General features: G+C 35.2%; 1 long non-coding RNA gene across 4 annotated transcripts; it reads left to right on the top strand.

The window, feature by feature from the left end:
• Nucleotides 1-20805: 20805 nt before the first annotated feature.
• LOC149793271 (uncharacterized) lies at nucleotides 20806-47338 on the top strand. Of its 4 annotated transcripts, XR_016422752.1 has the most exons (9): nucleotides 20806-21791; nucleotides 22297-22418; nucleotides 27312-27426; nucleotides 44205-44330; nucleotides 44676-44765; nucleotides 45618-45814; nucleotides 46315-46472; nucleotides 46668-46775; nucleotides 47228-47338. It is a non-coding gene; the product is annotated as an uncharacterized LOC149793271 (long non-coding RNA). The 4 variants fall into 4 exon arrangements; XR_016422751.1 differs by having other exon boundaries at nucleotides 44649-45814; XR_016422749.1 differs by having other exon boundaries at nucleotides 44676-45814.
• Nucleotides 47339-72089: the final 24751 nt, after the last annotated feature.

Raw genomic sequence — 72089 nt, forward strand, 5'->3', positions numbered from 1 at the left:
ACAGCCAGTTTTTGAACGTTTCTAAAGTCTCTCTTCTTATCTTTATATTCTCTGTAAGAATTAAATTGACTACCCCTCGGTCTTCCCTCATTTATCCAAGTATACCTAGCTTGTCTTTGAAGTTTATGTGCTTCTTTGAGTTCATTTGACCAATATGGTTTGGCATGATAATTGAATTTAGACTTTGGAAGCGCGATGTCGCTTGACTGCTGTATTGCATTAACAATGTGCTGGTAAAAGCTATCAACATTGTCCGAAATAGTATCTATATCTAAAGTTTTCAGGCGAAGGTCCAGCTCAGATTGATAGTTTTTCAAGATATCAGCGTTTAATTTATTCCAGGCTATGTTGTTTCTCTTCATAGACTGTCTGAAGTCTCTCCCACAGGTCACTGTACGAAGGGAAGTAAGGATAGGGAGGTGGTCAGATATCGCGTGCTCTTCGTGATCTGAAACAATGTGCACACTTCGTAATCTACCTATGCATTGATCCGACAGTACAAAATGATCAATCATCGTTCTTGCTGGGGTGAACGTATAGCGGGAACCAGTGCATATTATTAAATGTCCAGCACTCACTAGATTATTATATCGCAAGAACTCATGAAATACTCTATCTTTGTAATCTCTGAAAGTGGCTGGTTCAGCTACTGCATTGAAATCACCAGTAAAATACACGTCCCCCAGCTGTGAGTACTGATCATAGAGATTTTGAATCAACTCAATTTGCGCTTTGTAACAATCTATGCCATATAATAGGGTCGGCATATATACACAAAAAATATATACATTTTGCATATCAGGAAATTTGAATTCTATGCCAACAACTCTGTCACTATTAACTTCATCTGTAAAGTTAGCATATCTCATGAGAGAAGTTTTGCAGAAGATTGCAACTCCTCCTTTACCACATTTTATTAACATACAATTAGAGGAAATATCCTCTGCCTTAGCAGTGCATTTATAATCAGAACGAATAGTATCGCAAAATGGAAGTATGTGCTATAATAGTTTATGTTCAGTTACGCAAGCTACGTCAACATTATATTTATCCAGCATTGCACTAAAGCTAAGAGCAGAGGACATAATTCCTCTAACATTCCAGGTCAGTATATTAAGATTCATATTAACTTGCAATATAGGCATATTAATACTTATGCATCGTGAAAGCAGGACTAAAATGACAAAGATGACAAAACACATTAACTTACGACAGAACATAATGGCAAATTTATGAACAATTAACTGTCACCCTAGTCACAGAATATCGCATCCTGCACCTTCATTTGCCTCCTGATCGCGATTGCTAAACCTGTCTCGCCAAGACTGATTCCCATACAACCTTCTTACATAAACACCTTTTGGCCATGTTACATCATTTTCAACAGTGTCGCAGTCTGAATTATATACAGTCAGCTTGGCCGATAGACAATTACGTCTACTGTGGATAAACTTTATGGATAACGGATCTATATCGTATTCTTTCAAGAATTTACCGAGGCCTTCAGCAGTAGATTTGACGCCAATGCCACCCACATAAAAGCGCCTTGTTCTACGTCTAACTACACCTTCAAATACAACATTCTCATTTTTGTCATCAACATCCTCATGTCCAAATTTTATGCTTGAAATCAGTAGTATTAGCATCGAAGTATGTTGTAACCCCCCTCCCCTTAGTACGCTACTGCAAGCAGACTTTGTCAAATGCTAAGAGACACTAACTTGCTGGAAAATTATAATTTTAATAATTTTGTGGACTCGTATATTATAACCTTATAATGCGCCTTCATTTTCCATCAGGTAGGTCTCCAGGTCGAGTTGTCATGAAAAACAGGAACCAGTATCGTACATTCTTTTCTAAGCGACTTCTCCGATGGTGCAATGTGTCTATAGAGCGTCCGCCTCGGATGCGAGTGGTCGCGTATTCAAACCCCGGCCGAATCATACTAAAGACATAAAAAATGGTACTAGCAGCTGCCACTTTTGGTGCCGATCATTAAGAGGTTAGTGTTCGGATTAGCCGGCCTGTTGTCAGGATAGTGTGACTGGGTGGGACAAGTTTGTCTTGTGTCCGCTAAAATGCAAAAGCCTACTGAACCAAGTCGAACAGGATACGTATTATACAACTTATTTTCGACGTTTCAGCGCCCCCCCCCCTTAAATGCGTACATCTATTATCAGCATACCTCCATACGCAAGCCTATGCATTTAGGTTACCCCCCTCCCCCCTCTATGCGTACATACTAAATGGACGGCCCCTAACCATTCATGAGATGGTATTGATTCAAATTTATGAGTGCGATTGTGATGTACGCATTGTCCTACACAAACACGGGATGGTATTATTCAACCGTACATGTCCACAAAACTATATATATTTATAGATATATGTATACAACCATGGTACAACAATTAGGTATCTAATTACATAATGACAGTGTAGTGGTTAGCAAATTTGAGAAATATACTTTTTTATTCAGACACCATGCCAAAAGGAAAGAACTAACTTACAGTTTACTCTAAACTAAATTAAATTTACTATTTTTGTTTCCAGCATGGTCGGAATATGTTTAAATGTTTCATATTATGAAACAATTTGCATTATGGCTAAGTATATCTTAGAAGGAAATAAGATGTTCTTACGAACTCTTATTTTGTTGGTGTATTGGTTACCTCTCAACATATGAACCATTCTTTGCCATCTCACGATTATAATCCGTATGTACTTATGTGTTGTCTCATTTGTAGTATTAATTTTTAAATGTATACTTTGCTTGTAAAATGATCCCACTTTATATAAATGTACAAACACCGCAATCGTGATGTGCTTACAGGAATACATTCTTCTGAGTTCTACTGAAGTCAATTATTCAGTATAATTTGTAAAACGATATGGACTGATTGATAAAAGTGACTGTTTTCTTTACTTTGGTTTGTCGCAATATTTTTCTAACACAATACTAATATACACTGGTCACACATGACGCCCCAAAGAAGCAGTTGTAGTTAATTCTTTTTTCCCTGTAGTAATGGGATTTTTACAATATATGGCAGTGGCAGATGTACGTCGATTATCAGACAATGGTCGGCTTTTTCATTATTCACTTATTTCCCTACTGCGAGTGCGGACTGATTGACCGTTAAGCAAAATCTCAGTTAATCTCTGCGATTTATGTGTTATCATTTTGATGCAACGTACGATATTGTCCCCAGTGTTTATTTAATTCCATCATCGTTTAACAAGACTTCTTTTCTTATCCACTCTAAATCAACTTTTGTTGACCAAAGACAATACATTTTATAAGCAAGGCAGAACGCAAAATCACATTGCCCATTCACGAGTACAATGAAAATATATAAACAAAAATAGTTAATAAAATTCCAAAGTATGTATAATATTGTAATATATTTTGGAGTATGCGCATTTGTTTACAGCTCTCCATTTTAAGGATTCATTATATACTTGCTTGAATATGGGAAGTCGGTGCTGGGATTATAGTCTTTAGACCGAAATAATTAGCCAGTTACTAGGGGCAAACGTTACGGAGTGAAGTGTAAGTGAGTTTCAAGATGACATGGTTTACTTTTGGTGAATTCAGGTCAGAGCCGCATGAGTGTCCCTGTCACTCAGTAGTCCCTATTCAAATCTAGTTGCGTGAATTGATCGTGTGACTCCAGGTGCAGTATTTATGACTGGAGATTGGTAAATTATACAATGGAATCAACAGGAAAGGACTGTTCCGCCGTCGGCAGGCGCCATTTATTGTTGCTATGGTGGTAAATATATTACAAAGTTACAGGCGTAATTAAGCAAAAAAATCATGATTTAAATGGCCTAAGGTGGCGTAGTAAAAACGGTTCCCTGTATTAGGTTGTTGAGTTGTATAGTTTCACGGCGTGAAATACTGGTGGTAAGTTACGGAAAGTTAACGAAGAGAAGCTTTGTAGTTGTGACCTTGACATTCAATTGGGAAATTGGGATTTGTGGTCATGTATTAATTAGAGTAACATTATTGATAGAATGGACGCGTTGGACTTTCCAGTTTGCAGAAGTAGTTGTACAGGATTCCTTTGAATCAGGGGAAACTTATGACTCGTAGCGGGATTCGCGCAAGGGCTTGACATCGCTCGGTCAAGAAACCCCTTTGGTTGATACAATATTTCTTGCGTGAGCATAATGCAAATATGTATACTGGCTTGCACTGTTTTCAGCTATGATGTACGATGTTGAGATCTCAGTCGGTCAGAATATTCTTTAACAATGGTATCTTTTATCCTAACACGTCTTTCAATACGGTTCCATTTCAATAGGGTACCATTTACCCCTTGCAATAAAGTATATCAGTTGGAGGTTGAGGATGAACTAATCGATATTGAATTTCTCTAAGTACTGTTTGGTCAATGTTCGGATCTCATTATCTTGTTATTGCAAAAAATATATATTGGTTATAATCAATTACACCTTTAGTTTTATGATCATTTAGACATTCTGTTTAAATCCAGCATGGTATTAGTTAATATTTCGACGATATTATTATATGTGACCAGTACATTTGAACAGGTATGATTATAAACAGTAAATATAGGCATTTAAACTGTAGGATAAAAAATTCTACTGAAAAATGTTTCATCAGCATAAAAAAATAAGGATTGTCAAATCCGAGACTAGACAACATTTTATAGTACCTATATTTGCTCTTTTCAGGCCAAGTTCTCACATAATGGCTTGTTTTAGTAGATGTTTGCATTCACTTGCTTGTTTTTGTGTGGGGTTTTTTGTGCTCCCACACAAAATGCGCATGCGCGGAATTTAATTTCCGTTGCCATGACGAATAAAAGTTACCGGCCATGCACCAACATTTTTCTTTTTGCATCAGATTTGCATAACATGATTAAAAGTAGTTATACTTGAACAAAAAGAACCAAAAAAAAAAAACTATCAAGTGTACAGAAAAAATAATTTAATTTCTCGAAATAAAAGTATACATCACTGTTACTTAGCTACGATTTTCCACCTATAGAGGACGCCAGCAGGAAATGACGTACATTTATCCCCACAAGACGAAGTACTGGGGTGCGTGGGGGGTGAGGGGCACCAGACAGATCCCCCCCACTTTTCCAAAAAATTATGGTGTTTTATGTGTATTTATTCCCCCCCCCCCATGTGTTGTATGTTTTATATTATGCAAAAGAATTTAGGTAAAAAACATTTAATTCTAATTTTTAACGGGGTATTTTTTTTTAAAATCAGTTTTATCTATAGGGTTGTTTTTCCGAATAGGTTTCCATCTTTCCATCACCTGACTTGAAATCCCTTCCCTATACTCTTGGTTGACCTTGGCTAGAGGTCGCCTATATCCCGTGTGTGCTATATGTATATATGCTATAGTTTGTGTATGCTATATTTTGCTTCCATGTTGGGATATCCTATATTTTTTTTCCCCAAATCTCCCCAGTAATCTTAGGACCTTATAATCGGATCAAGAAAAGGTTTATTTTTATTTATTTAATATATTTTGGAATTTTGGCGAAGTAACGGTGTATTATAATTTAATTAAGAAAAAAAAACCTTAATGTGTTCTGTGTGCAAATATATTGTGTCATTATTCACATATTGAATTTGTAAATTGAAATCCGCTGTACTCGAGTTGGAGTCCATACACGTTTTTATTTGCTTGTATTTCTCCCACCTAGAGTTAGGCCGTCTCAAATTATTCATTGGATTTCTGCCAAAATCTCTAAAAATGGTTGTTCTTCCCCCCCCCCACACACACACACACACAGTGGGGATTTACCGTGCAGTGCGAGAGCTGCACATTTAGAGCGAATAGAATTAGAAGAGAGACTTATTAGATCCTTTGTTTTCGTGTTTGTATGTAAAGTTTCCTATATGGGGTGTTTTCCCCGACTCTTTCATAGCCCATGACGTCATTATCTCGTACTTTTCCCATATAGTTTCTCTGTCCCGATAATTAAGATTTGTGATAGGTTGCGTAATATAATTAAAGTCTATTTAATTATTTAATTTTAATTTTAATGGATAATAAAAAGAAACTGAAGCTTTTTAGGAAAATTTATAAGAAATTAAAAGGGTGGCGGCTACAGCAGATTCCAATCCGGGGTGGGGGTATGGGGGCAAGGGTTCACTTTGTGGTGGTCCCCTTTAAGGGGAGACTATCCATTGCCCCATCTCCCTCCCCTTCTTTTCACCCTTTGCAGCCCCGTCCCTCCCATTCACAAATCTTCCTAGAAGGTCTTTTTTCTAATTAATTTGAAAGGATTACAAAAAAATTGGCCTATTCATTTTTTTATGTTTATGACTTGGTCACATGCCATCATGGTTTTAGTTATGTAATCTGTTATTTTTCCTATTACATTTTTGTTAAAGTTGCCATCTTGATATAAAATTTGGTTTCTTCTGTATTCTTATTTCTTGGATATCTCCATAATAATTGTATCCTGTCTTGTTTCCTAAACTCGCACTGTGCTATCGCATGATATTTTGTGGAGTTCGCACATTTGCACATGAGATATTTTACATGTATGCGTATCATTCTCCTTCGGAGTGCCACTTTACCAGTCAGCCATATGTCGTGTAGATATTTGAATATCAAGCTTTGTATTTTTGGAGAGCCGATGTTGGTCCAGTACCTCCAAGGTCTGTCCCAATTAACCGAGATATTTCCTCCTCTACTTTATTTTTAATTTTAGAGGTTAAGTTTTCCCTTATCCAATTATATGTTTCCTTAGTTTCAATTCCCCAAAGTTCCTCATTTTCCCTATATTTACATAAAAGTTCCTTTATACTTCTAAAGGTCCTTGGTTTTTCTAGTCTTTTTACCAGTTTATTATTTTTGTAGATGTCACTTCATGCTAAAACCAAACCCGTAAATGTATAAAGCTTCCTAAGGGGTTTTGGGTTGGATATTTACTTCTTTTACATTATAAATGAAATACTAGAGAGGAGGCCTAACTCGAATTGGGAGAAACACAAATAATTAAAGAAAGTGCGGACCCTGACTCGAATACAACCTGCCTCATTTTGAAAATAGACTTTAATGTGAGAAACGCCACACCATAGTCACTCACATAAAACAATAGGTTTTATTTTAATTTCAACTGGTAGTATACCGTTCATCTCGCCGGAATTCTAAATTGAAATTAATTCAAAAGCAACTAAATTTATACCAGGACAAACAAATAAATTTGAAAAGTCCATAGAAAAATATATATTAAGACAACAGGGACAAATTTGACATAGTATTGCTGTCCCTATACACAGACTATGTAGCATACACACACCATAGCATTGATACACACAGCATACACGGAACATAGGAAATCCTTGGCAAAGATCACTAAAAATCAAGGATATGAAATCTGAAAATGGGAATAAGACCCATGTTTCAGACTACTACCCTTTAGAAAACACTGGGACTAATTATAAACTAAACGTTTGATCAAAATTCCTTTTTTAAAACTTTAAACAAGCACACACATCTTGGGGTATACAAGAGTACATGAAAACACTTTATTTTTTGTGGTGGGGGGTGCATCTGTCTGGTGCGTTCCCCCCCCCAAAAAAAAAAATAAATAAATAATAATACTTTCGTAACCCATACTAGCGAAAGATTATCATTTGCAGTCACATTGTATGTTCTTTAAAATAATGATTTTTTTTTTATTTGCGAGATATCGTCGTATAGTTAACCTGGATACAATACAATCTTGGTCCGTTTGCACCTTGTAACTTATCATGCGTGAATGGCAGGCGCCTTCAAGCAATCTGGTGATATTTTCGTTTCTTTTGCGATATTTTTTTTTTATTTGACATTAGCGATACACACACAGTAAGGATGCATACGCATGCCGGCATCCGCTACATTTACGGAGTTCGTTGATATATTTTGTTCTCTAAATTTCGCATGATGAAAAAAGAAGGAATACATTATAACAATGCAAGGTTAGTTTCTTTTATTTTATTTTCAATCAAGTGTTTGTTTATTGTACCGTGCCGGGGTGGGGTGGGGGGTGGGGGCACAAATTCAACACAAAATTAGTTCCTTTCTTATCTGCATGGAATAATGGAGCAAATATGATTGACGATATTGACTAGTAATAACAAGCTTTCAATTTACACACACGAAGACAACTTGAAAAATAGAAACAAACAATAAAATTAACTGGTAACTTCGCACTTGTTCAAGGTTTTGTAGTTACAATGGGGGGGGGGGGGATTTTCTTTGCTATTCTTTGGTTAGGCATGACTATTTCGCAGAAATACAAACAAATCTTTTGAGATGAGCATAAAAGACAATTTCTTTTCCTCCATACATTTACGATGCTCTCAAAGGACCCACATATTTAGGTAAAATTATGACCGTTACCAGGCGTTACTGAGTTGAAAAGATGCCGAGTAAACTTACGAATTACGCCACGTACAATGTATAAACAACACTTGGCAACTTTTAATGATAAAAGTTGGTGTTTTTATTTATCTACTTTTTTATTTAGTTATCAGAACTCTTTCAGAATAACAATGTAATTGCCGATTATACAGCTCGCCTCTAAGAAGATTTTCGTAGTTTCCAACTGCCATGCATAAAATAAGTTTATGCCAAAGTGATCGTGACCTGCATAATGTTGGCCATTGTCACAGGGCATAACATTCATAAAACCATAAAGAGCATTCCTTTTTGTTCTATCAAAGCAGCGGAACCATAATGAGTTGATAAAACACAAGGATATTTGTTGTTGTTTTGCAAACCATTGCTAATAAAATCAGCTTCAGAAACTATTATTATTGTCCGCCCTAGAGGAAAGATTTTACAAGGTGGAAATCACTGACTGTCAGTATCCCTGGAATGACAACCAGTATGACAACTCTAACTAGTTTGTGCATCAGTAAATAATCTTGAGTAGCCACTGCACCTGAAATGCATGCAGTCCATTCATCGAATACCTCCTATTCATTTATTGTATAATACACATTTTACTTACTAAGAATACCCTATCACAGTATAAATGTTTAGTCATAAATCGGGAAAGTTTACAACTGGATATGCATATTTATTTCTATTTTAACCGTACTGTCATAAAAGTACTTCTGTGGAGGCTAGTGTGTATATGTCATGATGAAAGGTTATGTCATCAATAGTTTTCTTTCTTTGCTCTTTACAAAAAATCAAAATAATAAGACTTTCGTTCATCTTTTGTTAGATTTCATATTTTCTTGAGAAATTTTTTTAAAATGTATCTGGAAAGTAAACATAAAAAAATACGATAATTTAAAAAATGAAATTTGGGTCTCCATCTAAAGAATTTATATATTCTTAGTTACTACTCAGTAATTTTTAATTATTCATAAATGATTGTAAGAGAAATTAGTTTTACAATGTAAAAGTGCGAGTTTGCTCCGTTTACAGAAGGGTTTACTTGCTTTTCTCTTTGTATAATTCTCCCAGCTTTAAACTGCAGAGACAGAACATTACATAAGACAACGAATTTCAGTCTTAACCTAAAGCTCGATGCTGGAGAAGAGGTCACTAAATTACCGTTTCCATAGTTACACACTGATCAGATAGAGCAGTCTCCCGCAGGTATCATTCCCTATAGATGAATTAGAGGCCAAGTAAACTGCCTTCATTTCATGAGCTATACTAGTGTAGTATAGATGAAATAAGTTTTAAATTGCAAAAGTTGTCTCTTTTGTAACAAAGTTGTCTCTTTTGTAACAAAGTTGTCTCTTTTGTATAACCAAAGTGCAAATCAATAAAGGAATATAATGACATGTAAAATTACATGAACAACAATGAAGGATCTTTTACGAGAGTCGCAAAAGATTGAAACTATTTAATGAATTTCATAAATTTCATTTTAAATAATCTTAAATGTAAGATTATGTTATGTGTATCACATGACAGAAATGATATTCAATAAAAAGCATAAAAATAGGTTACATAATTGACTTTAAATTACATTCATCATTACACCTTCAATTCATATGTCGTCATGCCGGCATTTGCTGAGTTATTGGGTGTTATTAAACGTATCATATAGTTACGTATGATACTGGAAAATATCATATGGGTATATTAATCTTAAGAGGAGCCACATTGGCTCAGTGGTTAGCGTCTCAGACCTGCGACCGAAAGGATGCAGGTTCAACCCCTGCCATCGGATCAAATCCTCGACCTTATTGGAAAATAATGAGATAACAAGTACATTCTACAAAGACATGGAACCTATTACTTCCACTGAAACGTACGAAATGATCATCTAAATTTGCAAAAAGTGATCAGGAGAAGTGCGATCTGTTGAACTCGCAAGTTTGATATGTTACACGTTTAAAAAATTATGATAAACAGTTACCGCATTTTGAAGTTAGAAATCAAACTTTTATTTCTGCCATCATTATATATAAACAAGAAATTATTGATGTAATAACTAGTCTTGACCTAAACAAAACCGCTGGAACCAATCCAATAAGTAATAAACTTGTACAAGTATAGTTGAAGAAATGTATGTTCCATTGCAAATACTTTTAAATAAATCACTCCCAGCCAGCGTGTTCCTAACATAGTGCAAGCTAGCGTATGACATACCGATGTATAAGAAAGGAGATAAAACACTACCGTCTAAATACAGACTAATTGTTGACTTCGGCTAAATTATATACACTATTCATAAGTCCAACCTTAGAATATACTTCTGGAGTCTGGGATAATTGCTCTATTGAAGATTCGGAAAGATCAGAATAAAGGGGGGAAAATCAGATGGAAGATGCACGGATCGTTCCAGATCTATACCCATTAATTCTTCTCGATAGTCTCTTTATGCGGAAACTCTTTGGTTTGCACAACGAAGGAAAAGGAAGAGATTATGCATTATGTATTCGATTATAAATACTCAAGTACCTAACTATTTAAGCGAACTTCTTCCACAAAGGAGATAGGAGGCATCTAATTATCGTCTACGTTACTCTCAAAGTATCACACCAATCTCTACCAAACTTTATATTTTCACACGACCTTTTACCATATACGATTCGTCTTTAGAACTCTCTCCCTGATGCTATCCGAAATCCTCCAAATCTTTCTATTTTTAAGAAACGTTTCTCTAATTTAACTAACGGATCATCACACAAGCAGAAAGACATCTTATTGTAGCTGGGTAGTCACGTCACTTTTCAATGATAAATCTAGACTTAACCAAGAAGTGTGTTGAAAGGTAGAGCGAAAGAGCTGGGATCTTTGGCATTAGGTAAGGGGCAATAGACAAAGTGCTCAACTTCTTCATTATCATAAGCACATGCACACGTGAAAGAGTTAACTAAATTCACCATGTAAATGTCGGAATTCAGGAGACTACCTGCTTATCTAAGTTTAGTATGTAGGATATTAAGATGACATTTGTCAGTAGCATAATTTTAGCGTGATGACCCGTTAGTTGAATTAGAAAAACGTTTCTTAAAAACAGAAAGATTTGGAGGATGAGAAACCTATAAATTGATATCAAATGTGTTAACATCGGTGGTTCTTTACAATTGGCATGACTTATTTGATTATATACAAACCATCAAAAAACGGCAAGGGTAGAAGCGAGTGGCAAAGATATGAAGATCGGTAAGTCTCAAGCAATACCGAGACAAAAAAGGCAACTTTCAAGGTAGCATTTTCACACATTTATATTGACACGGGTCGTTTTAGACTAATGAGAAACCAATAAATGGATATCAAATATGTCCAAATCTTTGGGGTTTTTTTACGATTAACATGACATATTTAGCCTTATAGAAAACGATCATGTTGCAAGGATATAGGCGCACGGACAGAGAAATGAAGATGTACTTAAGATACATACACATAACTTTTACTGTTTTATTGCTTAAGTATATGCTTCATATCATTAGTATCAGCATCGAGATATGTGATACCATCGCAAAACATCAATGGTAGAGGCACGTAACAAGAATATAAGATTGGTAATAGTAAAGTCGCAAAGGATAATGGGTAAAATATATTAACTTTTCTAGGTTGCATTTTCACACATTTCTGTAGGCATATATCAATTTAGACTGATGAGAAACCTATCAAATAATACCAGATTTGTCAAAATCTTTGTGTGCTTACGATTGGTATGACTTATTCGACTCTAAGATAAACGTTCGTGTTGTAAAGATCTAGGAGCACTAACATTCAAATGATTATCATCGAATTATATGGTACCATCTCAAAGCGGCAAGGGTAGAGGCACGTAGGTAGAATATGATGATCCATTGATGATCCGTAATATCGCAAGCGACACCGAGTAAAAAATATCAACTTTTTTACTTGCATTTTCACACATTTATATATTTCACAGATCAATTTAGATTGATGAGAAACTTATCAATTGATATCAAATTCTTCTAAATCGCGTTTTTAAAAAAATTACTAATGTTGTAACTTATTTGCTTATATGGACAACGCACATTGAGAAAGACATTGAGCTGACATACAGACACATAAAGATGTACTTTATAAGATGCATACACATATTATATACTGTTGTATAGCTTTCCCTATATGCTTCAAATCTATACTATTAACATTGAAGTAGGTGGTACCGTGGCAAACGGCAATGGTTGATGGACGTATCAAGGATATGAAGATGGTTAAAGTCGCAACCGATACCGAGCCAAAAATATAAACTTTTTTAATTTGCATTTTCGCACATTTATGTTGGCACAAATCGATTTAGACTGATGAGAAAATATCAACTGATATCAGATTTGTCTAAATCCGGGTTTATTTACTATTGTTATGACTTATTCACCTATATGGAAAACGATCGTATAGGAAGAGAGGGCGAAAGGACAGACAAATGAAGACGTACTTAATAAGATACATGCACATATTATTTACTGTTGTACAGCTGTAATTACATGCTTCAAATATATAGTATTAGCAACGAAATATGTGGTACGATCGCAAAACGGCAATGGTAGATTCACGTACCAAGGATATGAAGATCGGTAATGTCGCATCCAATATTCAGTAAAAAGAACAAAACGATTGATTTTGCATTTTCACACATGTCTATTGGCAGATCGACTTAGTCTCATGAGAAACCTATCAATTGATATCAAACTTGTCAACATCGCTGGTTGTTTGCGATTGGTATTACTTATTCACCTATATGGAAAATATTTGGTTAGGAAGGCACTAAACGCAAGGACGTACAAATCAAGACGTACTTCATAAGATGCATACACACATATTATTTACCGTTGTGCAGCTTTTATTATGTGTTTCAGATTTATAGAATTAGCATCGTAAAAATGTGATACGATCGCAAAACGGGAATGGCAGATGGACGTAGCAAGGAATCGATGATCGGTAACGTTGCAAGCGATACTGAGTGAAAAATATTAACTTTTCTATTTTGCATTTTCACCCATTTATATTGGCACAGATCTATTTAGACTCAAGAAAAACTTGTCAACTGATATCAAACGTATTAAAATCGTTCTTTGTTTGCGATTGGTATGACTTATTCGCCCATATGGAAAACGTTCGTATAGGTCAGATGTAGGCACACGGAAAGGCAGATAAAGACGTGCTTAATAAGATACATACACATATTTTATAATTATGTACAGCTTTAATTCTATGCTTCAGATCTATAGTATTAGCATGGAAGTATGTGCGACCATCGCAGAACGGGAACGCTGTATGAACGTAGCAAGGATATGAAGATCAGTAAAGTCGAACCCAATATTCAGTAAAAAGTACACTTTTTTTGTATTTTGCATGTTAACACATGTCTATTGGCACAGATAGAGTTAGACTGATGAGAAACCTATATAATAATATGAAATTTGTCAAAATTGGTGTTTGTTTACTATTGGTATAACTTATTCGTTTATATCGAAACCGTTCGTATAGGAAGGCATTGGGCGCACGAACATATATATGAAGACTTACTTAATAAGATACATACACATATTATTTACTGTTATACAGCTTTAATTATATGCTTCAAATCTATAGTATTAGCATCCAATTATGTGCTACCATCCTAAACGGCAAGGATGGAAGCATCAAGGATACGAAGATCGGTAAAGTCGCAAGCGACAATGAGTCACAAATAGCAACTTTTTATTATTCATTTTCGCCATATTTTTTTATTGTGTGTGTGTGTGTGTGTGTGTGGCATAGATCGATTTAAACTGATGAGAAACCTATAAATTGATATCAAATATGTCGAAATCGGTGGTCGTTTACGATTGGTACAACTTATTTACCTATGTGGAACATGTTCGTGTAGGAAGGCATTTGGCGCACGGTAAGACAAATGAAGACGTACTTAATAAAATATATTAACATGTTATGCTGTTGTTTAGCTTTAATTTTATGCTTGAAATCAGTAGTGTCAGCATCGAAGTATGTTGTAAACTCCCCCTCCCCTTAGTACGCTACTGCAAGCACACTTTGTCAAATTCTAACAGGCACTAACTTTCTTGAAAATTATAATTATCAAAAAAATTCTGGATTCGTATATTATAACCTTATAATGCGCCTTCATTTTCCCTCAGGTAGGTCTCCAGGTCGAGTTGTCAAGAACAACAGGAACCAATATCGTACATTGTTTGTTAAGCGATCGCTCCGGTGGTGCAGTGTCTCTACAGAGCGTCCGCCTTGGATGCGAGAGGTCGCGGATTTAAACCCCGGCCGAATCATACTAAAGACTTGTAAAAATGGCACTAGCAGCTGCCTCTTTTGGCGCCCATCATTAAGAGGTTAGTGTTCGGATTGGTCGGACAGGTGTCAGGATAATGGGATTGGGTGGGACAAAATGCTGTATGTTTGTGGCATGATGCCACATTGCTACACATCATTATAAACTGTCACAATGCAGACATGGTAGCGATATGATTGCATTTTTTTAAAGCTACGTAAAAAATTACACACACACACTTTACTAGGGTATTTGCTATTTAAAGAGATGGAATCTTGTTCATATTTCAACCGCTTTTTATTAATGATCATAGCTGTGACCAACACATACGATAATAATAATCCCGATGATGATGATGATGGTTGCTGTTCGTGATTTGTTTTATTACTACTGCTCCATGGTTTTATTATATATCGAACTTGAAAACAGAAGCACTACCAGCAATAAAGTAACTTTGAAAACAAATCGCACTTAGTCGATATAAATAATATTGACATCAAAATGAACGTCAAATGCTCTTGTGCAAATGTATCGAAATGAACTATCACAAGCCGGGTTTTTATTTTATTTTTATAATTTTTTTTTTTTTTTTTTTTTTTAATTTACATTTCTAAACCGAAATAAGTAGTACTTCAAGGCTCTGTCTATGGTATAAATATGTTCATGTACACTTTTCCATTGTAACTTTAAGTGTATAGACTGCAAATACGATGAAGCACAAATCGAGGACGTCGAGTGGTAACATTGGAACAATATTACTACTTCGGTCCAGAAGGATAGCGACCTATATATATATTCCTGCCCACTACCATGTAGGATGTATCAAACTGTATATTACTCAAGCGCTCTTTGTCGAGCGTGCTGGTGTGTGTGTAAATATAATAACTTTAACTGAAATATATACAATTAAATTATATTTAAAAGTGATGCGGCACCTGGGAGTAAAGCAAAAATGGAAGAAACAAACTTCCGGATCGCTACTATCAACAGCAAGGGGATATACAAAGCGAAAGCAGACAAAATAGCCAAAGAAACAAACTTTGAGATAATAATGATACAAGAAACACACTATGGAATTAAGCCAGAATTCAAAATTTTAGTAGAAGACAAACTTAACGCAATAAAGATATGCAACAATTTTACAAACAATGATATTAGAGTGGGTTGCAACAATAATATTTTTTAATAAAACAGGCAGTAAGCTAGTAAAGGTTTGAGGTGGGGGAATTTTTTTAAGGGACGGTTGCTACATGTTAAAATGTTGAATTGCCATATTATAAATGTGTACATGCCAGCTAATAAAAATAAGAAACTAATTTTAAAGAAAACTTACATACCTACCTACAACAATATTCGATGGAAAATCTAATCATAGGGGAAGATTTCAACTGGGTAGGGGACGAAATTGACAGAACGGCTGACCTAACAAGTAACAAAATATACCGAACTGAAATGGTAAATTTATTAAATAAACACAATTTACATGACATTCATAGAAAACTGAACATTTTAAGAAGAGAATTTACCTTTAACTATAAATAAAACCAGTCTAGCAGGTTTTATAAATTTTACGGGAATTTTTATGATCCATTAATATATATTAATGCTGCAATAACCAACCAAAAACTATCAGACCATTTCATGTTCACTATTGACCTAAAAATGAAAAAAAAAATAATAGAAAAATATGGGCCAAATAATAAAATAAAAAAAGAAATTGAAACCTTCAAAAATGAAGAAAATATTAATATAATAATTGATTGGGATGTTTTTGAAAAACATAATGAAAAGAATATATATTCAGTACTCAAATAGAGGGCGGAAAAACAGAAAAAGACAAACACGAACTCAAATTTGAACTAAGCAAAACAACAAACGACGATGGAGAAAAAAAACGATTGACAGACAAAATTATAATCGTTGAAGAAGACGAAAATCAGGGGGGAATAATAAGGGCGGGAAAATTTATAGAGATCTACAACAAGGCAAAAAACTTATATAAACGAGAAGAATTTAGGAAAGGGGGTGATACAATTTTAAACAAAATCAAAATAAACAATGTAACCCATACTGTAAAAGAAGATATCCTAAATAATATTTCCCAATATTATAAAGAACTATACACCACACAGAACATATACTTCAGCACAATCGACAGCTACTTAAAAAATGTCGACTGTGAGATGACATCAACAGAACATAGAGACCAATGTGATGACGTCATCTCAGATCAAGAAATCACAAAAAGTATATCTACACTCACAACAATCGCCAGGGAACGATGGACTCACCGTGGAATTCTATCAAAAGTTCCACGGTGAACTGACCCCGATCTTAAACGCTTTGTATAACAATATATTTTTAAGTAAAAATAAAATGACTAAATCTATGAGGGAGGGAGTTATCACACTTATATACAAAGGGAAAGGGGATAGAGACGAGATTAAAAACTGGAGGCCTATATCACTTTTAAACACGGACTATAAGATTTTAAGTAGGATTTTAACAAATAGAGTAACGGGTAGGATAAACAAAATAATTATTGTAAATCAAACTTGTGGGGGAGGGATATACAAAACAAAATTTTAAACATTAAAACTATAATTAACTACATAAATGAAACATGTATGATGAGTGTTATGGTACTCTTCGACCAGGAGAAAGCTTTCGACCGATTTGAACAAAACTATATAAAGAATGTTTTTAAAAAATTTGGTTTCAGACCCAGTTTCTGAAATGGACCAAAATCCTACAAACTGGGATAATTTCATGTGTACAATTAAACGGGAAATGCACGAAATAATTTGAAATAAAACGATCAGTGAGACAAGGATGTCCACTATCAATGCTACAATACGTAATGGCAATAGAAATCCTAAGTCACACGATAAGAAACAACCCAGAAATACAAGCAGGGGCGTATTAACCATTAGGCAGACTAAGCACTTGCTTAGGGCACCAGGGCCAAAGGAGGCACCACAAAGTTGAGAAAAGGGTGAAAAGAAAAAAAAGCGAATGAAGATTTGTAAAAACAAATTGATAAAACTAGTGCTAATTGATCATAATGTTCTGTTTCTTGATCATGGTACACCCTAGGGTTATCTTCCCAGGTGTACGTTGAAAGGAGGGGGTCACCAAGATTTGTCAGTGCTTAGGGCACCAGTGAGCCTTAATCCGCCCCTGAATGCAAGGCATACAAATACCAAACCTAAAAAAGAATAAAAAATGCTCTAACATGCATATGATTGCACCAACTTTATAAGAGAGGGGAAATGCTATATGCATCTAGTAGAAGAATTTGAAAAATTTGGTAAAGCGTCGGGTTCCAAAATAAACCACAACAAGCACGAAATCTTAAAAATAGTTAACTGGAGGGGCAACCACCCTGGATTGCCCCCCCCCCCAACACACACACACACACCTACTGAGAGACACGGTAAAGGCTCTAAGGGTTTACTTTGGTAAAAAAGAAAAGAAGCTGTAGAAAACTATGAACATATTATCAACAAAATAAGAGAAAATATGAAAATCTGGCCATGGCGCCATTACGTATCATGGAGCGGGCCCAACTGGCCAAGACTTATTTATACTCAAATATTAACTACATAATTAAATCCATATATACGGATAATACTATTTTAAACAAAACAGACAAGGAAATAATAGATTATATATGGAATCATAAAATGCATTATGTAAAAAAAGAGACATTATATAGGGCCAAAAGTAAAGGGGGCTTGGGGTTGCCGAGCCCCCTACTACTATAATTAACTAACATAATCAATAGATTAAAAAATTGCAATCAGACCCGGCTACAGCGTGGGAAGCACTGTACATCTACTGGTTCGGCTTCACCTTGAGAAACCGACCAGAGATATACAAAAATAACAAATTAATATAAAAAATTGAAGTGCCACGCAAATTTAAATATATAAGAGAACTAATTTTAAAATATAGAGACAAAACAGATTTATGGAAAATAGAAATAAGTAAAAGTGACGCTTGGATTAGAGAGGAGGTAACCAAAAATATAAAATGTAGATTAGAGCAGGACAACTGGGGGGTAAATTGGACAAACACTTGGAAAAATTGGTGAAAATAAGATCTGTCAAACACAAAGTATAATTTTTTAAATACCTGCACAACACCTGGCTAACAGACGAAGAAGCAATCAAACGTCGTATGCTCAGGATAATGCCGAAATGCCCTTTATGTAAAACAGCGAACTTCACCAAACTACGTACGATTGCCCAATGTAAAAAAACTAAACATAATAGGATAAAGTTAATAATGGAAATTTGCAAAAAAAATATAAGTATAACAAAAATAACATTTTATTCATAGATGTAGACTACGAAAACAAAATCGTTCTAAAAATGTATAGACTATATAGTAACTACGATGATATCCTGTGAACAGGTGATAAAGATTTTTAAATAGGATACGCCGTAAAAATAAGAATATTAACCACAATACGAACTCAGTACGTCTTACGACGAACAGATACTTACCGTCAGGCTGATATAACGCAATTTATGTTGGAATTGGGGGAGAGAGGAATAGGTATGACAGACCGAAGGGTCGCGTAGCGCAATTGCGAGCTGATGCCATACCCATACCCCCTCCTCGCACCCCACAACAGCCATATTTTAAAGAAAATTTCAAATTATATTTCAAATATTTCAAAGAAACCCATATAACTTTTTTTTAAAAGAGAAAAGGGAAGAAAGGAAGAAAGAAAACAATAAAAGAATTTTGAAATTTATTTTTGTTTTTCTTTCTATGAAAAAAAAATTCTAAAGACATATATAGTAAGGGATACAGGGAAAATATAAGGGGGAAGTAAATAGCGATGACATCATGGGGCTAAGTCACATGGCGCTAAGCGAAGTGGACAGGCCCATCAAAAGTCTTTGAAAACACGCCATGTAGAACATAAACAGACAAAACAGAGACACAAATACATACTGTATAACACTTAGTTTAAAACCCTACTAACTTCTATATCTTAAAATCCATACAGCTCCCGCACTGCATGGTTGACCACTGCACAATAATGTGGTCTCATACATACGTTTGGATCTTTCAATAAAGCATAATCAGATAAACTAAATGAAGGAAGCCTAATGCGACCCAGGAGAAACACATAAAGAATAAAGAAGCGTGAACCTTGGATCGAGAGTAACCTACCTATCAACATCTTTAAAACCTATTATGAGGAACGATCATATTATCACTCGAATAATAAAATGAGAAATTATTTTTTTTTTTAAACAAAATCTAAATAGTACACCATTCCATCGTCAAAATTAGAAAACCATAAAACAAATTAAAAGATACAATATAACATCATAAAGGAAGAAATACAACTGGGAAAGATAGTTGATCTATACTTGCTGTCTCAAACATAAAGAAAATATAGCATACATACAATATAGCACCATTACATATAGCAAACACTGAGACCTAGGCGACATATAGCAAAGGTCACAAAATATTTCAAGGGAAGGAACTTCGAGCAAGGTGAGGGAAACCAGACTCGGACGAACAACCCTTTAGATAACACTATGGAAACATAAATACCCCATCAAAATATCTACAAACTAAATTTTTTTATATAAAATTTTGTTTTAAATAAAACATACAACACATCTGAGGGGGAAAGACACAAACATAAAATACTTTTTAATTTTTTGGAAATGGGGGGGGCATATTTTCGGCGCCCCCCCCCCAAAAAAAGTGTGTTTGTGTGTGCGTGTGTGTGTTACTATACCCATTACATTACTTGCAAAATATATATGGTGCTGACATTTTCGGCAAGAGGGAGACATACCGATATTCTGCATATAATTATTTTAATGTTTGTCAGAGCGAGAGTATTGGGGCCTGATCAGTTCAATATATTTCTCAACTGATATAGCGGGTATAATAGAGCCCCCCCCCCCCCCCCCCCCGCCCGAGTTCGCCACAGAGCGCTCGTGTAATATACGGTTTAATACAAAATACATGATCGTGGGCAGGAATATACAAATTTTGGTCGATATACATGATCGTTGTTATCTATTCAAACGAGTGCCATGAAATACATTAGCAAATCCCTACATTATTTAAGGCAGGCGATTACGAATTATTTAAACCACATTCTTCATCTGTCACAGATTTTATAATCATTTTGAAGTGGCTGCTTTATCTCGAGGAAAACGAGCGGTAAGTGTTATATAAAACAAAATCTTAATAGCAATTTGATCACTTTTGCGTCATTTTACAGTAAGAATAGTAACAAATAGAGGATAATTTCTTTTCCTACGTTAGGCCTAATACCTGGTATGTTTCTTAGTGTGATACACACACACAAAAACCAAAACAACACCAACAACATTTTAAAAAACCCACAAAAACGAGTGGCGCGCCGAAGCCACGGGCTAAAATGTTTTTTTAAATATTTATTTATAGTATCAATCACAAATTGAAATATATCCAGTATTAGCGTTGGAAAAGAAAGTTTTATTTTTGATATATTTTTTTTAAAATTAACTCATCCTAGCGAAACACTTTCTGCAAATGACCTTAATAAAGGAAAATAATAAATTAACCTAAACCACTTTGAATGTCGACCGTAACTTGTATTTACACGGCATCATGCGCGGAAGAAAATACCAACTGAACCGGGATTTCAGACAGCAGATGAACTTGATTCATTGAACTTCATGAGCACAATCAAACAAATGCAACAGTGAAAAAGTGGAACTATGAAAAATCGAGAATGTTAGATTTGCGGAGGATTTATTCCGAATTATTGTCTGCTAATAAAGGATTCATGTCAGTTGCTGTGTCAGGGATGCCCACACAGCACGCCGTCCAAATGTGAAGTTGCGTCGTGCTGAAAGACATAACACTGTGGCATAATTTATCTTATGTCATGTAAAGAAGCTGCTTAAATTATAGTATTTAAAATTTTCTTCATTTTGTAAGAGCTCAAGAAATTAATTCTGGTTTGAAAGACAAGATGACGGTAAAACTCAGAAGACGTAGCTGTACAGTACCGTTGGTGTTTGAGACATCATAAAAAAGGTAACTGCGTTAACTTCGCGTTTTGTTTGGTAATATGTTGGAGATCATCTTTTGCAGATCTTCTTTGAGCTTGGAGTAGCTTTTACATTCTAAACATTTTTATTTGCACTTATCTGCTTAACATGTATTGCTGGGATATCATATAGAATATGAAGTCAGTATAATGGTACTATATTTTAAATATTTGAATGATAAATTACTGATAAATGATATAATGATAAACTACAAAATAAATAATTTGCCCATTATCCAAAATATGTTAATTAAAACAAACATTGAATGTAAATTCAGATATAATGAGCAGTTGTAAGAAGTCAGAAATAACATTTTATCAATTGAACCAGTTATGTGTTATCATCATCAATTGTAAAATAAACACATGGAGACAAGTATGCTTAAATTCTAAAATGAACACACACACACACACACACACACATGGTATTTTAATTTAATACAGAAAAGGTGACATTGATATATGCAGACCAATAATTTTTTTCTTTTTCAGATACAAATTAAAAAGCCTAATTCTGAGAGTTTCACCTACAACATTCATGATGGAAAAGGGCCACTAATTAAGAGCTGATATATGTGGAAGAAAAATACCATCCATGTTGAAAAGGGCTAGAGGTAATGTGAGAAAACATAATTTATCAATCTGAATTGACATTATTGTTGCTATTTTATCTCAACTGGTCAAAAGGCTAAGTGGGTTTATGTAATGGTCCAGAGTGTGTTATTTATTTCACATCCCTTCTGTCTTTCAACAGTAAGAAATTAGCTACTTTGGAGTCCATAGTTCTGATCAATTTGTTTATATAAAACTTGGTTTTGGGCTTAAATCAACATCTTGGATAAATCTAATAATGAGCAAAATCAATTTTTTTTTTTTTTTTTTTTTTTTTTTTATTAACCCCGTAATAGGTTGACCACTGGGTCGGGGAACCATCCCAGGATCACCTTACAATCAAACATTTCTGGTTATCAGATAATCTAGGGATAATAAATATAATCTACAGAGAAAGTAAAAAAGAAAAACACACACACACACACACGCATATACACATGCATATGGCCAAAATCTAGGTGACATGGCTTTAGTGATATTACAGTATTTTGTTCCTGTTTACCCTCAAGTCAGAGACAAGTTAAATGTTCATTGTTGAGGTCCATTTTTGAAGAAATTGGTCCTCTTTTTTATTTACCTTGGCAGTGTAATTTTCAATGTTCTTATGCATTGCAACTATTTGCTTAAAAGCAAAAATAGAAGGATTTTTCATATTGAATCTGCAAGTATAAATACAATATTTTGCCAAAATAAGCAGAAAATTATCCAAACTGTCCATTTGTTCACTTCCTAAAAATGTTTCTTTTTTGGACAGATGTACAATATTTGGGCAAAAAGGTGCAAAAACTTCATTAAAACGGTACCAAAACTGTGAAGTAATACTGCAGTCATAAAAGAGATGCTCAATACTTTCAGTTTCACTCTTACAGAAAGTACATTTGTTGTCATCAAATATGTTAATTCTTTTAAGAATATCATTAGTAGCGATTATTCTATGGATTAATTTAAAGTTAAAAGAGATCAACTTGGTATCCTTGGTACAGCATTTTGCCCGGCTATATATATCAGACCACTCCTCACTACTTATATTTTTATTTAATACTTGCATCCAAGTTTCTTGCTTCGCAGTGTGTTGCCTTTTAGCTTCCTGTCAAAGATCTTTGTAAATAAACTTGAGTGAATCTTGTTTTCGCAAGTTCGTTATTTTATCATCCTGCTTATCAAAATTATTATGTACTAGGTGGTTTTTTATGGCATCTTTCCATGCTTTAGGAATTCAGCAAAATCCAAGTATATACACGAGGTGATCATGTATAAGATTAGTTGAGTTCTTTTAACCAACCTAAAAGCCATACTTCCACAATATAGACTAAAATCATTAAGTTGTCCTCGAAGTTTGATGAGTGTTAACCATTAATAATAATAAAGTGATCTTTCACCTGACTGAGCATGTTACCACCGCATGCAGTATTTATGCATATAGTGCAGTTTTTACTAAATTTAGAATACATGCTTATATAAATGAGATCTAGATTGAAGAAGTGAAGATGCATACAAATACACGAGGTTATAACCACTACTGCTGATTCAAGTTTGATCATACTTGGCCATTGGGCTTCTATAGTCAAGCTTCACAATGATGCTTATTATGAGTGTGATAAAGGTATGTTAATGAAGTGACCTTGCATCTGATTGGCAGAGTTTCTTACGACTTGCACAACAGTGTTTATGGTCAAATTTAGATCTGACTTGTTTAATTATTTGCTTGTATGTCTGAGGCTGTAAGCAAATTCTATGCAAATAATGTGGTGGTTCTACATCTCACTCGCCATTCTTGCTACTGCTCTTAAAACTATTTCTCATTAATTTTATCAGACTTGGTAAATAGATTTATCTCATCAAGATATAGCAAAGGAGCAATTTTGTAAAAAAATATTCATTCATATTAAACTCAAATTCTGCATCTGATTGGTTGACCTTGCAAATACTATAAGGGCTCTATTTCTGACAAAAAGATTATTTTGATCTAATGTAGCAGAAATGCTTATATGATCAAAACATCTAACATATTTGATAACAAATAAGAAATAGTTTTTCATGTAAATTTGATAAACATTGATAAATCGGTTCATATCATTAAAAGCTTGGAAGAGTTTGATTACATGCGAGACCTTCACATATTAATCATGCTTTATTTAGAGAATTATTTTTGTCAGGATTTAGTAAAATAGGTAAAATCAATATGGACTGGTTTTGTTATGTACAGCAACACTAGTTGTTTACTGAGTACTGAGGGAATTGGAGTAAGGCAAGGGTACATTGTAGTAGGTAACCTGGTTGACTTGATAACAGGATTGTAACACAAACATTTTTATCAGGAGTCTATCATACATACCATTGATTCACTGCAGATCCTGCCCCCATTAGTTACCTTTTAATACATAAAGCATTTGGGTTTTTTATGTCACAAATCCCATAGGGATTAAAATTAACATCATAGGTCTCACTGGATAATTTTGTATTTTGACATACACCTAATTTTTAAGGCATGAACCTAATTATCACAAGCCTAGCATTTCTAAATTCACACATAAGCTAAATCTATAATGTGGTTTAGATTTACTTTGAGTTAGGCATGGAAATAGGTTGGCTTGTTAGTGACTGCCTGTCACAGTTAGATGAGCATTGGAGATCAAATGCTTGATCTGCAAATGAGCTGCTGACCTTGATGTGTGTCTGCTACAGAGGCAAATATAAAAAAATCTAGATGGTTGAGGGTTGATGAAAAAAGTATGCTAATTTGTTATAGTACTAGTGAACTTTATTCATGCATAAGCCACATACTGATTCTTTTAGCTGCCTTGTCACAGAAAAATATTGAAAATAGCTATTTCTTGTCAAAAATGAATGTAAAATTTAGGAGATGGTGGCAGTGATGGTTCAGTATAGAAATCAATAGCTGCATCAGGAATTAACCTGATTACTGCAGTCAAAATCTCACATGTATGCTTTCTACAAAAATCATTAGTTTGTTTTTGTTAGTATCTTCAGTGTAAAATTATTCTCATTTTTCTGTAATTGGTCATTGTCGGATGAAAATTCACCAGATAAACTGTCCAGTGAGACCATAAAATACACAATTAGAAAATAAAATAAATTTATTCTAGAAAGAAATATTGCATGCAACTCTGTGACACAAATGAAATTAATGAGAAAACACTTAAACAAATGGCTAACATTACTCATCTGGCTTATATAACTTAACAGTTGGCCATTTCACTGTGGAGTAGTCAGGTATATCTAGTATTGTAAGAACAGAGCCTAAACAGTAATCTCAAAACTTTTATCAGATCAATTGCATACTTAGGTTTGGAAAGTATTACATGGGAATTATGTTAATTTTTAAAGATCAAAATGTACCTGCATGTTTTGACCCTACCAGAACCAAACTAAAAGCTCAAATGTGTGCAGTGCTTTTTGCTCGTCACAACATAATTGGGATTATAACTGCTAACCCTACCCTCTAGCACACATTTAAGATCTTTAGAGTTTTTAAATACAGCCTTCTAATTATGTAAGTTTCATTACATTGGTTAATAATTAGTCACATGTGATGATACTTGTAACTAATCAAACCACAGCCACTGAGAGCAGACTAAGCACTGATATTTATGTGGTACAGTGGCAATATACAGTCCGTCTGCTGCACATTTAGTTACCTGCCCATTAAACTGACAACACATGAAACAAACTGGACAATTCTGAAAGCCTTGAATTTGACTTTATTTATCTGTATGGTAGAACAGAACATGAGTTGAAAAGCTTTTAATGAAAGACCTTGATATCAAACCTAATAATAACTGCAGGAGTTATATTATGGATAATTAACCATTCTCTCAGTTTCAAACTGGGCATTCCATCCCATGGGGTTCTAAATGTAAACCAAGTGTAACTGATATCCTAATGAACTGTAAAGACCATAGCAGCACAACAGCAGGGAGCCAGATATGTCCAGATCCAGGAATCATAGACCAGTTTCAAACTGATAATGAGCCACATAAAAATGACACATCTGCTAGAACTTATGTGATGAAGATAACTTAAACTGCATTATTATTAATCCTCCTCCTCCACATCATCATAATTGAGATGCATCATATATGTTTTATTGTAAAATAGTTTATGCAACATAATTCAGTGAAGACCTTTACTGCCAATTTACCAGTGAACCATTTGTTTCAATGAACATATTTTATGTTGTAACAAGGAGCATCATTTAAACATTATGATACACTTATCATACCTGTATATGAAATCTTAATACTAACACTTATACTTGCAATACTACTACTAATAAAAACACCTGCACTGATAATTTGATTATGTTCAATTGGACTTGTATCTAAATGATCACCAGCTGTATGAAAAGACATATTTTAATATATAGATATTGGATGGAATACTAGTTACCACAATTGAATAGTCATATGATAAATGATATATTATTATTTTAAACAATTTATATTTGCAGTGAAACATACTTTTACATTATCTTCCCATAAATTTCATTTATAGAGCAGTATACTCTGCATTCATTAAATTACTGAAATGGTTAATAATACAACAACAAATACTGCAACTTCCAGAACCACAAAAATCAAAAGATATAAACAAAAACTTCCCTACATGTATCAACAGTTGTCACTTTATAGACAGAACCATGAAGATTTAGGACAGGATGTTAACAAATTAGGTATTCAAGTTAAAAAGAAAAAAATACCAAGTAAGCTTACTACCAAAAAAATCAAACATTAACAGTGAATTTTAGTACATTCCCAGGAAACAGAATATATAATTTTTCTTAACTTGATCTGATACATCTTAAATCTATAGAAAATGATTCATATTGTATGACTAAAATATTATGTAAACAAAAATTCCATCACTTTTTTCAGATGCAACATGCATACCCCAACCCATCCTTCTTGATCATAAAGTATACCAGCATTCCACTATAAGATGGGGAGCTGTAGTTGCTCAGTGGTTAGCTTTCTGGACCTGTGAAATAAGGTAGGTTCAAATTCTACCATCGGACCAACCTGGGTTAGCTACCATGGTGCGTCCTTGGGCAAGGCACTATACTTAAAGTGCCTTGGCACTAAATAACTTACTTGTGTTGCTTTACCATAAAAAGCCAAACCAAACACAAAACAACAACTTTAAAATATGAGTTGTGTCACTACTAAGTAAAGGAAAATCATACTGAAGAAATGTTTTTGTTAATACAATTTAATGGATCTAAAAATCTCTTTCTTCTGCAGGAGTTTAAAATGTTAAATTAAAAAGGTCATGGTACACATTGCTTTGTTCGTACACATCAGGCTCCGTATCCCATATCCAGCTAAAATTTTCAGTAGAGTCTGAATAAAAATTATTTTAATCTGGATGATAATATTCTTTCTCCATTCATATATTACACCAGCAAGATTGATCCAGATAAGATTACATTTTACTATAACACTGATGATGAGTATGCCTCATAACAACTGACAAATGTGGAGAGAATGGAGTTAAAATGAACTCTGATTTCTTTTCAGCCATAACACAAGATGATCATTTATTATGAAAAAACCTGAATAAAGTTGGAGTTCATAACCATGACAGTCTTGATATAATATAAATTCAATATATTATTGTTGTCTTGAGGTATAGTTCTGTATATTACAATCTCACACAAGATCAGGGTATATTTTAGTACCATACAGTTAGTTCAGGATTGTATTAATACCTATTCTGGTGAATGAAAACTGAATAAGTTTTACTATTTTGGAACCAGTTGCAATAAAGTTCACTACACAAGAGAAAATATGACTTTACTGTAATATCTAAAATGTAAAATCTGCAAACAGAATACTCGCTTGACTTTACACTTCAACTATATCATAATATTTATTTGAAATGGATTTATACAAATGGCATTAAATTGGGTTTCAGGCTGGTAATGACAATGGTCACACTGACTTAGACCCAGGGTGGGCAACCTTGTGACCAATTGCCACAAGTGGCAAATTGGCCATGTAAGTTTGGCTCAGTTGTGGCATCGTATGATGTTTTTCACTTCTCATTCGCCACTCCTGTGGCTACATTGAAAAATAGTTTGCCCACCTCAGACTTAGACAACTAGTAAATTATGAAAGAAAAATGTCATTAAATTATGCTTTTCTGGATTGCTAGATTAATAAGTTATTGTTGACTTGAAGTTAGAATATTATGTCAGTGAAGATAACACTCACAGTGACTTTGACATTTTGAGCTTTTTGTGAAGACATTGGAATTATGTGTGTGAAGTGCTAGATTAAGTGTGTGTGTGTGATTTGGATTTGTTACATTACAAAAAAATGTAATGTAATTTAAAAAATTACTAGTTTAAAAAAACCTCAATCATATCATGGATTAAGTAATGATTAAATTGTATTGCAAAGATCAAATCAGCAAGGATAACACTCACAATGACTTGGGTATTCTATATCCCTAAGAACATTTTTGGACCTATACTGTATAAGAAATTGAATCATGTATTGCAGCATAAGAAAAATTTCTCAGGCATGGAATTAGAGTCTTAAATACAGAAAATCAGTACATACACGTGTTGGTATGTGAAGATAACACTCACTTGACAATATAGCCAAGTTCTTATAACAAATGATATAACTATATGTAGTTTGCTTGTAAAATAAGTTAGGAATGAATATTAATTATATAATTTAGAATAGAGAAAAGCACATTAAATTCCATCAATAAATATTTTGTGCTTAAATAAAATCTTAAACAGAAATGTACAAGTCCAAAATATTTTGTTTTAGTGCTATGTCTTACTACCCAAATAACGGCCATGTATATGTGTTCCAATGTCAATTGTCATCGGAATGAGTAGTCCAAGTTTCAGGAATAGCTCACACACTTGGCAGCCTATATCGACACTCTTCCACTAATTTATGTGTAATTAATATACTTACAGTGCTGTCTTTATCCTGGTGGAGTGAAAATATGACACTAGCAAATGGACACATTTTCATGTTCCATTGACATACATTTGAATTTGTTGCAATGCAATGGTAGTCGAGGTACGCCAAAGTTTGTTTAAGTAGGTTCATGTGGGGAATATGTTTCTTGAATGAAACAAAACATTGCTTACAGTTCCAATAGGCAAAACATATTTTTATTTGTTTCCTTAAAGAATAATGTTTCAGCTTAACCCGATTTTGGCATTCCTGACTTTCATCGCTTTCCAGCCAACTGAAATGTGGGCCAACAAAACTTGAAAACAGGTCCGGTTCTTTTGTGAGAATTTGAATTTATTAGAGAAAAGACATCAGGATAAGTGAAGTCTGACAAAAACATTATAACTTTACTTTGTAGAAATGCATTGTTATTGGTTACCAGTTGTGTGTGATATTTCAGAAAATTTGACTTTCATTACACTGTTAGTCGACATCAAAACGCTCCACACAGCACCCTTCGTTAGGCAGTAAGACCCATCAGCCCCCCAACAAATATATTGGGTGATGTGTCTTATGTTATCGGACTAGTCCAAAATATTGCTTAAAGTTTCTAAACTATATACAGAACAGTAAGAAACAACTTAAAAAAAATAAACAACTTTTAAAAAAGCTCATAGTAATTGCAATATTAGTTAGAAAGCTGCTGAGCTGTCTTCATACATGCAGCCCACAACACCTTATATACTTATGACATATTGCATAAAAACCCCAGCTTGTTAGAACCTTTAAACAAACATGGGACTTAGTATCGCAAAAGTACATTTAGTAAATCTGCACAATAATTATATTTAAAAAATTACCAACTTAATAGTTTACACATTAGTACCTAATGATTTTATAGCCAAGAAGAAAAAAAGTTGATTTCTAGTGGTACATGCCATGTTTACTGCTGCTGCTCATAGCAAGAGTTCGAAACCTGTGTTAAGCTATGCACTTTTACAGTATGATCGAGATACACAACATGACAAGATTAGTCAGCATGTGTTTGTATCAAGTGAAATAAAACAGAGAAAATTAAAACTTAAACACAGTGACATACAGAAACTTAATATTGGTATAAACACATTGAGAATAGTGAAGTGGGACGATATAGCGTCAATGGGACTTACCATTAAAAACCACCCTGGGACGATATAGTGTCAATGGGAAATTTAACATTGTGGAAACCCCTGGGATGATATAGCATCAAGGGGAATTTAACATGGGAATATGGGACTGTTTAGCGTCAAGGGGAATTGAACAGGGTGGGACTGTATAGCGTCAAGGGGAATTTAACATGGGCAAAAAAAAAAAAAATCTTGGGCCTGTTGAGCGTCAAGGGGAAATGGAGCAGGGTCGGGACCCTATTTTAATAAGGTCCCGACCTGATGGGTCTATGGACATGGAACAGGCGAAAATTGAAACAGGGAGGGGTCTCTATTTTTTATTTTTTTTAAAACAAAAAAAAATATAAAAAAAGGGTAGGCAGTGAAAGTCAAGATCTTTTCGAGACCTATGAGTGGCCCTGAAAAGGGCCTTTGGGTTTATGTTAATATGCCCTTAACATAAAGGGCATCTGTGACTTCTTCTTGTCCTTAGGCTTCGCCTGACTGCAGGACCATAGACTAAAACTCTTTTGAGACATCCTTGCCTCTCCACATAGATCCTACGTATCCATAGGCTGGTATCTGTCCTATGGACAACTGTCCACTTGGATCGGACGTACATCGGTGTGTCTGTCCTGAACATCATCGAAGACACAAGCATAGAAGATTGAACGTTGGTCCACATGTTGAGGCGCCGAGAACAGGTGAAGGAATGCAGTGAACTACACTTATTTATAGGGAGAGGAAGGATTGAAACGGAGTTCACTGACCAATCCAAACACGCCCACATCCAATCCGAAGAGAGCAGTCTGTGACGTCATGTGGTCTATATAGATTTGCTAGCACCTGTGTGCAGTCAATTCATGCGACAGTTTTTCAACATGACGGAAACTCAGAAAACGATAAATTGGGGTGCACCAGCTGTGGAGACTACCCAAGGGAAACCGGACTTACTTTCAGAAGAGGTGAATTGGGATTTTGTGGATTTTCTTACCTCGCAAGAATTTGTTCCGGAACCTTCGTCACCTTCTCCTTCATTACCACACGTGGAGAAATTTAGACAGAGACAGAAAGAAGAATTGGAGAAATTTATACAACAGCAAAAGGAAGTGGAACAAGCTTTTCTCCTACAGCAACAGCAGCAAAAAGAAGAGGTAAGAAAAAAACAAGAAGAAGAAGAAACAGCAGCAAAGAAACAAGGGTGTGAAAATCAAATGGTCACGGTACTGTTAGACATTTTAGCGGAGTTAAGAAGTCTGAAACAAATGTTATCAGACTTCTTTATTACGACCAAAGAGAATACGACCTTCCCGAGCTAAACACTCCAACCCTGTGACTAAGCCTCCCGTGCCACCCTTAGTGATTTCAACCAAATCATCATCATCAACACTACGCAGTCCAGAAGTAGGCCTTGGCCGTGGCAAAGGCTTAAGGCAGTTAAAGTTGATTGCTTAAACTCACCCCTACACCAAAAAAGGCCCTTTTCAGGGCCACCCACGTCTGTCGAAAAGAGATAGACTTTCAATTGCCAACATCCATTCAAACTATAAAAAAAAACATTTTACCTCTGTAGTACGTGTGTATGAGTGTGTGAGTGTAGGTTCTTATTTTAAAATCAAAACCCAAAGACACTTACCTTTTAATACCTAATTTATTCTTTTATAAATATTTACAATCCAATTCACAATTCACAACAGAGCACTTTAAAAAGTTCATAAACTTCTTCTGTCTCATTGTTCACTCTCTGAGTTTTTTGAATTTCTTCACCACCACAGTCTTTTCCTCCTATTCCTCCTCACTTTCTTCTCTTCTTCTTTTCTTCTCCTGTTTCTTTTTCTTCACCTGTTTTCTTCCTCTTCTTCCTCTGAAGAATCCCTCTCTTCTTCTGACTCCTTGTTTCTTTTTTGGGCAATCTGGAGACCAGTGTCCTTTTTCTTGACAATAATAACAGGTATCTTGACTTTTGTCTTTTCTAGCCCCTTTTTTTCTTTTTTGACGGTCTGGACACTCTGAAGACCAATGCCCTTTCTTCCGACAGATATAGCAAGTATCTTGACTTTTATCTTGAAAGGAAGGAGAGTAGTCCCTCGGCTGGTCTGAAGAGAATTTTTGGATGACCCCTCGCAAAGCTCTGATGAAACGTTCGATCTGGGTAGTCTCTTCCATCGTTGTGCTCGGTTTGAGAGTGAAATGAATAGTGAAAGGACAAGACACATACCCTTTTATATACGCTGGTCTGCTATGACTATGAATTAGTCCATGGTGTTTAAACTTTAGTCATTTGACTTTTTGCTATCAAGATGAAACGATCCAATTCATTTGAGAAGAAGGAAGAAGAAAGTAAGAGGCAGAAACGTGCTTTATCGCCTCGTACCAGGGCTGAAGTCTTGGCACAAATTCATGCCAGTGATTTTGAAGAGGACATGAGTGAACCAGAATCCAAACCCTCTAAACAAAGTTCACCACCCTTAGTCAACCGTGAAAAGTACTATTCCATTCAAGAGACGGAAGAGCATCCCTCTAGAAAATTTAGAACTACAGCTTACAAATACACGGTGAAGTTTAAAGATTTCAAGTCCGAAGTACTGTTAGAGAAAGCAGAAGGGTTCATCACCGAGATGTGGATTGAAATGCTCAGCATGTTTGGCCTCTCCACCCTGTCTGAGCGAAGGACAAGAACGAGTGCATTGTTCAACTGGTCTGCGCACGTTTGTCAGCCCTGCCTGTTACCAACAACATTTGAAGATGCAAGGTTCACAGAAGAAATGTGCTTGTCAGCTGCTGAGATTGTGCCCTACCTGTGGACAAGGCATACTTACCAATAATGCCAAGGCACACCTGTGTCGAGGAAAGAAAAAATGTCACATTTGCTGCCACATCGTGGACTTGGAACACGAATGCTATGTGCAAAAATACCAACCCCAACCAGAGAAAGAGATCGGTCACAAGAAGAAAGGCAATTTCATCTTTTTAGATTTTGAATGCATGCAAGAGACTGGTATTCACATTCCTAATTTCTGCGTGGCTCATCGAGCGTGCGAGAAGTGCATTCAAGAACCTATTTTCAGTCATTGCCTTCACTGCAGCAAGATTTCTGGAGGACGTGAAAAAATCTTTCGAGGACCGAACACGCTAGCTGATTTCGCTCGATGGGTCTTACACCCCATCGACAAGACGTGGATCCAAGAGGACATCGAACGTTACGGAGATTGTCATCGTCATGCCACAGTGATGGCTCACAATTTCTCCGGATACGATGGACAGTTTCTTCACAGATACTATACAGAACATGGCATCGAACGTCCTAAAGTCACTTTGAATGGAGCCAAAATCATTTTCATGCAAGTGGGACAAGTACAGTTTAAAGATTCGATGAGTTACTTAGCCATGCCTTTGAGTCGAATGCCTAAAACGTTTGGAATGACAGAAATGGCTAAAGGGTACTTTCCACACTTTTTCAATACGGAAGCCAATCAACACACCGTTCTACCCCATTTGCCTGAGGCTCACTATTACGACCCTGACAACATGCGTACCGAACAACGAGAAGCTTTCTACGCTTGGTACCAGGCTCACGCCTCTGACCCTTTCGACTTTCAGGAAGAAATGCTAAAGTATTGTCGTTCCGACGTGGACATTTTACGGTGTTGCTGTGGAAAATTTCGAGAACTGTTCATGGAACACGGAGGGGTCGATCCTTTCAAAGAAGCTTGCACCATTGCCAAAGCATGTTCCTTAGTGTACCGGCAATGATTCATGCCTGAAAACACTGTGGCTGTCATCAGTCCTCAAATGACCAACTATGTCAAACGTCAATACTCGGTCAAAGCCCTACGCTGGTTACATTACTTGTGTGACAAGGAAGACAAATGGATTCAGCATGCCCGCAACGGAGGGGGTGAAAAGACCATCAGAATGCATTCGGTCGATGGTTGGGACTTAGAAAACCCCAAGATTGTGTACGAGTTTGAAGGTTGCTTATTTCACGGATGCCCCGTCTGTTACCCTGACCGTGGCACTAAAAATCAGTTTTTACAATGAACCATGGAAGACTTGTACCAGGCCACATGTCAGCAACGCCTAAAGTTAGAACAGGAAGGATACTAAGTGGTGGAAATGTGGGAACACGAGTACCATCACCGTTTGAAAACCGATCCAGAGTTTAAACACCTCGTGGAAAGTTACCAGTTCATGGACCCCCTGAACACGAGGGATAGTTTGTACGGAGGAAGGACCAATGCCACCAGTTTGCTGTACCAAGCCGACGAAGAGAAAGGAGAAGAAATCAAATACTTGGACGTGTGTTCACTGTATCCCTACGTGTGCAAATATTGTCGCTTTCCTGCAGGGCACCCACAATTGTTGACGGAACACATCGATTTGAAAAACATTCGACAATATGAAGGCTTGATCAAATGTAAAGTTTTGGCTCCCACTGACTTGTACCATCCCGTTCTACCTCACCATTGTCAAGACAAACTGATGTTTCCTTTGTGCCGTACTTGTGCTGAAACGTGCAACCAAGACCAGCCTTGTCAGCACACCCAGGAAGAACGGGCCTTGACGGGGACGTGGGTCAGCGTAGAATTGTTCAAAGCTCTGGACATGGGATACCAACTGTTAGAAGTGTATGAAATTTGTCACTTTCCCAAGACAGAACAATACAACAAGGGTGACCCCACTCAGAAAGGCATTTTGGCAGACTACGTGGATGCCTTTTTGAAACTAAAGCAAGAAGCCAGTGGTTATCCGTCCTGGTATCACACTCCCGAAGACCAAAAGACATTCAAAGAGAAATACTGGGCACAAGAAGGCATTACTTTAGATCACATCGAGAAAAACAAAGGCAGGCGATCGTTTGCCAAAGTGATGTTAAATTGTTTGTGGGGTAAAATGGCACAACGACCGTGTTTACCCAAGAATATTTGACAGAACCTTCCTGCTACTTCCAGATGATTCACAACAAAACTAAATTCATCAAACACGTGGACGTCGTTCGCGAAGATTTGATCTTAGTCAATTACGAAGAAGATCTGGACTTTGTAGAAGCCGATCCTTTTGGAAATGTCATCATTGCAGCTTACGTGACAGCTCATGATCGCTTAAAACTGTACGAAGCTTTAGAACTGTTAGGGGAACGCGTCCTGTACTTTGACACGGATAGTTGCATCTACATCGATCACCCGAGTCAACAGCACTCTAACATCGAAGGAGACCGTTTAGGAGCCTGGACAGACGAGCATTCTGATGACAAGATTCTAAGTTTTGCCAGTGGCGGTCTTAAAAATTACGGCTACGAATACTGGGACAAACAAGGAGAAGTGCACACGAAGTGTAAAGTGAAAGGATTGACTCTGAATTATCGTACCAGTCGAGTGGTGAACTTTGGCGTATTGAAAGAAGCTTTGCAGTCTAGAGAAGATGAACACTTTAAAGTGACCACCTATCAACCGAACAAGATTGTACGTTTACCCACTCACCACATCGTCAGTCGACCCTTGGAAAAAGTCTGTCAAATCGTGTATCAGAAGCGAGTGCGGCTTCCCAATCACTTTATATTGCCATATGGACATGTCGGTATAAAACATTGGTTGTAAGTGGATAGCCACTCACCAGAAGCATGACTACGCCACAGCAAGAATCAAGTGAGAAACCTGATGAGAACTCCAAGTTCAAACCCTACCATTTTCCAGTCTTCTTACCTGACTATTGTGATTGTGCCCGTCGATTGGACACATTTCAGAAATAGTTTACGGATAGGGAAGGATTACCTTCTTCGCATGTTTTAGCTAGAACAGGATTTGTCTACTTGGGACCTGAGTCAGGATTGGGATACGAAGTACAGTGTTTCGCTTGTGGACTGAAGTTACGAATGGATCTATGTATCTATAAAGGTTCAGCTATTCTGGAACACACTCGATGGTCTTTGCACTGCCCTTACCTTTCTATGGCCTTTCCACCCATTACACTACGGTACAATTATGACGGTACCTTAGAGACAGTACCTTCAAAAACTAGATATAAAAAAGGAACGATGTACAAGCTTGAGACTGCATTGTGACTAGTATAAAAAGGGGCTATGGTCAAGATCGATAGTTCATTGTGACTACCAAGACCAAGCGAACAAGATGAATCCTTTCAGAGAAACACAAAACAAGTTCAGAAAGGCACAATTCAAGTTTGGGGCTTCTGAAGTGGAATGTGATTGTGAGCCTTGCGATGGGAACGATGCTGTACGCTGTGACCTTAGCGATGCCGTAAAGCATCATGAGAACTTTGTTCTCACTACCCCTCTCATGGAAAGTGATGCTGTGCGTGTCAAACCTGAGGGATGCGAAAGCGATGCTGCTCGTCCTCTTGGACACTTTACTGGGTTTCATTTTAAATGTGGATGTTCACCTTCACGTCTACCCCCCTACGGATGTCATCCAGACTTGAGCAAACTCCTGTCCATGTCACCCAGCCCTCATCGAAACGAACCTGTGAAAGACGAATATTCGTTCCCTGTGTGTTTGTCGGAATACTGCGACTTTGAAAATCGTCTTCAATCATTCAAAGGAAAATGGCCTAAGTATCTGGGAGGACCGATCCCCAAAGAATTAGCCAGAGCCAGATTTTTCTACTTGCACGAAGGGGATAAAGTCAAGTGCTTCAGTTGCGGTGTGTCACTTCACCACTGGGAACCACAAGATTCGGCCTATCTAGAACATGCTCGTTAGTCACCGAATTGTCATTACTTACCCTTAGTGGGACCGAGAAATTGAAGTAACTTACCATGTCGTTAAAGAAGAAACCAGATTGGTTAGGAGTCAAATGTTGGACATCATCGAGACCAGTATTTAAACTTCATTTCAAAAACGATATTGAATCATTACCTAAAGAACTGCAAGAGAAGATTTACAAGGAAGTTTGGCAGGGGCTTGCCAGAGTGAAATCTCAATGGATAACTGTAGAACTTTTATTCCGAGAAATTCACAAGAGATAAGTGAAAAAAGTCAACCAGTGTGTTAGATTTCTCTGGGTCAAGGGTGCATTCATACTATTATATCGCTTTAGACCGTTTACATCAAAAGAGTTCAATGAGATTCTTGAACGTTACCCTGAATGGCAGTGGTCTGAAATTACTTACTATGTGGATTACTTTTGCTCTAGGAGAAGATTGTGAATTGTACGTTTTAAGTGATGATCTTGGTAATATAAGATTATAGTCTTAGGGGGATGTTTTCCTTCAGGTCTGCGCTTTAACTATAAGAACCTACAGTATTCGTCATTCAGACCGTGTGATCGACGAGAGAATCTAATCCGAAACCGGCTAAGCAATGAAATTATCTAAATTACACTAATAAATACTTACATAAAATATATATATATCAAATTTGGACCAATGGCGAAGACAAGGATTCGGTCTCCCCGAACTCTCCATTTATGAGAGGCGAGTGTGATCGACGAGGGAATCTAATCCGAATCTAGCCAAAAGTATTACAAAATAAATACACTCACAAAACAAGTACCAAATTCTGAACAATAGAAAAACTCATTTTATCAAAACTAGCCCACTGACTGATAAAACTCTACAAACAAATATCATTAAATTAAAAAACACCTAGTTCAAATACCAGGAAGAAATATACAGGGGGTGGGTGGTGGGAAAAACAAAACAAACCTTCTCCACTTCTCCTAACTTAATACTCACCTAACACCCTAACTAACAGCTCCAAAAGTCTATCTTCTACATAGGTGACAGCTAAGACAAAAACTAGGTATAACCATATAGTCCCAAAATAGAACGTAAAAGGTGGTCGCAAGAATAGACCATCAGGGATCCCCCGTATTAAGACCCTAAACTTACACATATAAGGTAGTCAAAAAAACCCAACGACTATCGGGCCCGGCGGCACAATGCTGCAAATATAACAAATATATAGAATACCACCCCAAAAATTACTTGTATAAGGTAGTCAAAAAAAACCAGTGACTATAGGGCCAGCAGCACAAGGCTGCAACCAAAATTTACAACTAGATAATTAGGACCCAAAAACAATTACTCAGTAAGATGGAAAAAACACCAACTCCATCCAGGGCCAGCAGCACAAGGCTGCAAAACCAATCGACAAATACTGTCACCTAAAAGCTAACATCGACCTCAATAGACTCTATCTCTCTTAAAAACAGCACAAAGTTTTTATGATTCAAAATTCCAAAGACGGAAATTTAGAACAAAAATACCCTGGATCGGAAAAACCCTACTAACCTGTGGCAAGACAACTCCGCCCGAGCCTGACCACTTTCGCCCTTTGCGACGGACAGACATCAAAACACATACGTGCAGTGCACGCATCATAAATTAAAAATACGGACTAGATCGGGTCCAATCCCACTAGTCGCTAATCAGTGCAAATGAATGACAGAGTGTGTGCTGGGTCCAATCCCACTCAAACAAAACATAGGCCTTACAATCAGATCGATGTGTACACAAAAGTACCTTGACCTGACGGCCCAATCAATTAGTGTTCTGTGAACACAGATATGCCTGGAGGAAGTGGCTCCATTCCTTCCTCCAAGGAGTAATCAGTTAGGTGCCTGTGGCATCATAAACCAGTGGTACATGCTCAATGCGAAGCGCACGCCACTATAATTCAACTCAACAACAACAACAATCGTTCAGACCATTCCACAGAATAAACAAAAAAGATGGAGGTGACAAAATTATTCAATCTATTAAGAGATATCTATTTTTGGATAATGGATGTTGAATATGTTGTAGGAAGAATAGAAAAGGAATGGAGTGATGGAAATAGGCAAGACTTGTTAACTATTCAAGTCAAAGGACTAAAGGTGGCCGGAGATCTCATCGCAGGGATGATAGAAGAAGAAGTCAACAAGTCAAGCGGATTTACTGACCCACCTTATGTCAGAGTGGGAAGTTTGAAGGAAGCACTGGACCATGTCATCCAAGTCAGGTGCTTCCTGGAAAAAGTATTGTATTGGATGGAGTGGTGATACGTAAAATGGGGGTTCGACCAGTTGACAAAAATGGAAGAAGTAATGAGGAAAGTGCTGACGGAAGAGGTAAAGAACATCAAAGAAAAGTGGTCTAAGGAAAGAAAAGAAGAAGAAAATAGAAAGAGAAAAAAAAGCTTTGAGAAACTCAACAATAACTGGATAAGAATACAGGAGAAATTCCGAGTGATAGGTCATCCTGACTGGATGCCTGAGTCAGAAATAAAGAAGAAGATGACAGGAATATTGGTAAAAGTTAGAAGATGGTTGAAGAAGTGGAAGAGTTAGAAGAAGAAGAAACCCAAAGGCCCTTTTCAGGGCCACTCATAGGTCTCGAAAAGATCTTGACTTTCATTGCCTACCCTTTTTTTTTTCTTTTTTTTTTGTTTTAAAAAAAATAAAAAATAGAGACCCCTCCCTGTTTCAATATGCGCCTGTTCCATTTCCATAGACCCATCAGGTCGGGACCTTATTAAAATAGGGTCCTGACCCTGTTCCATTTCCCCTTGATGCTCAACAGGCCCAAGATTTTTTTTTTTTTTTTTTTTGCCCATGTTAAATTCCCCTTGACGCTGTACAGTCCCACCCTGTTCAATTCCCCTTGACGCTAAACAGTCCCATATTCCCATGTTAAATTCCCCTTGACGCTATATCGTCCCAAGGGTTTCCATAATGTTAAATTTCCCATTGACGCTATATCGTCCCAGGGTGGTTTTTAATGGTAAGTCCCATTGATGCTATATCATCCCACTTCACTACTATTGAGTATATATTTATAAATCTGAAATGGTTAATTAAAAATAGTTATTAGTCAAATTAACAAGGATGCCAGTTACTAGCTTTGATACTCTGTTTTTGTTAACTGAAAACATGTAGACTCAAGCCACATCTATAATGATAATTTCTGGCACTTTCAAGGCTGATATAGCCCTTTCATTAAAACCTGCAAACATTTTTGACAATTTTATCTGCACACATTGCTGTACATTTTATACACATCTGACTTGCCAGTATTTCTCCCAGCCATTGAGATACCATTGGCAGAAGAGATCTTTTTGCGAAAAATATTTCCAAATCAAATCCTGTTTGGTTACTTGTAAATCGACATGGAATAGCACAACCCTAGCACAAATATTACTATCCCTACTTCGTGGAGACATTGAGGCTATGACATTGTAGCTACTCAACCTTCTGTCCTATGACCATTTTGAATTTTGCGCTAGATATGGCTGTTACCAAATACCGGTGTCTAAACAGTACATAGGTGCTTTCTGGAAAGATTTGCATGCAGTAAGATTGCACATCAGATCCACAATATTTCCATCAATATCAACACAGATTGGAGGGGGGCCTTTGAAATTGTTTCTACATATTTAAACAGGTTTTCAATGAATTGTTGCTTTTTGTTTTTATTAGCAGGTATTTATACATTTATAAAATGAGTGTCCTGTATCACAATATGTATCAATCTTCCTGCAAAAAAGTTTCCCTTGTTTTTTTGCTCCCAAGTTACTCCCATTTTATTCTTGATAAAAGTAGCTACCCCTCCCCTTACATCTCCTTATAATCATTCACAATTATAACCCCATTTAATTTTTCCTCATATGAAGTTATTAGTTCTTTAGTCAACTTATTATGTGTTTCTTGTATGAAAATCATATCATAATTTGTCTTGTTGTTTAGTTTAATTATTTTTTCCCTATTTATTCAGTTTAAATTTGCTGAGGCTATATGGAAGTTTTTTATATCCATTTTCGCCTCTCCACCAGGTTGTCGCATTTTTGGTTATACATTAAGTATTATTAGTTTTAATTTAGAATTGAAATATCACCTAGGGGATCAAATAGTAATTTATTAGTCAACATGTAGACCCACTCCATGACCTTCTTGAATCTGTAACCCAGAAATTCCGATTAACTATGCATCTTTTAGAATCATACAATACATTATATAAAATATGGTAATGTATACCTTAAAACAATACTGCATTTTAATCCAAGTTTCCAATTTTGCAAGAAGTTGTCCCGCACATGCAAAATCATCTGCTACCCAATATGTAAACTTGTCGCCAGAACATAAATTCTCAAAAAATTCCCCAGCGTATAGTCTGTTTCTAAATTCTTTAGTAATTTTCCCCCATCAACAAGACGCAAACACATTGCATCCTATTTCATTGTTGTTTCTCTTCCACATAATAGCTTATTTTTTAAAAAATGTTAAACTTTACTAATCTTTTTTCAAGATCACTTTAGTTTGCAAAAATATATCTTGTCATTTATTGGCATTCTACATTGAATTTTGTAAACTAGCTATAAACCTGACCTAATTACTCAACTTAACTGCTGACAGAAACAGTCTACAGTAAATGTATTTCATTTCTATAGCTCGATGGATAAACATTACATCTTTTAAAGCTGTGCACAGAATAGGCCGACATATCACGAGTCAGGAAAACATGGGGGTGGTATCCCCTGTGTCCAAAATTAATATCATTTTGAATAGAATATTCTAGTGACAATTGCCTCTTTTCAAATGGTAAGCATTGCTTTTTTTTATTTTCGTCAATCTGTCAAATTTGGTATGCATTTTGCTTTAATATTTGAGATGGAAACCTTAGGTGCATAGAAATGTCAGACAGCATTGTACATCATGGATGGTGTCCAACATACTTTTATGATCATAAAACAAAATCCCATTGTTTTAGTTATGGCCACTGATTTAAAAAATATTCATCCAAGCTAAATATAATAATAATAATAATGAGGACTTTGTATAGCGCCTAATCTTTAGAAGCTCTAAGCGCTTTGCAACATTAGACAACATAAAAACATACACAATGATATGATTACAAAAACAAACACCATGAAATTAGAAAACATAAAAAACATGCTGAGAATATTTAAGGTAGTTAACATTATTAAGTCATTAAGTTTGTTTTTGCAGTCAGAATAAGTAGTTTTGAGAGCACTCTTGAATGGGATCACTGCGTCTTTGTGTCTAAGTTCAGTGGGCAATTCATTCCATGTTGCTGGGCCCTGGTATGCAAAAGAATGCTGTCCATGTGACTCTGTTTTCATAGTGAGAATAATGAGTATATGATTGTCGGAAGAGGAGTGTAAGTATCTTGCTTGTGTGTACACATAGGTGAGGTCGGATAGGTATGTTGGACTAGAGTCTGTCAGTGAAACGTAGCACAGAGAACTAATGTTGTGTTTGATTCTGGATCGAATGGATAGCCAGTGTTGGGTACAGAGCAGCGGGGAGGTGTGCTCTGATTGTGGTACTCTGAGTATGATCCAAGCAGCTATGTTTTGAACTTTTTGAAGTCTCTGCAGTAGATATTAAGATGAACCAGACAGAATTGAGTTACCATAGTCCAGTCTTGAAAGTAGTAATGAACACACAAGTGTTTTAGTGGCATCAACTGAAAGATATCTGAGAATGGAGCTGATGCGTCTCAGCTCAAGATATGCAGCCTTGCATATGTTCATGACATGTTGGTGCAATGTGAGAGTACTGTCCAGAGTAACACCTAGGTTTTGTACTGATTGTGTGAATTTAATGTTGGTGTTGCTGATATTTATTGTGTGAGGTAAAGGACGTGAATGAGAAAGTCTTTGTGTTGTAATCAGAATGGCCTCAGTTTTATCATCATTCATCTGCAGCTTGTTACAAGTCATCCATGATTTCACATCAGAAATGCACATCTCTACACCTTGGATGGTAGCATCAACTTCAGTTGGGTGGCTAGATTTGTATATTTGGGTGTCATCAGTGTACAACTGGTGAGACACTGGATGATGATCTATGACACTTGAGAGCAGCTGAGTGTATAGAGTGTAGAGAACAGGTCCAAGAACAGACCCCTGTGCAACACCACAACATAGATCAACTGGGCTGGAGTGTAATCTATTTGCAGACACAATTTGTGTCCTGTGGCAAGGGCGATATGCAGATTGTACATTGCTAAAAAGACTGTTTGAATTCAGACAAGATGCAAACTGGGATTGAACAACCTTTTGTAAGATTTTTTATATGAATTGGAGATTAGAAACCGGGCAGTAGTTCTTTAAATCCTTATGGTGTAGTGTTAGTTTCTTCAGCAGAGGTTTTACAATGGGAGTTTTGAAAAATGATGGAAATTATGCTGATGAGAGAGAGGTATTAATAACATCAGTTAGTGAAGGCAATACTGGATCTAAGCACTCAAGCAGCAGTAATGTTGGAATTGGATCAAGTTCACATGACTTTGGTGCACTCTAGGATGATTACTTAAAAATGCATTTATTGGTGGTGAGAGACTAAATACATGACTTGATACTTGTGTTTAGCATTAATTGGAAAGCTGAAGATTAGTAATCTTTTGACATACATATCTTAATTGTACCATTTAATTTACAAAATTCAATGTAATTTGCATTGGTAAAATGTGTAGCACAAGAAAAGTCATTATGAATCAGAGATAAATCATATCTTTGTTTTGTCTGGAGCTTGACTAATTTATTGCACATTTCTGTACACTATTTTGTCTTTAATCCAGGATTATTCACTGCATTCGGATGCATTTCATGGTGAAAATTCACCAGCTGGATTTAAAAGTGGTGAATATTGCTAGCGATTGTTCTGCAAACCCTGTATGTCACAAGGAGTCAGTGTATTCAAGGACTCATACAGTATTTACAAGTTCTCATTGACATTTCAGATGAAAATGAAGAACTGAAAAAAGATGAAAATCTCAAGTGGAAACCTTTCTGGTCAGCCATCTCATCCAAAACCTCCTGAAATGGAGAGTATTTTGCAGACTCCAAGATTTCCTCTTATCCTGCTGGTATGTTCTATTTAGTTTATCTGGTCTCTTTTTATTTTTTATCAATTGCTTTTATACCATGCCACAATTGGAAATTCTTTATCAAAAGTATGTATAAATTTCATCATTTTTCTGTCTGTTTAATAAGATGTGTTTAAGGGTACTTACTTACTCATGATGCTGTATATATGAGATTAGATGTTTTGTTAAAAAAGAATGCATTTTGTGATATATTGTATCACTGCTTTATATACAGTGGTCATTGCAACCAGTATGCATTTTGTTTACATGCCAAAAAATCCAGTCTGATTTCTTTGTTTCTTTTTTACTGCAATTAAGGAGTAGTGATAATCTTTATACTCTTAGCTGCATCCAGAAGGACAACACCATCACCATCCCCATCCACTCTGGAGTGGAGAATATAAAGATTTCTCTCTGCCAGTTCCTCTGCAAGTAGTAAGCATTGAGGATGGAAAAAAAATGTACATTATAGAATAATGAAACAAATACTACAGGTGTTGACTTTTATATAATCTCTTATTTCATTTACAGCTCTCTAAATACGAGTAGGTCAATTATACACTGTATTTATGAATTTAATTCTCATCTAAGGTAGTAGAACTGTTTTATGTTTGACAAAATGTTGGGTAATTTGTGGCCATACACTAAAAACACATTTTATAGCATTTAAAAATGCTTATGTTCAATGCACGTAAAACTCATTGGTTTGTTGTCACTTCAGTTGATAATAGTCTTGTCATCTTGTAGACATTTTGAATGTTAGTGTTCAATGCTAAGGTCATATACATTGATTCAACATCAAAATTTGTTTGCAAAATGGAAGATTATGACATGAAAGCACAAGCGCTTGTAGCTTAGATACTGTTATTTCAGAACATTGTGAGATGTTAATTAATTAAATTATAGGTCATAAAACATACTGTTCAAGACTTATTTGTGCAAATAAACAATGAATTGTTTTTCATTGATGTGTCGACTGTTCATCATTCCATTGGTTTTTTTTATTTTTCTTTCTGATGTATACCATTGTCTTGTGTAAGTCAGACGCCTAAACCATCTACATTGAATGCAGACTTTACAGACACCAGCAGTGAAACAACATATCCAGGGAATAAAAAAATAAAGGATTATGGGAAAAGTTTTCATATAAACTGTACAAAAACCATGTATTTCATTCCATAAATATATTTCATTGTTAAACCCATGTTCACTGTACAGATCTTTTTAAGGAGTTTATAATAATGATCTTGATCTTTCAAAACTAATTTCATCACAAATCTGTTACAGATTTCCAGTTCAATGTACTTATGAAACTGGACACAAATATTGAGAATTTGTTGGAGCAGCTGGCCCTCCAAGTTCATACACAAGGCCCAGACACAGAATATAGAGAAGAAATTCTTGCAATGCCATGTGATTCAGTGGAGGAACTAGAGGGCCTTTGCCAGAGGTTGGAGGAGAATCCCAAACTCTCCAAGAAGATGGTAAATTGGGGCTTTATTTTCTATTTAAAAAAACTGTTATAACCTTTATTTGCTGTTGTGAACCTCAAAATAATTTATGCAAGTTCTGGAGTGCCTGTATAATTATTTTTGGGGGTGGGGTGAACATGTAGTGGTCGGCTGTTTTGTCTTACGGATGTAGGCCAAGACATGTTTAGAGATGAACATGTAACAGGTATTTTACTACATATACACTATTACATATTATGTGGCTACTTTAATTCAATCCTTGAGTGAATGTCATTTATGAAGTTAATAGATTCACGGTGGTTAATTTGGTTTATAATTGCTATTAGTACATTGTGTTGCATAGTTAATGTTATCAAATATTTTCCAAGTTAGAGAAATTAAATTTGCTTGCAAAACCATGGCAAAAAATAACTATATACAAGCATATTTTGTCACATCGATCATGAAATACTACTACTAATAATAATATCAAAATCAAAAAATAGTAATATTATTATTATTATTATTTTCAGATATGCTACTTGAGCTCCCTTGGCAGGTTTACAATTGGGGATAGTGTCTGCAGGATGATGAAAAAGCTTAAAACAAAAAGACTGGCCAGAGTATAGTCCAAAGGGACGTAAAGGGAAAAAAGCATTTCAAGAGCTTGTGATATGTCAGGTTTTGATAAGTAAGTATGGCTTGATTTAAATTGTGTTTTTCATGTGACTTGCCAGAGATTTTTAAATGAATTGATAAAGTAACTTGAGACCACATTTCAAAGTACATGTTTTAAAAATATTCCATTGATTATTGCTGGCATTTAGAAAAATGCAATGCATCCTTTGTTGTGAAACTTTTTTAAAACATTGTATTACTCTTGCAGAAGCCTGCTTGAAAACTAATGGCAAAGCAAAGGCAAATGGAATGGAAGAGACCATATCAGAGACCCTCAAATATGCACCCAACCAACGCAGAATGATAAAAAAACAAGGTAATCCAAATGACTCTTATTTCATCAATATTGGATTCAGTTTCGTCTTTTAAAGCATAGTATTTGCAAAGCGGATGCATTTCTAAACTGATAACAAAATCAGCTTATCCTATTGCCCAGGACTATCAAAGCTAGAGTCCAGCTAACTACAATATGCATATATCTTGTCTGATCGGACAAGTGCCTCCATTTGGAATTTTTATTCACATGAAATATTTGGATGAAATAAATTCATCTTTGTGCAAATTGATTGCACCATCCACTTGCCAGAAATGATAAGTAAGTGCAAAGTTATCTTGTATCATGGCTTAACGATAGTAAGGGAAGCACAAGTGCAGTGAAGAAAATTTCATACATTTTTATAATGCTGATTAACATGACTTCTGCATATGTAATTTGTGCTGAGATGATATGACTTTATTTAAGCATTACAATTTTGTTTTAATTTGCAGGTGCCTGAGCAGAAGAAGTAATAGATAAACTTTACAGTGGAGTTGGAGACTGATTCTGATTCATAATCTTAATTAAATCTAGAAAATAAACATTAAAGTCATATTCAAATATCTGTTGTATTGTTTCCTTCTTTCATTTTTCTCTTAAAAACAAATGTCTGAACCTTTAGTCTGTAAATTCAGTGGATTCCTTATCAGCCCATCTACTTTTACTTTACACCATGCTACTTTAAAAAAAAAATGAATTATCCCCATTGGGGTAGGTCCCCCCAACCCCCCACCCTACTTTGTCAACTTACCTGCCACATTTAAATCTAATGGAAGGCCCTGCTGTAAAGCCTGTTAGTAAAACTACCCAACAAGAGGATTTCATACATTTGCAACTCCTAGGTGGATGGTAATGTTTTCATTTTTGTAATGTAGATTTGGACATTCTTGCCACCAGTATGGAATATGTGTTTCAGAAACACAAGCAGCTTTCATCAGATTTGCATAAAGGTTTTATATGTTGTGAGTATGTTGTAGGAAGTTTTTTTAAATAACATCATATGAGATGATGCCAGTGGAAATGGCAGAAAAGTGTCTGTATTGTTCACCAACTACACCTTGTTCTTACAAAATGTGGCTGTTACACATTCCCATGATGATGTCACTGACAGCCATCAGTGAGGAATGCCCCAACAAGCATAATACAAATTGCTTCCATTGTAATTGTTACAATTCCATTCTGACCACTCCAGTGTCCTAGTGGTTAGAGTGTCCGCCTCAGAAGCGGGAGGTCATGGGTTCAAACCCCAGCCAAGTCATACCAAAGACTTACAAAAATGGTATTAACAGCTACCTCGCTAGACGCTCAGCATTAAGAGGTTAGTGTTAGGACTGATCGGCCTGGTGTCAGGATAATGTGACTGGGTGCAACATCATACTACATGTTTGCAGCATGATGCCCCAGTGCTATACATCACTATAAACTGCCACACTGCAGACATCGTAGCAATATGACTGAAAAATTATTCAAGCTACGTTAAAAATCCAATCACACACACACAATTCCATTCTACGATCCAGAACCAACACTAATTCCGTACTACAGTTCTTGCATTTCAATCCAATTTTGCTTTTGAAATGTAGTGCCACTCAATTCATAATGAACCCATTCATTTCAAACACTCGCAAATACATATTATTCCTGTCTACAACTGAAAAATATCTATATAAAAAAACGTGTAACTGTGTTTTATGCAAGGGCATGGAGATGCACAAAAACTTGCACCTGAAGCTTGAATAAATCCCCGACTGTGGATAAGACTTTACCCATCGATTACCCCAGCTTGGGGATAAATTCCGACCGTGGCGATTTATTATATATCCTATGACTGCTCCAGCTTGAGGGCAAAATCCAAGCACATCCCTAAAAAGATAACAAGTATAGCGGCTCTTTACCTTCTGTAAATGCCACTTGAGCTTCCTGATGCTGTTGTATCTGCTATTTGACAGAATCACGAATGTGGATATATTTCTTAATTGCCTCTAGTTGTTGAGTTAGTTTAGCTGTATGAAATTCCTTTGTGCAGACTCGCTCATTATTAATATTACAACAGTGATTTAATTACACATTACCTGTCAGCACACCGATGTTAAGTCAGTTATTTTATAACACACCAACAAGCTTGCCCCTTGCACCCCCCCCCCTTTTTTTTTAATTTGGGCACCTGTGGACATGAATCTGCAAGGCTCAAATTGTCATTTTTAATATAAGATCTCAACATTTTTAAGGCCTTAATTTTAAAGACATCCTTAAAACCCCCAAAAGGTTATCAACTGGATCACCAGCCTTCGTTTAGAGTAACAGCAAGTATATATATATATATTTAGGTCTAAGGAAACACAATAAAAATGTTTGATTTAACAATGACATATTTGCCTCAGGTCTGTGATCCTGAAGTGAATATTAACTGTCCATTTATTTTCTTGGCTTTTCTTTACTAGGAAATTGATTATAGAGATTTCTGCGATGGTGAAGGCAATGTAAAACTTGGTTACTATAACATACTTTTTACGCCATGTTTGAAAAAATAAATCCAATGGAAAGGTTATAGTCTGAACATCTTCATTAAATTAAGTTAATATAAGGGAAAACACTTGAAGAGTTCATAAATATTTTTCAGTGCTGAATAAAGATATAACATAACACTTTCTGCTGTGATTTTAATAGTTTCTGAGAGCATGAAAAATTTCTAGAACTATAATGTATAAATGTTTTCAAAAGATTATATTAATATGAGGGAAAAATCTGTTATGAAATAAACCGACAAGATCTTGTATGAATTCATGTTATCTTTAAATATGATATTTGTGTGAAAATATCTGGAAGAAAAAACAAGATGGTGCCACTCACACATACAATGTGGTTGCCACAGTAGCCATATTAAGAAACTTTTTATCGCTACTTCTGAATGGATAATTGTGTCAGCGTGTCAACATGTGTACAAAATACTTATGTTGATGTCTAGCAGGTCCTGAATGAGAATTATGGTGCTGTACAGACATCCTATAAGGCCACCAATGTGGCCATCCTGAAAATCCTGTTATAACTACTTCTCCTGAATGAATCGTCATATCAGTGAAAGACTTCTTATGTCTAGTTGGACGTAAATGAAAATAGTGCCAATCTAACCTCCAATATGGCTGTTTTAATGGGCATCTGGAAAACCCCTTCCTTGCTACTTCTCCTAGATGGCTGGTCATTTTGACATTGTGCTTTCACTAGATGACCTATTTGATGTCTGGTTGGCCGTAAATGGAACTATGCATATGGTTTTGATGTCTAGCTGGTCCTAAATGTGGTTTTTGCTGCTCATAAACTTCTAATGGTATTATAGTTGGTTCCTTAATGAAACTGCTGTACAAAATTAAAAGGCCTTCTGACTTTCTATCAAGTTGGATACAATTATCTTTACTAGCTAGGATTTCTTGATCCTCTTTTTTATACATCAACCCTTTGCATATGTAGTTAGCTAAAACAGTATTTTGAACAATTAATTGCCCTCTTGCAAATAAAATCCCAACTGCATGCTTTTACCAGTGTGAGAGCTCCTTATATAAGTAGCTAAGTATTCAGTAACTGAATTTCCACATCCACATGCATCAACTCAGAATTAAAAGTTGCAAAACATATACAAATTTGAAAATCTTGAGACGTGTCACTTTGCATGGTGGGTGTTATGATTTAAATGCAACAAGGAAATTGAATTAGGGTTAATTTCTTTAAGCTGTATTCAATCATGGGGCCCTGGATTATAGAATGGTCTAGGCATACACATCACTAATCAACTCTCTCTAGTCCAACCAATGTGTGTATATGGGAAAGTTTGCCAGTAGCGTTATGTGTGTTGATTTCTTCCAATAAATATGTTGGCTGCCATGTAAAGTCTATGATGTCCTGAAAAATGGTGTTAAGCTCCATACAAGCAAGCTAAACAATCAATGATATAATGGAACAGTAGACACCATTTTAGCTAAATATGCCAAGAATTGATTTAGAGACTTGGTTAGTGATGATGACTTAAAATTGGCAAGGGATTAAAAAGATAAAAGAAATGACCTTTCATGGCACTGTAATATAACAAATGAGGAAAAACAAAAGTTTATTGCATTTGAACCTTTTGTTTTTTCACAGTTTCAATTTAAGTCATAAGGCCCCTTATTTTGCCTTACCAAACATATAGCAAGTTGTTACCTCAAACCCTAGCACTAATAATGCCTCACAAGTAAGCAGTCTTTTATGAAGTCTCAGGTCTGAGTATATGTCTAGCAATACTTATGTCCAGTTTCTTTATAAAATTCTTTCTCACATGGTACAGTTTTCAGAGAGACACGATAAATTCAACAAGTGTGGTAATGAAGGAACAGGCATTCTTTATTTATGCACACATCCCAAAGGGACATTGCTATGTTTGAATCAACACTGAACTGAAGAATGGAGCATCAGTTGCATCAATTAAAATATTGTGGCCCATACAAAATACTGCAAGGACTATAATCAATTTATGAGTGCAATGGGCATGAATTACTGTAGCAGACTGGAGGAAGTAATCCGAATTTATTAATATCTTGAAGCTAAATATAGTAAAGTTTTCATCTATAATCTGTGGAATCGTTTTTGCACACAGTTTGCAGGATTTGTCTTTGGGTCATCGTTTTTCTTTTTCTTCATCTTTCTAGCTTATGGTATCTTGATAAGTCTTATGGTGCCGTGCAACTGCACTTGATGATTACCACAACCAGTGACATTGTATCAGATCTTCTGGGATCAGATGATTCAATGCAAATTCCACATAACCTATCACCATCCTCATGTTTGCCATCTGACTTACTAAGTTATTTTGCCTAAATAATAATAAAAACAATCTGGTCTGATGTATTGATAGCGTTCTGAATGACCATAATATATTCTCTGTATCTACCCTAGAAAATCCTGAGTGGATCGCTGTTTGGTTTTAATAAACCAAAGTAATCCAATGAAAGGCATTTTACAGACACAAGTGTCTGTTTCCTGTATGCAGTGATTAAATGATAGTATTATGTCTTTATTTTTTTAAAACTGATGATACATATGATCACCTTCAATGTGCAATATTAGTTATGTTAATTAACGAGTGGGCAATATTTGAATTTCAAAGATAAAAGTGTATGCCATGATCACTTTAGTAGGATGATTTGTCAAGTGAGGTTATCTTTTCTGTTTGAATAAATATTGTTAACTAAACTATTTTCGCAAGTTATGACATAAGAATGATTCAAAGAAAGAAAATTCATTAAATTGAACATATAAAATGTAATACTGCAACAGAGTCTAGATGAACTATTTCTTCAGAGACACAATCCAGACTCTGTGGCAGCAAAATTATCAAATAGGACACAACTAAGAGACAATCACATTTTCAGTCACAATGGTTTGACAATTATCAATGGCTTGAATTCATTGACTGTGAAGGCAAAGTGATTTGCAGTTACTGCAAAAAAAGTTCCCAAACTGTCACAGATTTTAAATTCTACCAGTGGACTTGTAAGTGTAACTGACAAATTCAGGATTTAATCAAGCAAGTCTCATGATAGTATTATACCTAATAAAGCAAAATGTAGCACAGTATATTCATGACACTTAGGCCAGCATGTACAAAATATTCCTCAAGTTACAGTTGCTAGCACTCCACTAAGAAATGTCATTTTATAATAAATAAAAATGTAATGGAAAAAAAAAATCGATAAAGTGATTGCACTCTTTAACATAGCCTACTACCTAACTCAATAATGAAAATGATTTGGTTCATTATATCTTTGTGTTTTATGGAATAAATGCATACATCTGATTGAATTTTAGGCAAGAGACTGAACTTTTGGGTTAAGTTAAAATGTATGTGGAACAAATGCATTTTCTAAAACTACTTGTATCAGTGTGCATTGTGACTTTTCTTTAAGATAACTCTAAATGGTACTGGGTATATATCATTTTCTTCAACTGCACACTGTTGTCTTCCATTTGATTTGATGACTTACAGCTATACTGTCTACACAGTAGGCCTCAGTATCAGGAAAAATTCTGTATACTTCAGTTACAGCTGAAATAAGTTTTGCATTAGTACCTGAATCAGACAAAAAAGGTTGTGTTCTGGTGTGTGAATAGAAATGGCTAAAAGTAATATAGACAAAAGCCATAAGAGTACACAAGTTACATATGAAAATCACCAATTCACTTGCATGTGTGGCATACAAGTTCAAAGATTTGCTTTATGTTTATTTGTGTACACACATTGTTCAACTCCTAAGATATTTTAAGAGCTATTTCTCTATTGTATGCATAATTCATTTACAAATGTGATTAGTGGGCCACACCGAAGGCCATACTATTAGTTCACTTGGCAATATGGTAACGTCAGCTGAAAAGCATAATCATCCATTAAAAGAGCATTATGATATGAACATTAGGTATTTAGAACATATAGATTTTTCTTTTCCAAATGGAGTCCAAGTAATTATTGCCCAATCCAGGTATAATTTTGTACACAAGTAAAGAACAAAATAAGATAAATCTTCATTTATTTGCAATTGACAATACACTTCTTAATGAATATACACTTTTACATTTATTTTGTATCACTTGAATAAACAATATTTCTTTCAGTTCATTTTAAACTTTTATTTTATATCACTTGAGTAAACAATATCTCTTTCATTTCATTTAACACTTAGAAACAGGTTCTTCAAGTTACAATAATCAACTCTGGAAACAATAAACAAACTGGAACTTTTGACCTAATTATATTACATTTACTAGGGTTAAAACAATAAATTCCTTAACATAATAAATTAACAGTTCCAGTTAATCAAACACAAAATCATCTTTTATACAGGGTGTGAACTGTTAATATTTACAGGATAAAGCTTATAGTTTCCAAATTGATTGAAGCTTACATGTTGCAGTTGCTGGCACATATCTATTTCCAGCATGGTTTGCATACATTCCACCTTTAATAATTTTGTTACTTCCCTACCCCACCCCATTCAGTAACAAGTATCAAAAATCAGGCTCATTCTAAGGCAAAGTCTGTAACTTGTGTACCACAGTCATCAGAGTGACAAAGATGCAAAACTTTATGATGCCTGTCAAAGGAAGAAAACAGTTTGTTGTTTACCCAAGTTTTGAACCAGTTAACTTGAATTCTCAGACCATCAATTGCTACAGCCCCACTAATTACAATTGTTAGGGAATAATGAGAACTCACCTTCAGTTATCTGTGTATATATATAATTTTAATAACCAAGAATACCGGATGTCTGGGAACATTATAGCATTCAATGGTAACGTCAGAACTGAGATGAGAGAATTAAACAAGCATAGTACATGACATAATATATCCATAAACTATTGACTGGGAAAAATACTACAGAACACCATTTCTGCTGGCAGTAAGATGTTGAACCTATATGTCATAAATATCAGGTTGGACATCTAGGACCAGTAATATTCATAATGGGCAGTACCCACCCCCCACCCCCCAAGTGAGAAGGGCCTGATTTGTAATCTAAGCCACCCAACCTATCACAGCCTTTATAGTACTTGAAACAAATATTGATTAATAGTAAAACAAACTCTGAAAGTTATTAAAACCAATTTGTTATATTTCCATAACTCTGCATAGTTAACTGTGCAAGCAGACTTAAACATATCAGTGTATGACAGTTAAATTGAGCTATAACATCGATTAACAGAAGCTACGAATTCATCAACAAGCAGTGAACAATCATCTTCACAATAAATGTCAAACATTAGCATCCATAAGCTGTCAAGACAAGTTGTTACACTGGATATATAATCATCCATTTATTTCAAACAAGCTGTGAAAAACGAACCTCACGTCCGCTATATGTACGCTGGTCATTGCAAAGGAAGCTTTAATAGATTAATGTTTATCGTCGTGTCTTGACAACCATTTTGCGCGCGCACACCGGAAAGTCATGCTATATATTTGTTACTTGTGAACGTATTCGTGGGCAGTACGCTATATATTGTTCCCGGGGCCGTATTCGCGGGCAGAATGCTATATGTTTGTTCTTCGTGAACGTATTTTTGGGCAGTTACTTTGTCATCTTCAACCTAAAGGTCAAAACTGCCCATGAAATTTATATATCTGCCCACGAACCGAAAACATGAATAGGACTATAACATAAGTGTATATACTTATTTTCAACATATACATAATTACTATGTAAGAAATACAACCTATGTATATGTATTTTGATTTGAAATGTAAACTATATCATGTCCTTCCCGTAAACCCACTTTCGGGATGACTGCCCACAACGCACCTAAAACGTGTATATATATATATATATATATATATATATACATATATATATATATACATATATATATATATATATATATATATATATATACATATATATATATATATATATATATATATATATACTTTTCTTTACTGTATAATCTCCATCGTCATTAAAAATGACATTTAGTAGCAGAATCCTTTGATAAGCGCCATGAAGTCATATATTGCATTACCTCTGATATTGACATTTGTAAAACTCGTTGTCTTGATCAGACTGCTAGGTGACTACTAGAAAATGTTGAATAGGCCAAATGTTATATTGGCGCAGTTGACTATCATTTTATCAGGTAAGATTATTTGATTTTTCCCCAACCACTCCATCATATTACCCTTTGGAAATATCAATCCGTATTTCACCAAGCTTAATTTATTAATAGTTAGTTGAAACTTAGACGATAGCTGCAGTCTGGATGTATAAGAAACACTTATATAAAAAGGAATTATGTACACAAATGAATTAAAACCATTACACGCCAAGTTTTGTGTCACATTCTCTATTTATTTCTTCTGACGTTTCATGCACCATCGCAATGTGATACTTATTACACGATATTTTGTTTATATGAATTTTGATATAGTGTTATTTACACTCTCAATCACTCCAAAAATGTTAACATTAAAACTCGAATATATATTTTTTCCTATCAACTCATGGTCTTATATCGTTGGGGCAATGCGATATCAATTTTCCTTTTCCGATCCTGGTACGAATAGCTTCCTGATACGTTTAAGATTTTACTACAGTATATTTCAGCAAGAAATCATCTACAATATGAAAGTCAACGATAGCTGCAGTATTGTTAACCGAGGTAGGAAGTATATCATCGCCGCCACTACTATGTATGTGTGTGTTTCTGCGATTTGGACTTTTTAATGTAGCTTGAACAAGCTTTCAGTCATATCGCTACGATATCTGCAGTTTGGCAATTTATAGTGATGTCTAGCACCAAGTGGTATAATCCAGATCCAAGCAGAACAGTCCTAGCGCTAACTCTTAATGCTGTTTTCCTAGCTAGGAAGCTTTTATTAACAATTTTTTAACTTCTTTGGTATGACTAGAACGGCGTTCGAACCTCCGACCTCCGATATCCGAGACAAACCATCTAACCACTATATCACCGGAGCGGTGCTAAATATGCAAAATTTATATATATATATATATATATATATATATATATATATATATATATATATATATATATATATATATATATATATATATATTTGTATAAGTAACTGAGGTACATAAAGTAAAATTCCTTGAAACGTGTTTCTGAGCACTTCTAACCACTGAATCGGATGTAATAATTTGTCCACTTGGTATGCAGAGAACATAGTCAACTACGAAAAGCAACCTTTCATCATGAGTCTATTTTGTGTTGAAATACTATCCAGCAGCTCAAAGGAAGTGATCTCTGAGCATATGGTCATGGGAGTATAGTTCGTGTGGGGAGCCCTCAGCGTTATATCTGGGTTAAAATATTTCTCTGTATCTGCCTTATTTGTTTTTTATAACACGAATATACTTTTAAGACTCGTTTGTGACGGATCTAATATCACATTAGCCAGAATTGATTTAATATACCCATCAGTTATTCTATATTGTGTAATGCAGTCGTCGAGAAAGTGATGCCTTTTCGGTATCTATCGTCAATAAGCTCGTAAGCTCAGCCATTATTCAGAATGGGATACGTCCATCAATTAGATAACTGTATCCTAAATGCTATGCTGCGATTGTACTTTCCTTTACGTCTGATGCATCTGGCAAAGGTGATGTTAGGTCTCAAGTCATAAGGAATGAAAAGGCATCTAAATGAGGTGTGTCTCCAAGTTATGATTGCATCGTAAAAAAGGAAACTGTTGCTTAAGTTGCATTTAGAGTATAGGTCAACAAATATTTTTAGAATCTTCAGACATTTGACAACAATTATTTTGGAATCTCCAGGATTTGATACTCTTGTAATCATATATATTTGTACTGTAGAAATCACTGAGTTGTGAGTGTTTGGGTTTTCGCCATAAAGCCGTCTGGATGTGAAGAAGAATAGGGTCTATATGTTAATCCAGTTTGGTTTGGTGACTGTTTACCAGACTTTATTTTCATGAACTTTGATTAAAATAGTACAAACTCTTTGCAGTATTATCTTTTAACATTGTGGCTTTTGTACGCAGTTGTTCTGGAACGTATTGTGTGTTTCCTGTATTGTTGGGAACAAATAATTCAATCAGCTAATCAGCTCCTCAAGACGTTCGACCACTAGCTATTGCACCGTCAATCATATCTGCAGCGGCCAGTTGTTTGTTCCTTCTTTATATCACTCAGATATTTATATGTATTTAGTTATATTTTACTCCACTTCGTTCCATTACATGTAATCAAAAACACCTTGGAGTCTTCCTTAAAATGTATGTGTGTTCGGTTGATGCTGAAGTTAATAGTATGAAGAGTAAACAGAGTTTAAAACAATCTCTTGATTTTTAACATACAATCATGAGTAAAAATCAAGAAATGTTATATCGGATATATGGGTCACTTTGGATCAGGTTCATATATAGGCAAATGAAATTGAATAGCATACATTATTTGTTTGCTTGAATTACATCTATTTTGTAACGAAATTTGTGTGACGCATTATCAAATTCATATTAATTAACTCAGTTAAAAAGTAAAACCTAAAGGTTGACCAATTTATGATATTTTACTTAATTTAAGTTATATGCAATATTTAGAAAAATACAATCTTTATTCTTGTCACTCTTTGGACTACTGCAATTGTGATACACTACAAATACAAGTGTTAATTTCTCGTCAGTCTACTTTAGGTAAGTACTTATTTCTTATTTCAAGACAGGAATCTTTTATCGTCACTCTCTGCAGTTTTTAAAACATCATCAATTGTATTATTTATTGCACAAATCCCTATCCTTGTTCAGTTGAGATGTATATATTTTTAATTAAAAGGAAACGAGGCTTGGCAAGTTTCCATAATTTCCAAACTTTATACAACGAGTGGTATATCATTGGTACAGCGTACATACTATATGTATACCTTATTTATGTCACTTACAAATACAAATATTTGCACTTTGAATGGAGTTACGATATGCTCCAAGTAACTGTTTATTGACAGAGTGAATAACCTCCTCATATCCCTGCTATCGTGTCCGCTACAAAATGTAGTTCTACGATTGTTCTTGTTGTTCACAATCACATATGCAAATTGATAAATTAATTGTTTTCTGAGTATTGTTTTTAAAATTCCGATTAATTAAATCAATATAAGACACAGTCATGATTTGAACATGAAATATGATTTTATGAAGAAAGTAGTGCACTACAAACATGGTTAGCCTCTTGTACAGTGAACCTGAACTGTCGGCATTTATGTACTGGCGTATTGAAATTAACTTATCAGTTTTGTAGTTTAAATTAGAAAGCTTTTGTTTTCTTAAATGGAAAAATAATCAGCTTATCTTAAACATGATGTTTTTCCTACGGTCTTGTAGACGTATTTTGTATTAATTTATATGTAGTCTCATTGGTGTAAAGAGTATGACAACCTTGGACTCTTTAATGAAATTTATCTAATACAATAATGTTTAATCATGTTTCAAGGATTTCACCTGTGTTACCATTACTTAGTTTTATATACTTTAAATAACAGTTACGAAATTAATTCATTCATTTTTTTATATCCTTAAATTGATGATCCAAACAACACTTAAACATCTGTTTTACAACTTAAAGTTTTCTGCATCCAAATTCGATAACTCGTCATATATCCATTTCTGTTGTTCACTGAAGAGTGATAAACTCTACGGGTTCAGGGAAAACAATACACGTAACATTCAGAAATAAGATACAGTCATTCGCACTTAAAATTTGTCTGTATCAAAGTCGTGAGCAGTCAAGTTAACTTTTGCCTTTATGAACAGAAATACTAGAGTTATGAATCTATAGCAAACAAATAATAAACACCTATCCTACCAATTAATCTCGGATACATCTGCCAAACACGGGGAAAGTTTTAATAGAGAGGAGGAGCTAATGCAGCATAACTTAGACCACACTCTGCATATTTAATTGTTTGAATGACAATGAATAATTTGAATATCAACATCTTTTAATTGTCCTGTCCTGTAACATTTCTCTCGTTTTTGCCAGGAACGTGCACCTTTGTTATACTTTGATGAAATATCTTGGTAAGCTTCACCGGATAATACAAGCGGAAGTTTGTGTTTCTCTATTTACTGTGACGACAATCCTTTGATAAGAAGGAATTTGTCCAAATGGATTACTGCCAGAGAAATAAAAAGTGACATATCCACCCATACTTCCTGGTTAACTTTCAGCGTGTTCCACTGGGAGCAATTACGTCTGGTCATAGAAGGCATGCAAGTATCTTGCATAGTTCATTTTGTCATTTCACAGCACCAGAAGAATATGGATTGAATGACAATGAGTTCTAACGGTCAGACTATTTTTCGGGCGAAAATCACCATATATGACATACAAAATGTTGACGGATCTCCTTTGTCCTGCTGAACACACTCCTAAAATAAATTACAATGGTATCTTAAATCAATATGTAATCTCCGCAGCAATCTCCCAATGCTCTTTTGACACATGTCTTATACCAGATCACCGACTCCTATCAAACATGATCAGACTACCAACATCTTGTCCCTCATATCCATTTCCATTAAAGGATGAATTATATCCAAGCATGTCATATCATAGTTTCATATATGCACCATTCATTCGACCGGCGTGATTGTACATCCTGTCTTCAAGAACTCCAGGACAGAAATTGCAATGATGCCTGCTTTAATTACAAAGGCCACAATATATATATATATATATATATATATATATATATATATATATATATATATATATATATATATATATAAAGTAATCATATAGCATGAGACGATGGGACCAAGCTAGATTACAGCAACAAAAATATCAAGATGTCACAGGGAACAAAATCATAGTACAAAAATCAAAAACAGATATAAATCTCAACAAAACTCACATACGATAACTAGAAGCAATACAATATGAGTTTACAAAGTTATCTGAGACGGAGCCAGATGACATTACCAAATCAGATTTAGAGAGATATCCGGGTAACATAAAACAAATACCATCTGAGTTACAACTGTATGATTTTCTCAAACAAACAAAGACCTACTGTGCATCCGATGTTTTTTTTCAGCATTTAAGATTGATGGAGATGGAACATTTATTGATTCCACAATGGATGACAAACGAGCACCTGCTGTCGTTAATAATCTTGTTGATGACATCAATTATATATTCAGAATAGAATGCATTTCTGAATATGTTAGTGAAGATCGTCTGACTTGGATTATTCGTGATAAACTTGAACCTGTTAAGGAATCACGGCAAAATAACTATGTCGTCATAGTAGATAAAAATTCTAAAACATATTTTTTCAACGGAATTTACAAAACATACTACAATAACGCGTATCAGTTTTTACAGTTTTTTATGAGCTTTATCGTTTCAATGAAGCAGACACAGCTGCTCTTGCTCCAATGAAAATAGGCTCGCTAAACTGCGTTCCTCAACGTGTCAGAGAACATATTGCACACTTGAAACGAGAAAATAGACATACACAACCAAAAATAAAAATGTAACAGGAAAACCCCTCTGATTAACTCAGCTAGAAAATGACGTGGCTATTTTAGAAAATAAAAAAAAAGCATTAAAGAATCCAATAATTATAAAAGCAATAAGCAATGAGATTTTATACAATTCTGGCAAATAATGCAGTAAGGGCGCTCCTATAATTTTATATGATCATGATTTACATGCACAGATCGACTCGGTGACAAACTTTCGAAGGGAGAGAATAATACGATTTTATGATGGCGATATCTACGAAGAAATCAACAACATATATAAGCGTGACCCTGTATCGGTCTGGATACTGACTCAGATGAATCAACATGTGATCAGTTTCTTCAGTCTTTTGGGGTTCTTTATCGGAAGAATTCACTGCAACGTGCGATGAAATAGATTGCTTTAAAATATGATGGCGAGAAAGATGATTTACTTGTTAGCTGTTTTACAACGTCGTCTGTTGTGGTTCATATAGCCCAACAAAAACAATCAATAGCGTCCAACTCGAAAATAATTTCTTTATGCTATATCACAATCTTGTGTTGTGTTTGGTTATGGTAGTCTTTGGAACACAAAATATAACACATTCAACATGATTTATGTTGACAATATCGCCGCTTATCCGGCGGATTTTCTTGGATTTGGCGAGTGTTATCGTTATTTTGAACGATTAGGGAACCCAACACATTAAATGAAATGGGTTGCAATAAACAAGCACTTACAAATATCGATCTTACAGTATTTGCCGATATTGAACCATTCGAGTTTTCGGCGAGTATTCATCCTGTGATAACAATTTAGGTTGATAGACACTTTAAAGAACCGGATTTCAGCGTCAATCGCAACGATTGTTGTGCACACAAAAAAGCGTGGTTAGTCTCTAATAGTGCTATTACGATACATGCTAGAAATTAAGATCTCACATCATTGACTGTATCGTCTGCGATAATTTCGTACGAATAACAAAACAAGTTTGGTTACCAAAAAAACAACGTATCTGCAAAAAAAATTATCGGTACGTTTACTCAGGGTTCGTCCTCTGATAATGCAGGTCGTTGCACAAGATTAATCATGGATCCAGCCGAATTATATTTTGTTGTCAAGGACACAGCGACGGACGGTGTGTTCGTGTCACGGATGAATGCAGTCATGCACGACGGAAAAAATATGTGTACAATAGTTTTCTATTACTAAGGCAATTCCCCTAAGTTTACTCATTTGAGATCATCTGTGTCGGCATGCTCATCAATAAACCTATAATCGATGATCCAAATATTTCCCAATGACGCTGTTAAGGTCGCCACATATTATTTTTATATTAGTCATTCTAAAATGGGTCTTGTGAAACCATTTATCGAAGAAGACACCAAAGGTGTCGGTCTCGGAGAAAAAGCGGTTGCGCCACGAACAAGGCTTAATGACAAAGCAAACACGAACAAATACGTAATATACTGAATCCGCTGACGTTAGAACGCATGACGTTTATTATTGCAACGATAATTTTCAGAACTATCATCATCCAATCACGAAGCATAGCACGGTGTAACGGAACAGTCCAGGTATTTCTGTTACAACAACGCGTGCGATATAATTATCTACAACCCTGACGTGACTGTGCTGACGCCAACTCACCGGCTTGCCAGAGAGATGAGATAAAGTGGTGTCAGCGCATGCACATATCATAGTTTCTTTAGATGGTGAGGTAATGCATGGACCACCGAACGAACGGGTGAGAAATATATCCGGACAAAAGTTATATGGGATGAGATTTGTACAGTATCCAAACAAACTGACTGGTATTAACAAAATCTACCGCAATCATCACGCGTGGCGGTCATGGACAACCTCCGCCGTTTACACGTAAATCACCTCACGAATGGTTAAGCAACTATGCTAGCCACTATGAAGATGTTTTGCACGGCTATCACTTACATGATGAACAACTACGACAATTGAAATCGTTAATCAGATTACAATTCAATGTGAAATACTGCGTAAAGTAATTTCACAGACTCCAATATCAGATTTCTTGAACTTATGGCGCACTAATGATCTAATAGTTGTATCCAGGAAAAACGTCCTTGATTCACTTCAGCGTAAATTATTTGACCTTCCAAGGAACAATTTCCAACTCAGCAAGTCTCTCTAAGTTATTGACCAACATATACACGCAGGCACAATATACTGGTTAATATTCCGGCAGTAGACACTGGAGGGCCCGCAGAAAACATAAACTCGTTCTTATTGATATCATCCAGTTTCCAGTAGAGGCTGTACAACAGGCGTTGTCGGCATCGGAGACGCAAGACGTTTCAAGACCAAACCCTTTGTGATGGACTCTGAAATATGCAAAAACTATTCATTAGTCTCAGGGATTAACGCAATCAGATATCAATGTCTTGATTGTATATGATCGCATAGAATGGTACAATTTAGTTGGTTGTGTCTAGAGTAACAAAAATATATAGCTCACGTGGTTATCTACGTGCTGGAGATGCCAACTGCGTCACAAACAACAACAGCTTTACCACGAGGTATCAACGCAGTGAAGAAAATGTAGACAAATTATGCTCGAGATGACAAAATAAAGATTATGTCACTTGGATCTTGATGTTGAATTTATCATAATGCTGAAACAATGAAAAATACTCACTGCACCTGCTGTAACACAATTATGTTGTGGCAATATTTTTCTAATGACGTACGATAATTTACCATGAACACAATCGATAGCAGTCTCGGCCTCACACTTTCTGTCTTTCTATTAGATGCTCTTTATCGTATAATTCCCTTCATTACCCCTATTTGAGTTTCATTTTTTTTATAGCATATCTACTATCTCTATCTAGCTGCGTTCATACACAAGTTTGTATCGTGTTGTCATCAGTTGAACAAACGCACTATTTTGTATTTTATGTCATACACGAAATCATGAAACTGAATAGTCGTATCAAACATATGACAACATAGCGTGAAGAATTAGGCGATCACAAATAACAAAATGATGTTTCAAAGAATCCGTACCAGAAGAAATAAGGCACCTAATGGATTCATAATTCGCATTTCTCAACGCGTGTAGTCAACTATATGGGAACACGATGGGTTTTGAGAAACTGTTTATTTTGATATAAATGAATACTTACGTGCAACAAGAACACTTGTGCTCCCTTCCTCAGTGGAAGCTGACCTTACCGTAGTAAAATGTCGATTACTGGTGTAACCAGAGTTTATTTCCAGAATAGTATTTATATCCGTTTGATGTGCATCAAAATAAACGTTTGCATTATTTCCCTGAATATTTGTCAGCCGATCTGCAAGAATGAATAATGAAATCTTGTAAGATATGCCAAAACGTGTTAACTGTATAATTTCGTCATGTTTTTAAATCGTCTGAAATAAAACCATACATGTAGCGTCATTTAGATATGAAGTTAAACATGCATACACTCATACCTTGAAATATACTTAGTTCATACATACATACATACATGCATACATACATACATATACATACATACATACATACACACATACATAGAAATCGATACACACATATCTGCCTGTTGTATATTTATGATTCATTCACTGTCGTTGGAATAGGAATCTTTTATTATTTACAAACGTGTAGTAGTGACTAAGTCTAAAAGCATGCCAAGTTCTTATCAGATTAAATCTATACATGATTTTCTCTCACATTTCGTTGCGAACTTTCATAGCCCCAAATATCTATCTCCATTTGCGCAAATAATAACGTTGAAAACTATGCATTAGTATTATCATTATTTTTATATTTACTAACACATTTAACCGCTAAGGAGCCTGGAAACGCTTTCTTTAAATTAACAATTCTGCAAATAATAAAAATACTTTTTGCGTATATAGTTGCCTTTTAAATCTCTATATAATAAATTATATCATCTTGTTTTGGCATTCCAAAATTGCAATACAAATAGTTCTTGTACAGGCAGATACTATTTTTTCATAACCATATGCGAAATAACTATTTCTCAAAGTCTAAATGGACTGTCATTCTCATAAAAAAATTACTTTACATTTTAATTTTGGGGGTTAATATTTATTCCATAACAAAATAGTATTAGCAACACTCCTTTAAATTGATGCTATATTCTACTTGGTTCTTCCAAAATGATTTTTAAGATTATTTTCTAGCTTTCCCACTTACAAAAAGTTAAATCCAAACACATCATTTTGCCACGATATTCATTTTAAGTTCAAAATGTATATTTCAAGTCCCCTTTCTTATATGCCATCAATATTTAACTCAACAATCGCAGTTATTTCTTCATCTCAGAATGCTGTACATTTAATGACGTTTGATAAAACATTCTTATCCTGTACCATATTTATATTCATATATATATTCAGACGAAACACTAAGATAAATTGTTCATATCCTTTCAACGAAATACGCAATCAATATTTCTTTCTCAGTTCATCGGACGTATATGTGTTACAACCGTATCCTGGCATTACGCACATTTCATGAACAGAGATGCTGTGAAGCTTTATTAAACTTGTACTTGTTAAACATGTAAGTCACCCCCTTCGCTCTCATGTACGTTTCCAAACATGAGGAACGTTTACGCAGAGATTGAGACAGATGGAACAGAGAGATAAAGTGAGAGATAATTTGGTGAAACCGATGTTCTGACAAACGAACAAAAAAATAGCGAGGGAGACCGGTGTTGGTTCGGGGTGACTTGTCATAAATTTATTTGTTATTTACTGTCCCTGTTTTTCAATACTGGTGGATTAATCTGCTGTCTGACCAACCAACACAGTGAGAGACAAAGAGATAAATAATGCGAGGTAGAGGCCTCCGGATATTTTCATATTTTAAAATAAACTGTGTTTACAACCTAATTATACTTTGTTATTTATGTTATATATGAAAAACTATTAACAAAGCGTGAAATAGACTACTGTGTTTGTGCATCCTAGCCAAGAGAGTTACCGTTCAGTCTCGACAGCCTAGCGCTTCTTTTGTTGGTAATTCGTGCACTGTAGGTATATCCATGAAAAGTGTACACAAACTATTACTAAGATCCAAGCCCCAAGCCTGAGTACGGTTACTTGGTGAATGTTCAGTTTCAATAGCTTCAACACGTTCTAATTCTTGTTCTCTCTTATTCGACAGATTTCTACATATTTTGCATCTGATGCATTGGACAGAGAGAGAGAGAGAGGGAGAGAGAAAGAGACAGACAGACAGATAGAGAGAGAGAGAGACAGAGTGAGAGAGAGAGAGACTAGTAAATTAAAATTCCATCACAGTCTACATGCTTAAATCTTTCAGCGGCATTTAACAATAAAATATCTGCACATTGCATGTGTTATTGCATTTCGTGCCTGATGATTTAAGGCCGGACACTGCATCATTGTTTTCAGTCGGGATAGAAAAATTTGTTTTGTAAATCTGGTACCTTCAAAGGCATATTTAATTCTTCAATGTCTGAATGATGTCATAGCAGTAAACTGACAGAAAGTATTCTAGATATTCAAATATCGATGTAAAATTGTTCAGCTATTCTATTTAAACGTGTTCCTGTACCGAGATCATCGTCATTTTTACCTATTGTACGACAAGATTATGTACCACCAACATCCTCACTGAAAACTTATTACATGGTTCAAGTGCAATAATGGCATCAATGTAACATTCTTTGTACAGACAATATCTTCATAAATTCGTATGTCATACATTTACCATTAACGTCACTGAATATAGAATCCAAAAGGTGCCCTTTCTCATCACATGCAAAATAACCTCCCTTGTTCAGCCATGATATGCTTGGACAGGTGAAGGAGAACTCTCCTGTTTTCAAAGCACATTTTTCCATAACTACCGCTATTACAATTTCTGTAGAGGTGCAATCTTCTTCGGTCACGTTATAAAGTAGGACAGTGTGGATATATTTCAAAGTGGCATGGTCAATCCTAATCGAAGACGTGTTTGATTTAGGAAATATGAATGAAGGTGGAATCTGTTCCCCTGGATGTGCCGGCAGTCTGCGACCTGTAAACAGAACATAATCAAATAAGGTTATTAAAATGTCTTTGGGCTTCAATATTTGTATGAAAGATGTATTTACTTCCAAATAATTTCAAATATAATTAATGCCATGGATTGACTTTATGTGTGTTGTTATCAAAGAAATGTACAATATTTATAAAACTTAAAATACATAAATACAACCCACACATAAGTATGGTATGCACGATTTGTTATCATATGAGTCAGCCAGTTTTAATAATTATTCTACACTCTTTCGCATTATGATGGATTGTGGTTCTTATAATAAATTAATTTTCGGGGTTAATATTTATTTCATTTCAAAATAGTGTTATCAATACTTCTTTAAGTTGATAATAGTTTATATGTGGGTCTTCCAATATGATTTGTCAGAATGTTTTCTATTTTTATTTCTTTGTAAAACATATCTACATATATACTTTTCCTATTACATTAATTTGTAGTTCAAAATGTATATTTTAAGTCTGTTATTACATGCCTTCAATATGTAACTCAACAATCGCAGTTATTTTTTTTTCAGAATACTGTAAATGTAATAGCGTTCGTAAAGCATTCGTACATTGTACCATATTTCTATTTTACTCACCTTTAGCTTGACCTATTCCACACAAAATAAGGACAACCGATATCTTAATTAAACTACCCATGATTTTACACTCAATCGTGGCTCCCAAAAGGTGCTCCAACGGTAAGATGGTATTTACAAATATCAACGGGCAGTGTAGTCTGTGCCGACAAGAACGTTGATTCTCGGAGCAATCAGACATACACATAGTAAATGGCAAAATGAGTATTTGTTTACATTCTATATGGTTGATTCATAAACACGTTCGTACTTAGTTCCACTGCAGTATCAAACAAAGATAAAATGTTGTGAGATTAACGTTGCAAATGAAATTATACCACACACAGTTGTTCATACAAATAATTTATCCTGTTCAGGAATTAAATACCCTGATAAAGGAGAAAGGCTCAACAACAGATCGAACAAATGTCCCTTGAGGAAACAATTGTTAGCACGAAGGTTCATGAGGAAAGAAAGTCTTTGTAATATTGAATATTACATTAGGGGTTTTGTAAGTAAAGGCACGTGCAGGAAAACCTAAGAAGTTAAAAGAAAGGAACAATCAATTGAAGGATATGATTTAGTCTAGAATATTCATCTCTAAACTACTTTATTGAATATTACGGTATGTAAAAAGAATAGTGTACCAAATTTCCTCTCATATGATTTTTGAAAATCACAATCGGTGCACATTCATGTTTTGTTCTAAGAGTAGCTTCATGTGCACAGGAAAGGTAACATATATGTTGTCGCACAATGAAGGAATATGTGTATGTTGCTTGAAGTGAGGATGATAAATAGTGCTTGCGTTCTGTGTGTGAGAGAGAGAGAGAGAGAGAATGCAACCACCAAGTTAACAGCTACTATGATTATTGTTTTGTGTATCATATCATAGAGACACAATTTTACTTTAATGGAATGCATTAGTTGTAGAAGAATGACGGTGTAATATATATTGTCATTATACACAAAGCGATCAAACACAGGGATGGAATTTCAACAATAACATTTCTATTTGAAACGAGAAAGTCGAAAGAGCTACATTGATCTTCAGAGGAATGTGCAAGGTTTTCAAAGAAAAGGAAATTGGTAGGAGTGAGTAAAATGTTAAAACGGCATCATATCCTGGAGACAAAGTTTACCTTGCTGTGATACATCAGTTGTAGAAGAATGACAGGAAAATGCATATTGTCATTATACGTAAAGCGATCAGACATAGGGCTGGATTTTCACCAATTTTATTTAAATTTGAAACTAGAAAGTAAAAGCGCTTTTTTACATCTTCAGAGGAATGTGTATGGGTTTCAAAGAAGAAAAACATAGTGATTGTGAGTGAAATGGTAAAACGGCTATAGTGACACATCATGTTATTAATTTTGTCTCCGTCACACCACTTGCATATCGCATGATATTACTATGTCCATTTTACCGAATGCAAGGCGGTGAGTAATGTATGTGGGATTAATTAATCATAAGCAAATAAATAATTTAGTCTACGAAAACATTTACAGAATTGTGACATGCGATCCATATACATTCTTACACATAATACTTGCTCGCGCCCAGACTTTATAAATGTCATGTAAACAGTAACTCATATAAATAAGTTTTGTTTTTTCAATAAAATAATTTTAGAAAAATATTGGCTTGCATTTTATTTTCATGTTGCGTACATGTGATTGGTACATAAGACACGAAAACTATATGCTAGTACAATAGGAAAAATTCCTACCAACTATCGATCTATTGCACTCACAAGCTGCATGTGCAAAACAATGGAACGAATTATCGATTCTTGGCTCGTATGGTACCTGGAAACTATCGATTTAATATCTCCTTTCCAAAGTGGCTTTCGTTACGAAAGGAGCACCAATGATCATCTGGTTAGACTGGAAACATTTATTTGTGACGCATTTATCAAGAAAGAACATTTAGTAGCGATATTCTTCGATTTAGAAAAGGCCTATCACACGACATGGAAATACGGGATACTAAATGACCTGCACAATCTGGGTCTAAAAGGCCGTCTGCACTCTTTCATATCAAACTCTCACTCAAACAGGGAATTCAAGGTACGAGCGGGCTCTACTCTCTCACATCTGCAGGAGCAATAGATGGGTGTGCCCCAGAGCAGTATTTTATTTTTATTCCGCACAGTATGCTCTCAAATTAAATCAAATCCTCTGAATCCTGCTTTTTCGGCTGTGTTTCAACCCAAATGCAAAACATTATACGAAAATAAACCAAACGCCATACATTCCATTGGCATTAGAATATCCTCCAGCCCTGACAGTACAAAAATAGACCTTTTTAAAATTCAGAAAACATCCATCCCAGAAAAGACCACCCTGGCTACTTAAACAGACAAAAGTACTTTTTACGTTACACGATGGAAAAAAATCCAAGACAAACCCTTCTCTTTTCCACAACTCTTACCATGAACTCCTCACCGAATTTAAAAACTACACAAGAATTTACACCGATGGATCAAAGGATGAGGAAAAGACAACTGCAGCTTTTGTTTGTGGAAATCACACAACGCAAGTTTGCTTACCAAATGGAACATCAATTTTTTCAGCCCAAATCAGAGCAATAGACCTTGCTCTGCAACATATAGAAAACAAACGTATTTTGAACAGCATCATCTTCTCCGACTCACTATCAGTACTTCAGTCACTACACAATAGAAAACTGGAGAATCCATTATTGAAAAACATCCTCGTCAAAAATACCAAGCTGAGTATCTCCCACAATATAATATACTGTTAGTTACCTAGCCAAATTGGTATTAGAGGTAACGAAAAAGCGGATCGCGCTGCTAAAATGGCCCTTACTCAAGAACCATCTGATTTTAAAATACCGTATGTTGATTCTAACATTAATAATCCTTTTCAGCATTTTGCTTCTATTTTAATATAGATTGCAGAAGAATCCATTCCCAAGTCCTCACCAAACTGTAAAAGAACCCCAAAACCTTGGGTCACTAAGGAATGTAAGGAAGCCATATGACAACGCCGAGAAGCACTGAACAAATTTAACAATGACAATGATCCGACGCCTGAAAATTTAAGTAAGATATGCCGTTCGCCTTGCCTGCACACACGATAGAGAATTTTTTATTCGTACTCGACGGAATTTCGAACCCATCATGTGTGCAGGCAAGGTGATGGGTGCCGTTTACCCGAGTACCTGGGTTCGAAACTTCGTATAGTACGATTTAAAAATTCTCTGACCTTGGATGCCTTCGAGGTTTTTAATTAGAAGACGTGATAATCATAAATTAAGAAATGTTTAATTCACCTGTTAGATTAATTTTTCCTTGAATCACATAAGAACAATTTATGAATGTAGGTGTCTGAAACCTAAGGCATGCAAAGAGTCTGACAAGACCGTCAACACACACACACACACACACACTCACACACAAGCACACACACACACATTCGTGCCATGGTATTGACAAACAAGATGGTTTGATGCAATACCAAAGTTCCAAACGTAACAAATATTAAAATATTAAATATGCCTACTCTTATCGAGCATTCTTCTATAGGATTCCAGGGATAGCATTTCCGTTCTATCTGATATATATATATATATATATATATATATATATATATATATATATATATATATATATATATATATATATATATATTAAAATAAACAACACCAACACGTACAATGTGTGACCGGTTTCGATTTAATGCTTCATCAGGATAAATATATATTATATATATAATAGGAGATTTTTTAGAATGCAAAACAAGAACAGATGGAGGAAAGAAAAGAAAAGAAAAAAAGAAATCGAAAGAGGAAAAGAAACTGTGTTAAACCTTTCTAAACGAATTCTAACTAATAGTGATTATATTCTTCTAGGTAAGGGATTATCATATTGTCCGAGAACCAAAGTGTATGATAATATTAATTTAGCAGAAGCATTTTTCAAATACAAAAGATCGTTAAAATTAAAAGAATTTTTCTCACAATCATGTGCATCTTCACAATATGAAAATAGTTTTCATCTACAAAATAAGCCCTTTTACAATAAAAAAAGAATCAGCAAAAAGCTGATAAGTCTACCACAATAGTAATAATGAATAAGGAGGATTATATTAAAGAAGTAGAAAGACAATTAAATGATGAAGAATATTACATAAAACTTTCCTATAATCCTTTTGAAGAAATTAAAGAAAAAATAAGCCAATGTATTAATCAAATCTCTGTACACAATTGTTCTATATGTGATGAACTCGATATCTTGCCAAATAAAATACGTACACCTCAGTTTTATATTTTACCAAAAATACATAAAACGGTTGATAAGTCACTACCTTTAGAATATCCAGGTAGACCCATTATTTCTACATATAACTCAATTACAAATAATAATATATTGATCATATTTTACAACCACTGATGAAATCACTACCTTCATATGTCAAAGATACTTTTGATTTCATTTCCAAATTGAAACCTTTACCGAAACTAACTGAAAATTCATTCCTTGTTACACTTGATGTAATTTCACTCTACACGAATATACCACACAATGATGGTATCGAAGCGTGTAAATATTATCTTGAAAAAAACTAATATACATATAAACTATCAAAAGAACATATCTGTGATTTGATAAAACTTGTGCTCGAAAATAACTTTTTTCAATTTGGTAA

Source organism: Sinohyriopsis cumingii, chromosome 8 (genome assembly GCF_028554795.1).
Source record: "Sinohyriopsis cumingii isolate HCF-2022 chromosome 8, ASM2855479v2, whole genome shotgun sequence".
In the NCBI taxonomy this organism is placed as follows: Eukaryota; Metazoa; Mollusca; class Bivalvia; order Unionida; family Unionidae; genus Sinohyriopsis; species Sinohyriopsis cumingii.